Source organism: Micromys minutus (genome assembly GCF_963924665.1).
Source record: "Micromys minutus genome assembly, chromosome: 14".
Classification (NCBI taxonomy): Eukaryota; Metazoa; Chordata; class Mammalia; order Rodentia; family Muridae; genus Micromys; species Micromys minutus.
In genome coordinates, this window is record NC_137983.1 from 9,265,078 (window position 1) to 9,337,166 (window position 72,089).

Sequence of the window (72,089 nt, forward strand, 5' to 3'; positions counted from 1 at the left end):
TACCCTGATGAAATCAGAACAGCTCCTAGCCTAAACATCTCGTGCAGAGCTTGGTTTATTAGGAAAATGGGCAATCAGGAACATTTGTCTTTCTCAACACAGACACAGACATAAGCATTTACAGTTATCAAAAGGGAGACGTAACCACTTATCAGCACATCAGAGAAAGGGTAATTTTCTCAGTTAGAAAAAGCTTTTCTAAATATATTAGTTACATCCCCAGAATTTTTCTAACTTGAGGAATTCAGGTTTATCTTCTATCACTCCCTCCAAGGTGGTATTTAGAATCATGTTACATGTGAACCTTCTTCTGGATTCATCATTCATATCCTCATAACAGTCTTCGAAGATGATTGCCACAATTAGTTTGTAGATTGCATGCCAAAAACACCTTCCAAAATCCACACATATACAGAAATTCTGATATTTATTCCAGTATACTGAAATATTTTTCAAATTTTAAAACATGTTAAATATAATATATGTCATAGGCAATGATAGTAACAGTAAAACTTTTACTATTAAGTTTAATGTTACTTACAATTCACTTTGCTATTAAGGTTTACATTTTGCCCTTAGTGACATGTATATTGGCATATAAGTGCTTTATGAAAAATTATTTTAACATGAATTGGATAATACTGGATACTTTAAATAAGCTATTAAGATGAATATATTAGCATTTGGGACTTAATAATAAAAATAAGCTTTCCTATATGTTTTTTTGCGTAACATTGTATTAAGGTGTTTTCCTTTTGAGTGTGGTCTTTCTAATGAGCCCTAGCTGTCCTAGAACTTACTATGTACATCAGACTAGGTGAAATTCACAGAGCTCTACCTGCATCTGCCTCAGTGTGCTCGGATTAAAGGCATGTGCAAGCTTGCCTTGCCCAAGTGAACTTAATTAAAATATACGACATAAATTCTATCTTTTACTGTTTGTCCTTATCACTGTGTTACTCTGCTTTCCTCATTATTGTAAAATGCTTCTTACTTACAAATGGTTGCATAACTCATTGCTCAGTCTGTGTTGGGATTTCTGCTTCAAGAACCTTTTATAGTTCCATGGGGATATTTCTTCAGTTTCTTTAGTCTCCTGTACCATTAGTACAGTTATCTGTTCTGAGAGAATCTATTTTGATAGTTCAGATGTGCATTCTTTAATCAAAGAAGGAAATAAAAAATGGGGATCCAGGCATAACATCAGGTTCCCTAACTGTAAACCAAGATGATGGCATAGAATAATAACCAACTTCCATAGGCCTGGACTTTCAAGTAGGGACTATGTAGCCCACTGAATTAAAAAAAATACATTCTGGCCAATAACAAGAATTATTTACTTTCTTAAAGTCACTTAATTATTAATGTTATCTTGCAGAGCAAGACATATGTGTGTGTGTGTGTGTGTGTGTGTGTGTGTGTGTGTGTGTGTGTGTAAATGTAAAACTAGAATATCTAAAATTATGATGACATAAAAATAATGTTTTGAAAGCTGCCTGGTGACTCATTGGCAGGAGTGCTTTCTTGTAATTATTTGGACTCAGATTTAAAATCAGCAGTTACATAAAATCATGAAATGTTAGCATGTACTTGTTACTTCAAGGTTGCTGGGGACAGAGCAGAATGATAACTGAAATTGCTGCATCAACCGAACTCAAGGTGTTGTGAAGGACTCATCTGTTTCCAAGGAATAAAAAGGTGCAGCAGGACACTTGACTTCCTCCTCTAACCTTTACATAATTTTTACATCGTCTCTCAGATGTCAGAGGTTCTTCTACCTCCCAGTAGTATGACAATGGTGTCCAAACTTTCTACACACAATCTTGGGTAGACATACACATTTCTAAACTATAGCATATCCTTGAAGATTTTTGTATCTCACCTATATAGCAATGCAAAAACAGAGTCATAGATTTATGTTTTAAATTCTCATTTCTAAAATATTCTTCCTTTTGCCTTTCCTAGATAGATTATTTCCAAAGGGATAACATCCTGGATCTCCAGTTCATCAACTTCTTCCTTTCCCTTAGACTATTCTCTAACCCATCACTTTAATGTTTTCTATGAATTGACTTCTTTTTCAAGATTTATTGTAATTATCACTGAACCTTTACCCTTCTTTAATTTTACCTTAAACTATACCAGTTATCTCATTAAGTACTAAAATACGATGTTAGTAAATTATTATTTTTTTTACTTATTCTCTCAAGAAGTGGGCCCTATTTGCTAAGGAATTAGTTTTGGCCATTGGAACAGGATTTGAAGGGATTGTGCCATGAAAGAGTTTTACCTGTCAAGTAGAGGGTTCCAGTAATGTGTGATGCTGTTTTTGATTATGTGGATGATACATGCTGCATACAAAGTCCAAGCTTTCAGAAACAATCTATGAAGAAATCCAAGCTCATCATAAGGTGAGGGAGGTCACCTGCAGAAGCAGAATAATGTCAGAAATGATCTGGAAGCTTCCATGATTCTTGGTTAGATGAACCCAAGTGAATAGATGATAAAACGGACGCACAGCAAATGATTCATCTATACCTTGACCTAATACTTCACTCAGAAAATTGCAAGAATAATGTTGATTACACTCTGCAGTGGAACAACATACAAATTCTTCATGTCCTTTTTGTCTTGTTCAAAAGGTCTGTTATGCAATCACATAAATCTAACAGGTGTCTTCAGAAAAGTCTAGCTGTTGTATGTGGGATTTGTTCTTTGCTCTTAGCAAACCTTGATTACTGCACTCCTCTCCTGAATAAGAATTGTAGAGGAATATTTTTCATGTTCTCATGTATACCTAACATTCTCGATAGACAAATCCCTGTTTTGAAATCATCTTTGTATCATACTTTATTTATTTGATCCTCTTCTATCTTTCCAAGTATGACCAAGAGACATGATTGTTCTGAAGCATAGAAAAAATTTTCAGCATCATTTTTTAGAACTATACTCATATGTATTGTAAAAGAGAAGATTCTATTTTCATTTAAAAAACAGAAAAAATAGTTTAAAATCTTGTTACTATTTTCCTCAACTGAACACCATAGAGGAATGATTTTTCTCAAGAAGAAAGCCGAGGTAGTATTTAAATAGTTCAATCCAGGAATGTACATTCCACATTCCATATTTTTCTTTTAGTTTACATAAGTGTGCTGGATTTATATCATTCTACTTCAACTACTTTTACATTTTCTTTTCTACTCACAAATTCAAGCTATTTTCTTTTAATATTTTATAATTTCTTTTTATTTATTTTTTAAAGTATTTTTTTTCTTTTTTTAGTTAGATGCTCTCTGTATTTACATTTGAAATGTTATCTTCCACTCCCATTCCACTCCCATCCCCCCTCCCCTTCTACTTGTATCACAAAGGTGGACTTTCCCCCAATCATTCTCTCTACCCCACTGCCTTGACTTCCCCTACATTGAAAAAATGTGCCCTCCCTGGATCAAAGGTCTCTTCTCACATTGATGCCCAACACTGCTATCTTCAGCTCAATGTGTAACTGGATCAATAGTTCTCTCAATATGTTCTCAGTGGTTGGCGTTGTAGTCCATGGGAGTTTTGAAGGGTTTGATAATGTTGTTCTTCCAGTCAAGTTTCAACCCCTTTCAGCTCCTTCAGTCTTTTCTATAGCACCTTCACTGGGGTACCCATGTTCTTTATCTTTCTAAACTGCTACAAGTTAAGTTATTGTTTCTGAAATTTCATAGTTTATTTATTACAATAAACTAAGAAATTCATAACCAGTTTTCCTCCGCACACAGTTTTCTCATCCACAAATCTGTCACATCTTTTAGCATTTAGGATGATGATATGATAACACCTGATTTTAATTACCAATCTCTGCATCTGTCAAAGAAATAGCATTACTATGAACATTGATGACCAGCCATAATTTTAAAGAAATCAACTTTACATAATATTGACTCAGGCTGAGGGTCTGAAGTGAGAATCCAGTATAGCCTTTAGAAACCCATGTTGCATAGTCACTCAGGAGAACAGGGTCTGTAATGGTGGGTATAGGTCAAACAGCTCCATGTAGGTTGGACCATCTGGGAGGGAAAATGCAAAAGAAACAACCACAATGACCTAGCAATAGATGCTTGGCATGGATCTAATCTCTCCAGCAATGCCAGCGTGTGTGTAAAAGGGGAAGGAACACCATTACACACTGGGATCTCTCTCTCTCTCTTCCTCAAAAATATTTATTTATTCCATGTATGTGATTACAATGTAGCTTTATTCACCAGAAGAGGGAAACAGATCTCATTACAGATTTTTAGAAGTCGTCACGTGATTGCTGGGAATTGAACTTAGAACCTTTGAGAGAACAGTCAGTGCTATTAACCACTGAGCCATCTCTCTAGGTCCCTGGACTCTCTTTGATAACACCACCTATAACATGTAAAGAAGCATTAGAAAAAGTACTTGCTACTACTCCAGTTAGGAGACTAAAAAAATTTATCACAGTGCTAGTCTTTCCCTAGTTAAAATCATAAATCAAATCACAAGTGCCAAGGAGACCAGAAGATGTCAAATATCTTAGAACTGCGGTTACAGGAAAGTAGACTGCATGTCAAGCATGGTGACACAGCTAATTTTAGCATTTGTGAGGCAAAGGGAGGCAGAACTCTTTGAATTTGTGCTTAATCTTGTTTTTCTTGAATAATAGTCAGGGCTGTATAAAGAGAACTTGCCTCAAAAAAAAAAAAAAAAAAAAAAAGAGAAAAAAACAAACAAAATAAAAATCAGCTTGTTTGTTAAACAACATGTCATATAGCCTGCCCTGGAATCCATATTTTTAATCTTAATTCAGATAACCATGGGCTTATATCATGGGCTTCTTCACCGCAAATAATCATGACTTCACAAATACATGTGATTTCAGTGGAATAATAGAGATGCAGAAACACATGCTGAGGGATGACTATTTCAACAGTATGCCTATGGATGGTGGTTTAGGCACTGATGTTTTGTATGACTCTAGAAGACAAAAAGACAAATGAGCAGATTGGAAATAAATCCTTTGTAACTAACTACAAAATGTAAGATTTATGTTAGGTCTTGTCTAATATCTACCCTGGCTATTCTTTGCAAAGCACACTGACTGTTTTCAACCTAGCAATCAAACAACACACACATAAATACTATTTTGGATTATTTGGTGTGGATTTTACTTCCTTCAAGGCCAGTATCTCCACAGCATAAACAGTTATGTTCTTGATCTCACAGTTGTTCTTTCAACCATAGGCATTTTACCATGATCACACTTAGTAAAACCTTGGAAATGTTAAATCCAACCCAATGCAGAGAAAAGCACACTTTCCAATATCATCTGACAGCACGTTCTCACTTGAACAAAGCATGAAACATGTTTTTGCATTTAAAATACCACAAATGGTATTTTATTTCTTTTTACTTATCAATTAGTATATATTTTGTTTTTGGTATGGTGTGTGTGTGTGTGTGTGTGTGTGTGTGTGTGTGTGTGTGTGTGTGTATGTGAGTGTGTGAGTGTGTGTATGTATGTGTGTGTGTGTGCAGTGCTCATGGAGGTATTCTATCTCAGGAAAATAGAGATATCTTCTTTGTTTTGAGTAGTTCAGTGTGCATGCAGGGAACTGAACTGATATGCTCTGGAAGATTAGGCGCATTTTTAACACCTAACCCACCCAACCCCTCAGTCACTAGAAATATTCTTGAGCAGTTGCCACAAAATCAATTCTTCTGTTTAAAATATCTATTTTTTTCAGGTTTCACATGTTTATAATTATTTCTAGCTTCTTCTCTTTCTTTAATATAAGCCGTTTTAAATTAAAAATAGATCCTTTCATACAATATACCCTCCATTCCACCTAGCACTTCCCTCCACTTCCCCCAGTAATTCTCCCCTTCCTTTTCCTCTCAGAAGAGAGCAGGCAGACCTTATTCAGAGTTAGACAAGGCTCACTAATAGAAGCAATAAAGAGTCCCAAGAGCAGACAACAGAGTTAGGGAAAAATGTGCTCCTATGCTTAAACATCACAAGATTACTAAGCAGCATTCATAGCATACCCAGAGAGGACTAGGTTCTGACTCTTGCAGGCCCCATTACTTCCACTGTACACTCTGTGAGTTGATACTAACACTGTTTAGTTGACTCTCTGGTCCATGTTCCACTGCAGTCCTCTATCCCCACTTCTTTCTACAGTCTTTCTTCCCTGTCTCCTGCAGGGTTCCTGGAGCTCAGGGGGGTGGGACCATAATGTAAACCTCCAATTTAGACTCTCTCCACAAAATGTCTGTGGGTCTCTGCACCTGGTTTCATCTGTTGCCAGAGGAAACTGATCTCAGGATGACTGAACAAGGGACTGATCTATGAGTTTAAAAAAAATTTCATTAGGAATCATTTCATTTGTTACTTTTTTTTCCAGTTGTGTTTGGTTCTAGCCCAGGTCTCTGGACTATCCAGTCTCCAGTTTTATATATCAAGGCAGGGTAGGTCACCTCTAGTGATGTGGACCTGAATTTAATCCAGTCATTGACTGGCCATTCACACAAATTCTATGCCCTAACACAATGTATACATGCAGGACAGAATACAGGTGGAGGATTTTGTGTATTTGTTGCTTTCCAGGTCTCTCTTTTGATAGCCTGTAGAATATCCTTCCATGTCAAAGAGACTAGAACCTATGAATGAAGGTTCAATGAAGGTGCCTTGAACTCACCCTTCCCACATTTAATGAGATGTTCTCAGAAATGGGAACCACTTTCAGTTTTCAGATACTGAATTTCTGTCTTAGTGTCAACCTTAGTTGATTAGGGGTCTCCACAGAACCACTCAGTCAACAGCTCCCTTGATTGCAATCCTAACCCCTGCCTGGCCACAAAAGGATGACCAGTTCATACACTGTATCCCCCATTATTCATAAGTCACCTCAAAGCCATGCTGAAATGTGAGAAACTGAACATGATTGCCTTGTTGTCTCATTTTCCTTTTGTCAGCCTTTCATAAATTCCCAGTTGTCTTTGATAGAAATGTGATTACTTGTGAAATGAAATACTTAGATACCTTGATGAATTCAAACATATTTGAAGTATAAGAGGGAGTGTGGATAAAATGGGCTCAGTATTAGTTCTTCTACTAAAACATACCAACTCCAGCACTGATTACAGGTCATAACTACTTCTATGTGTCAGGCAGTGACTCTTCCGATTCAAATTTGTGACATCCAGAGATATACTCCTTATATAAATTCAGAGCCTCTGGTTTATAAACAATTAGTTTTAAAGCACCTCTATTCATTAACTCCTCCATAGAGCAAAGAGTCAGGCCAGCGAAAAAGTAACACAAAGATTTGGAGCAAAACCTCTTTCAAATACATGGTGGACTAAACTAGCACTGGCATTAAGAGACTGGCTATTTTTGGTATAATTTTTACCTCATAAAGAATGACATCATTATAACATCGTCTATTTTGGGAAACTTTGATAAAAGCAGTCAAGCCCAACCATGCAACAGCAATTAAGTCCACATTTCATATGCTTTGATTTTAAAAGGTTGTAAAACACCAAAATCACTAGGTTTTTTATGTACATATTTATACAGATGATTCAAGGTCCAAGCGTGTGTGTGTGTGTGTGTGTGTGTGTGTGTGTGTGTTTCCTTGGAAAGTGAAACCTTCAAGTGAAAGAAGAATGCAATTATTTATAGGAACTTTAGAATATCAGTCAAAGCTCTAATACTCCTGCATTTTGCTGATATGCACTACATAAATAAACAGCTTTAGAGAAACAGCCTTAGCATGATAATACACTCTCAAGGTAAACTGTTGCTAAGCCTTAGCTAAATAATTCATACATGCATAATTAAAGGTCAAAATAATGAAGTCACATTTCTTAAGCATGACATGAAAATTTTCTTGACACTTTGATTCTTATCCAGGAAACATTCAAGCAGCTAATACACTTTTATATTAAACAGCACATTTAATCCATGTGATACTTTTACTGCGCTGATTATTTACTGCAAAGCTGACAACTTAAAATCACAACTTAAATTCTGTCTAGGACACAGAAGAAATGTGTTCCCTCGATAAAACAAAAAAACAGCATTTTCTCCTTTGTATGGAATACGCTTCCCTGACTCAGAACGCAAGAGCTTTTTACAGGATCAAAAGAATCCAGTGCAGATTTATTTCTCGACTTGTTCCTGGTCATTGTCACAATGGGTTGATCCTAAAGACTTTGTTTTTCAGTTTTAGCTCAGATTTTATTTTATTTTATTGTTTACTTTCTTCTGAGAGGGTACTTGTATCTCTTATGCTCATATACAGATGAATCAACCCATAATTGCCATCTTTTCCTGGGGGAAAAATGTCTTTTTTAAAAGTTGAGGCTACTTGGGCAGCTCCTTCAGTCTAAGCTTTCTGAGGGGTTATTATTTTATTCTGTGTCCTGATTTTACTGCACTTTTTTTGAAGCTAGACTTTTTCTTATTTTTACTCTCCAAGGCAGAAGTAAGGCGTCAGTTACTTCTGCTCACCATTGTTGCGTGTGTCCATTTTTTTCTGTAACTATAACGAAATAGTTCAGTTCAAGTAACTTACAAACAAATGAGACTTCATTAAAACCAAGTGTTGGAGGCTAAAAGTTCAAAGAAAATTACACTTTGTCCAGTGCAGACCCATCTATATCATCTGTAGCAATGTATAAAGAGAGCAGAAGTATATTGGGAGCTAGAAGAAATACTGTGAGAGAGCAAGCCATGAGGACCTCTTTAATTCCAATGATGATACACCCTAAATATGCTAAAGATCTACTTATAGTCTCCTTTCTTAAAGATATTTTTGGGTATTTTTTATTAGATACTCTGAATTTACATTTAAAATTTTATCCCTTTCCCCCAACCTCTTGCTCCTTTTCCCTCTCCCCCTTCATTTGCCTTCGCAAAGGTGCCCTCCCTCTTAATCACCCCCTCCACCATTATTCTCTCTGGGCCAGGAAGCTCCTGGCAATTTTTGTTGTTACACTGTTTCTGAGTCGACAATGGAATAGTATGTAACTAGTACTTAAAATAAAGAGTATTCTCATTCCTGCTATGGAGACATTCTTTCAAATGGAGCATTAGAACTGGCTGATTTGATGAACAAACTTTACCTTTTTAATAGATTTGTCCTGTAACTAAAACATCAGACAAGAAATAATGTGGTAGTACTTGTATTTAATCCAGTATAACAGTTTGAATGAATTCATACCAAATACTTGAAGGAGAGAAAAAAAAATCTACTTTTAAGTTTAGAACTTAGCCTGAAGCACCTACAGTGCACCAAAACATACTTATTTAAGAATAAAGATTTAGTTTATCTAAGAAAAAAATAACAGCATTTATGCAGACACATTTACACTTTGTTTTGTTGTATTGTCTATGTAAAGCTCTCTTTCATATCTGAGGTTAAGCAAGCAGAAGGAAAATGACTGGTATTTGATACCTTCGACATTTAAAGAGGAAAACTGATTTCTCTAAGGTCTCAGTTTAGTGTCTAATAGTAAGGTAATATGTTAAACTATAGACATCTCCTAGACTGAACATATTTTATTATTAACTTGTAGCTGAACAAAAATTTCAGATATGTTCTGAGAAATCAGATAAAGTAATGGATTTGAAAAAATAATAGTTTGTGTGTGTGTACATTTTTTGTGGAAAAAAATAAAAGGATGCAGCTACTGGTTTCTGTATGTTCTCAGTCCGTACAGAGCCATGTGGCCCTTAGGCCACAGAGCTGGATCCATGTGGCCCACCTGCTTCTCTGCTACGCCACTTTCATACTGTTTGATTGAAAGATTGTTAATACACCTGGAACACGCATATCATCCCACAAATTGCTCTAGGGTGGCACCTTGCCACAGTAGTCCTTTTATTCGCTAGCTACATTCCCCCATGTCTCTCTGTCAGTCAGGAACTCTGCCCACATTCCATTCAGCCCAGTAATGATCAAAGCTCTAGAAACTTGAAGTTTATCAATCAGATTTATATGTTAAATTCTCAATCCACAATACATCCACAGAATAAACTTACAGCCAGTTGACAAACATATAAACTGCCCACTTAGATAAGACAACGCGACCTATAGAAACCCTTAAAAAAATTCATTTCTACCTATTGCTAATTAAGACCACCCGGATGTAGTTCCTCCTTCTCTGGCTCCATCGTGTGATTTAATGTATAAAAAATTAAGTGTCCCAATTAACAGTGATGATGGTGAAATTGCACTATATTCTATTTATAAGGCAAATCTGTATGTCAGTTGTGACTTCATAATATTCCAAATATATGAATCCTGTATGCCGCAAAAGAGAGACAGAAGAACAATACATCATGTCACAGTGCTTCTGCATATAAGGGAAAAGTCACTCTTATGGCTATTCCAGTGGCTCCAATATTCTAATTAATTAAATATCCATTTATGAAGCACATGGAGGAACATATGTTTCATTCAGAGTGGTAGGATACATGATTGACTTTAAATAATTAGGAAAACAACAAAGTACAAAACCTTCAACATAAAATAGAGCAGATAATTCAACTTGTGTGCTAAGCTGGCATTTGAGGTCAGTGGTTAGAATATCAATTATTATTGATTAAGAAAGACAGAACTGCTGCTTGGTTATGATTGATGAGAAATAAAATACCAGAAAACAAAAATAAAATGACTACAGAATATATTCTAATTTCATTTCACCACCATGTCTTTAAAAAAAAAAAGTAAAACTTGGTGTTACAGAGAACAAGGAAGAAAATCTATAATTCACAAGATCTTATTCATAGCTACATAATTTCATTTGGTGGAACATGAAAAAGGGAAAGAAGAATCCTGTGAGAAATTCAGAATAACAGTAGAAAAAGGAGGATACCTTTAGAGAAATTGTCAGTGAGTAAAATAGTTTTGTGTTTCATTATAGAAAAATGACTCTGAATAAGACACTCTATAGCTTTTCCCATGTTCACATTCTTCAGAGGGGAGATTTGAAACCAGCAAACAAGTTAATACTATACAATTCAGAGGACACAAAGTATCACTGATCCAGTGGTGAGTGGTTGGGATGGAGATACTAGATGATCTCAAAATGTTCATTAAATGAAATCACTAAGGTTATATTATATACTATACATGTGGACATAAGCATGGTGTGCTAAATTTTGCACATTACATGAATATAATAGGTATTTGTAGCAATAGCCTAACTCACCAGCAAGGAAGACGAGCCACAACAGGATCCTTCTACAGGCGTTTATTGCGGGTTTGATTGCAGTAGCGAAAGACCCCGAGCCCAGAAACCATCCCTCCTTATATATGCTTAGGAGGACTGTGTCGCCACCTGATTGGTGCATTCTGTGCGCCCTAATTAGCATACTCGGAATCACCATGAGTCAGCAAAAACAGGCAGGTGTGCATGCGTACTTAGGTTGTTTATTCCAAAAACTGGCCACCCTCCCTTCGGGCTGGGCGCCATCTTGTAATGGCAAATGCGGTGGCTTCCTACAGTATTAAGTTTGTTTTTAAAATTATTATTTGTGTTGGCCTTCTTGGCTTTAGGAATGTTTGAAATGTACAGGAAGTGTTTGAACAATGACTTCACTGTCTTTTTGCATTTCCTCTAGTGTTCAAGAAATGTTGTTATTTGCTGGTCTAAAAATATTAAACATAACGTGAAAAAAAAGCTTCACATGATTATAATAGAAAAATATAGGGAAATTATATATATATGTATATAGATATCTAGATATAGATATATAGATATAGATAGAGATAGAGTTAGAGATAGAAATAGAGATAGAGATAGAGATATATAGATATATATGTATATATATGACCCAAAAAAAATTTAAAATATGAGTTGTTTAAATACTTATAACATAGTGAAATTACCCCAGATAAAAGATTCCTGGGTTGTTTTGTTGTTGTTCTTTTATTTTGTTTGTTTTGTTTTGAGACTCAGTTATTATCAGTTTATGTGTTTTGGAAACTGTTTTATGAGAGGGTGTTTTTGCTGAAGCAGACATATGTGGGAATGTTTTCCTGAGAACAGAAATGCATTATTTTCCTAGAAGCTGCATATAAAATGGCTGATGATGTTTTGCTAGCTCAAATGCTTGAGAGAACACATGGAATTTGAAAAGCGTTTTACATGTAGCCCAAAAGACAGTGGTCAGGGTTGTGTGGTACTGGTTCACCTTACCACCTTTTGTAGGACTTTGTTGGGCTTTGTAGATGCTGGTCTTTGCTGACAACGCTGTGTGTTATTGGTTGACTTTGCCCCTCTTTGCTGATCTTTGTTTGTCATGACTTTGTACAATCAAATGTACCAAAGAACTTCTAGTTGTGTTTGGAAAGTTTTTTGTTGTTTCTGTGGACTCAGGCCCATTGGCAAAGCCTCGGGATTTCTTGTAGATTAAATGGATATTGCTGATTCATGAATGGTGTTTGCAAATGGATCTAGCAACTGCTGCTGATTCATGTGAACTGAACTGCAGATATCCTCACAAAGAAAATTGGTTTTCCCAAACGAAATATTTCCTAAATAAGCCTACATTCTCTCTTGCCATACTAACCATTCTTTTCCACTACCTATGGTGGATGGAAGCCTAAAAGGGAGGTTAAAACATTTAAGTATACTTACTAAAGTAGGTTTTAAAATATATAAGCCTACTTTTTTGCTAATTTTCTAGTAATCTATAAATATTTTTATGCTTTTACATTTAAAAATTTTTATTATTAGATATTTTCTGCATTTAAGTTTCAGATGTGTTCCCTTTTCCCCAATTATATGCCTCATCTCTCTTCCATTGCCTCCATGAAGGTACTCCCTCTCCCAACCACACTCTCTCACCTCAGCACATTGGTGTTTCCCTATACTGGAAAACAACCCTTCACTGTACCAAAGGCCTCTCCTCCTATTGATGTCAGAAAATGCTATCCTCTGCTGCATATGTACCTCGGGCCAGAGGTCTTTGTTGCAAACCCACTGGTTAGTATTTTAGTCCCTGGGAGCTGTGGTGGCTTTGGTTAGTTGATAGTTTTGTTCTTCCCATGGGATTACAGACACTTTCAGCTTCTTCAGAACATTTAAACACTCAGAACTTCCTGGGTGGGAACTCATACTTATCTGAATCATCTGCACAGAGCCAGTTCAGAACTACTCTTCATATTCATCTTTCTCATCTTACTGACTACCTTGTCTCCTTCTTGTTGCTTTCATTCATTCTACCCACTATTCTCTCTCTGTTTATGTCTATCTCTGTCTGTCTGCCTTTCCCTCTCCATTCCTAGTTCTATCTCTGAATGTGGTGAACATAAATCTGTGCTTACATTTGGCTCTTTACTCTTTCTTTGTGTTCCCTGTCATCTGCTCTCTATTCCTTAATGTCACTGTACTTCCTAATTTGTTCTTTCTATAGGACCATTTCCCATTTTACCTTACTCCATCTTTCATCCTTCACATATTCAACTTCTGTCTGCACCATCCTTGTGCTTGTGCATGTATGTGTGTGTGTGTGTGTGTGTGTGTGTGTGTGTGTGTGCAAATGCCTCTCTGTCTAAATAGACAAACTTTTTATCTTAATCAGTCTGGGACACAGATTTCTAAACTAAATTTCAAAAGTCACAATATCCCAATAATTTACTGCATATACCCGTGCCATAGATTTCTACTTAGTGTGACTTATTTTCATCCCAGATTGGTTTCATTTATTTGTCACACTCATGCATTCTACAAAATAAAGACGGCTTTCATAAGAAAAAAAAAGATTTATCTTCACTTTATATATCACTTTAGTTTTTTATTCATCTCAGCATCACAAGGGTTTTAAGGTCTCCTAGAGAGCAAGGTTTGGGAAATCATAAATGCTTAGAATTTAAAATTATGGAGGTGATACAGTGAGAGAAGGAAGAACATGTAGATGGATAGATACTGAAGTGATAAGGAAAGAGTACAAATATATAACTGGTTTTCTGTATTCCCAGGACTTAAATTCTTAGATATTAAATGTTCCATCAATGGCTCTTCAGATTACCTTAAACTATCCCAATAGATTTTGCAGCATCTTAAGAAATGGTCTGTCCCAAGTCCTTAACAGGATGGGTGTATTGAGGGTTTAATGTAATTATTCCGCAGAAATATAGCTATTTATATATTTTCATAAAAATCATATTAGTTACAAACTTTGCCCACTTATGAGGCTTTCTGAAACTATTTGACATATTACATACAAACACACACAGACACACATACACACACAATAGTACTCTGCACAACCATATGTATGGTGTGTGTGTGTGCGTGTGTGTGTGTCTGTGTGTGTGTGTGTGTGTGTGTGTGTGTGTGTGTGAGACTGGGATAGAGATTGGGCTTTTTTGGGTGGAATCTCACATTAAGACAGAGTAATTAGACAAAACATATATGTTATCACATCTACAGTGAATAAAAAGTATTTTATCTCACAGTGGGTTACAGATGAGACAGAAAAATAATGTCACTAACTAAACAAACATTTTCTTTTTTTTAACGACTTTATTTTACAAAACAAAGATAAATGTACAGATTTTAAACATTTTTTGCTTAAAATTATACATTTCTGTCAGTACTGTTTTTTCAGACATTGAAATAATTTTTACATAAAACCATGTGAATATATTTTTTTAGTCAGTACTTGATTTTTTTCAAGGGCTTAACAGTATGCATTGAAAATCTAATAGTTACAATAAGCGTAAAGTACATGCAATACAAAAAGCAACATGGAAATAGTCAAAGTCTTCTTGTTTTGTAAATATATGTATATTTTTTTGTTTTCTTTATATCTTGGACTTCATACAGTCTGTGAGTTGTTTCTGGGGGAGTGCAAGCCTCTGGGGTTAGCATTCCACTATCAGTGACTGCATATTATGTCTGTTCTTTTGTGACTGGGTTATCTCACTCAGAATGATATTCTCTAGATGCAGCCATTTTCTTAAGAATTTGGTTAAGTCATTGTTTCTGGTGGCTGAGTAGTATTCCATTGTGTATATGTACCACAAATTTTGTATCCATTAATCTTCTGAAGGACATCTGGGATCCTTCCAGCTTCTGGCTATTATAAATAGAGCCGCTATGAACATTGTGGTGCATATATCTTTGTTGTGTATTAAAGTGTCTCTGGGGTATATGCCCAGAAGTTGAATAGCTGGGTCTTCAGGTAGTACTATATCCAATTTTCTGAGGTATCGCCAGACAGATTTCCAGAGTGGTTGTATTAGCTTGCAACCCCACCAACAGTGGAGAAACCTTAGAACACATAGGTACAGGAGAAAATTTCCTGAACAAAACACCAATGGCTCAAGCTCTAAGGTCAAAGATTAACAAATGGGACTTAATGAGATTGCAAAGTTTCTGTAAGGCTAAAGACATCATCAAGAAAACAAAACGGCAACCAACAGAATGGGAAAAGATCTTTACCAACACCACATCAGATAGAGGCCTAATATCCAAGGTGTACAAGGAACTCAAAAAGCTAGACACCAGAGAATCAAATAACCCTATTAAAAAATGGGGTACAGAGCTAAACAAAATGTTTTCAGTTGAGGAACACCGAATGGCCGAGAAACACCCGAGGAAGTGCTCGACATCCTTAGCCATCAGGGAAATGCAAATCAAAACAACCCTGAGATTCCACCTCACACCAGTCAGATTGGCCAAGATCCAAAACTCAGATGACAGCAGATGCTGGCGAGGCTGCGGAGAAAGAGTAAGCAGACATTTTCAATGAGGTTGGATCACAAAGTTGTCACCAGTTCAAATACTGGAAAATAACATTCCCTGTTAGAGTTGTAGTATAATTGAAAAGCATGAAACCATCATGAGTTGTGTGGTACAGACTTCATGTACCATAAATATCTTAATAAATATCTATAATCAATCTATGTGGGCTTATCACCAGCAAATACATCCAAGGAAATTCTATATTCTTACCTAGATTTTTATATTTCAGAAAAACGGGATGTTCTCAAAACTGCCTGCATGGTGCCTATAAAATAGAGCAAGCACATAGTCAAGCACACTATAAAGCAATTCCGGATAAAATGAGCTGTTATTTGAGTGAGAACTGAGGCTTGAAATCATTGGCATTTAGGTTTAGTTAACTCTGTCTGTGAATAACTGTAAATCATGAAATTTACCTGAATTTTTTTTAGAAATACATACTAATTTATAGTCTATTTCTATTATTTCCCCTGAAGAAGAAATAATTTTAAATAGCATCAAGATCTAAATATCTATAGCTTAAACTGTCTTATGCCTACAATAGAAGAGATTCTACGTGCAAATTGAATTCTGCTCATGTTTCCATGTCACATTTTATAAGTCAAGAAAATTGTGTAACAGCAAATCCAATGAGTCACCATCAACCTTATTTTTGTACAGACTCCTGAGAGTACGAACTAAACACTGGTGAGCAAAGCAGTATATGTAAAAGCCACATTTGTTCTCGGAGCACTTAAGACAACAGAATCCCAGAAGTAAAATTTACCTAACAACTACCCTTACAAGAAACAATACAGCCTACATTTTAACTAGAATTGATCCACTTACTTAAGCACAAAATAGACTCATCTCAAGTTATCTGTGTACAATTATAGTAGTTTAAATTGTAAGTAGTTTAGGACAGTATCTTTACTTCCAATTTTAGCAGCTTTGTGTGAACAGACCATGCCATTTGCTGAATGGAGATCTTGTGGTATGAGGTTACTATCCAGGGTGTAGTTACCATGTGGTAGCTGATGAAGAAATTAGATCTTTCTATAGCTGGTACCTGATGAATATTTCATGCTCTTGTATTTCTTGAATTACCAAGAGATGTTTTCTAATGTGAAATTGTAGAGTGAGTAATTGCCAAGGCCTGGGATGGATGGTCATCAGGTAACCACATAAGGGTTGTTAACAGTTGGTTAATTGGATTTGAAGAAGCTTTGGAAACTGTGCAAATAGTTCTGATTGTCTCAAGTATCAGACAAAAAAATACCTATTAAGTTGCTGAGTTTTCCGGCAATGAGTGCCTCACATACAAGAGAAACTCTTTAACTAAAATAAGTGTTAATGCAACAATAGAGACCAGTCAGGCTTTGTATAGGAAAGGATGCAGCTGTATTAAAAGATGTACAATTAGGAAAAACTTAACACATACAATTTTTTTTTCTCAAACTTCAGGCTATCTTCCTTCTTCCCTTATGTACAATAGACAGCTAACTGGTTTGTAAGCTACGAAGTCAATAGAATCTATGAAACTAGAACTTACAATTTTCTTTACCAACAAACTTATAATCTTTACTTTTTTGTAATTAAAAGAAATAAAGCTTACACCCAACAACACTGCCTGCTGTATGTACTAGTAGGAAAATTTCTTTCTTAATATTTACCAACCAGCTACCTCTGGGACTCACTGGCCAAACTAAACCACCATAGCCAATGAGAAGGACTCTCATCAAAGCTTTCTGACCATTTTCATTTGCTTCAAAAAAAAAGAAAAGCTGTTGCTGCTATCACAGACCTCTGGGTCTTATACATTCTCATTGAAGGTTTTTAATCAATTAATTAATTATTAATTTACTCATACACTTATTTAGTTGTAATCTGTTTATCTTTATTTATTGTGTGTTTATGTGTGTATTTGTATGCACATGTGTTCATCCATGCATTCCCTTGCATCTGTTTGGTGTGGAGATATAGAAGCATCTGTGTAGGGATATAGAAGCCATTGGGCAACCCGTTGGTCCTCTACTACCTTATAAGATCCAGTGACATAAAACAGATCCACAGGCATGTGTATGCACACCTCTCCTTGCTGAGCCATCTTATCAGGCCTAAAGAGGTTATTAATTTGTTATTTTTCCTTCATTTTTGTGGCGCGCTCCTCGACCAGCGAGGAAACACGACCACCACCAGAGGATTCTTCTCAGATCATGCTTTATTGTGGGAGCCTCTTGGTGTAAGGGGAGAGCAGGAAGCAAGGGGCCCCAAACTACCCTAGCTATCTGCTTATATAGGGAGAAGCACATACAGGCTAGCCATGATTGGTTGTCACCAGTCTGCTGACACCAGAGGCTTCAGGATTGGCCGGAGATAGGTTATGTACTGCACATGAGCAGGATGCAGCGCCTTAGCTGACAAGAGCAGTACTATATATGGAGTTGTTTACCTCAAACCGTGAGGGAGCCAGCGCCATCTTGTAATGGCGTCCGCATTCGGCTCCCCACAGTTCCCCCTTCTGTTTTAACTTGAGCACAAGCAACATCGGACTTACTCTGGTACAAGTCCCCACCTAATGATGTGTGGACTGCTCAAAGGAGGCCGTGTCCAAGGCGCACCTTCTCCCGTGCAATGGGAACTAGCCCAGGGAGGTGCAAAGGCTACGCCAAAGACCAGGTTTTACATGCGCCTTCCCCAGTGCAATGAGACAACGTGGTCTCGTGGGGGTGCAAAGGCCGCATGTGCAACCCAACTTAAGTGCTCTTTAAGGCTGAGAGCCAAATTTGGGGTGAGGCACCATCTTCCAATGCAGCTAATGCCTGGGTAATAGCAACCTTATCTCGCTGATTTTGGGCGTGCAGCCGGCACACCAACCATAGACAAAGTTTGCAACCTCCCAGACAGCAAGCTATAAACAACCCCACCCCCACCCATTTTTTAAAGTAGGACACAGCAGAGGAGAACCAAGAGGTAAGTCCCTGAGTAAATCTAGGATCTACGAGAGTAGCATTGATGGCAGTCACTGCTCTTCTTAGTTCGTCAAGGTTGGCATTGAAATTTTTGGACCAATATGGGCTTGGGGAACGCTGATAATATTCCCCATCTCAGGTCCGCTGCGGTCTTGGTCGCCATTGCTGTTGTCAGTGACAGGAGCAGCAGGGACATCTTCTACCAAGGTTGACTCATTCTTAACGGGGCGCATCAGCTGGGCTGGGACCCAATGAGGTGTTTCCTTTCCCTGGGAAAACTTGACTTATCAACATCGCCTCTCCCGCATGTTGAGTTCTGGATCCTCTTTGGCCCCTCGCACGATCCGGTGTTCCAGAACCAGTTGTGGCACACTCCTCGACCAGCAAGGAAAGACGACAACCACCAGAGGATTCTTCTCAGATCACGCTTTATTGTAGGAGCCTCTTGGTTGAAGGGGAGAGCAGGAAGCAAGAGGCCCAGAACTACCCTAGCTGTCCGCTTATATAGGGAGAAGCGCATACAGGCTTGCCATGATTGGTTGTCACCAGTCTGCTGACACCAGAGGCTTCGGGATTGGCCGGAGATAGGTTATGTACTGCGCATGAGCAGGGTGCAGCGCGTTAGCTGACAAGAGCATTGCTATATATGGAGTTGTTTACCTCAAACCGTGAGGGAGTCAGCGCCATCTTGTAATGGCATCCACATTCGGCTCCCCACACATTTTCCCCTGCTCTATCTGTTTCATGTGTTGTACAGGTGGTATCTTAAAAATTCTATCCAATTCCTGAAGCAATACTTACAAGCATATTCCTGAAAAGCACTCATCTAAAAGTACCTCAACATCAATATCATTTACAGCCTCCTTTAAAAGAAAAAAGAAAAAAAAAAAAAGCTTTTTTAATGAAAAAAAATCTCTGAGCCCTGAAACTAGGTTTCAAAATCATTCCTCCAGTTTAAAGTATTGTTACCATTCAGACTCCAAAGAGGATCATACTTCATTTTCTTTCTTTTTCTTTTCATTCTCTCTCTCTCTCTCTCTCTCTCTCTCTCTCTCTCTCTCTCTCTCTCTCTCTCTCTCTCTCTCTCGGATATTTTCTGCATTTGCATTTCAGATGTTATCCCTTCCCCCCAATCATCTCCCCCTCCCATTGCATACATGAAGGTGCTCCCTCTCCCATCAACCCTCTCCCATCGCAACCCCTTGGCATTCCTTTACACTGGGAAAATGAGATTTCATTGCACCTATTCATGTCAGAAAATGCTATCCTCTGCTGCATGTGCACCTGGAGCCATGAGTCTCTCCATGCGAACTGACTCCCCGAGAAATGCTCCAACATATAATAAGGGTATATACTCCACCACGTTCATAGCAGCCCTGTTTATAATAGCCAGAAGCTGGAAAGAACCCAGAATTCCTTCAGTAGATGAATGGATACAAAAATTGTGGTATATTTACACAATGGAATACTACTCAATTATTAGAAACAATGACTTTATGAAATTCCTAGGAAAATGGATACATCTAGAAAATATCATCCTGAGTTAGGTAACCCAGTCACAAAAGAACAGACATAATATCCAGTCACTGATAAATGGATACTAGCCTCAGAAAGCTCTGAGCTCCCCAGAAACAACTCCCTGGCATAAGAAGCTCAAAAAAGAAAGGCCAAAAATAGATTTTAATACTTTTCTCTTATAATAGAATCTAGTTGTTCTTATAAAGATGCTTAACACAGCTGAAACTGAAAATAAAATTATCACACCTAGAGCTCATGGTGAACTAAATACAATCCCCAGAAACAGGGAATGTTAGTTAACATTACCAAAAAACTAGTTATAATTGATCATCAGAGTCAAAAACTCATCAAAACCAAGTCTACCATCATAGTGTATGTGTTTCAGAATAATGTTTCATACCTAAGAATAGGATTGAAAAAATAATAAAAGACTATTTTCTGTTGTTTAAAAAAAAAGATTAGCTTCATAAATCAATTCTATTTGACTACCTCCCAACTTGTATAACAACTTTAAAGGAGGTTAGCAACAGCATCCATGATGCTAAACATACAAGTCAGGCCCTAACTCTTCACTTTCCGGATACATTTGAAAAAGTGAACTCTACTACATACTTTGGGGCTGGTTCTTTTTCTGCCTTTGCTGCACCATCGCCCTTCAGTCTATTTGATGCTACCTTTTAATCTCTTAATTGAAAATTTATTACTGACACAAATTGATTATCATTCTTGGTGTTTGCCCATTTTGACACTTCTCTTTGGCGATGTTATTTTTCATCAGGTCTAAACTCTGCCTCATCCCAAATCTGGGTTAATGTCAGTTCGAAGGCCTTCACTTATTTCGAGTGTAATATCTGACTTAGTATTTCACAATTCCAGCTTAAGTGCATCTAAAACAAAAGTAAAAGATTCAGAGTTGATAAAAAATTTTATCCCAGCCTTCAACTATATTTTTTACCTTCTTTAGTCTGGACAATTGACATATGATAGATATTTTATTTTATACAATTTATTTTTAAATAATTAATTGAATTTATACAAACACATTTATTTCATATTTTATAACACCAAAAGACGAAATTATACACATCATTGAGGCATCCTAAAATGTTTCACATTGAAATACCATCTTAAGTTCTCCTTTGGTTCCTTCCTTTTGCTCTTTTGTATTATTCTGGCCCAAATGGGAAATAAAAGTTTTATGACTTTGAACCATAAGTTATGACACTGGACCTCTCAAACATTTGTTTATTTTCCATTGCTTTGAAAAGAGAATAGATGCACTTTACATAGTACACAAGGCCCTGCATAGCTCTACCTTTAACTAAATGACCTGCCTCATTTGTATAAAGTTCACCTTCTGCAACTTTTCACCCACTCTGAGCAATGTGCTAGAACCTGAAAATCCTAAACTGGCTTAATTCATGGAGCTTTAGCCATAGTCACTTACCTAGTCATGAAATGGCTCAGTGTTACGACATATTCCCCAAGCCTGATGACTTGTGCTCAAAACTCTAAACTCTACTTCTATAAGCTGTCCTCTTTGCACATGTATTCCATGACTCATGCATACCTCCCACCCTACCAGTCACAATAAATAAATAAAATGTTAAAGATATCCACTTCTCTGGTCTCCATCAACTCTTCTTCCCTTTACAAAAATTACCCTTTCCTTCAGAAATATTCTATTTTTCTGTCTCTCTTTTTTTTACTTTATTTTAAAAGCAAAGATAAATATACAAATTTTCAGCATTTTTGCATAAATGTATATGAATACATTTTTAAGGTTGTAATTAAGTATTTGTGGGTACATATATACACATATGTATATATGTAACAATAATATAGAAAAAGAGGCTATTAATTTGAGAGGATAGGAGAGAAACTAGGAGGGGCTGTAGGGAGGAAAGGGGGTTGTGGTACAGTTCTATTTTGTCTAAAATATATTCTTTTTTTTTTGTTGAACTTCATACAGTCTGTGAGTTGTTTCTGGGGTGTTCAGAGCTTTCTGGGGTCAACTAAGCTGTATCTATTTCATTTATTCTTCCAAACCTTCAAGTATAGCTTACCAAAATACAATGTCAGCAACCTTTTTTTTTTCTAAAGATGGCCCCGGGGGGGAAAGCCTATGTGATAGAAGTTTCATTAATCCTTTTATTTGCAGATTTTAAAGAAATATCTATGCCTAACAAAATCTTTATGTACTGCAAGCAGGATATATTTCTCTTAAGCCAAGCTGTATTTTCATTCCAAGAAATAACTTGTCAAGGATTTTAGAAACTGCAAAAGTTTTGTATGACTTATATCAACTTAAGTATTAGTTTTCTATAAATTATTAGCCATGAATATTTCACCTATAATTTTACATAGCAAAATTACATCTTCAAAAACACAAAGCAAATTGTTGCATATTATTATATTTTAAATATATGAAAAACTTATATTTGCTTCAACTGAAATAGCTTTCCATTTTAATGTTTGTTTTTATACAAGAAACAGAAAATGTTAATAACAAAGGTACCTTAACAATCAAAGTATTTTATGCATATGAAAATAAGGATGATATCTGAAAATACATTAAAATTCTAATCCCCACATAATTATAAGAAATATATTAGTGAGAGCCTTGCAGATGGTTTAGTGACAATAAAGACATGGAATGTTAATCTGGAACATTTACTTAGGTTTTGTACATATTGACAGTAAGTCTTCTTCCTTCTAAACAATAATTTCTTAGGATTCTTCCTATAGCTTTAGCCAAAGAAAATAAAAATGAGAAAATCATAAAGCATTCTTATGAAGTATTGTCAGAGGACTCAAAGAATGTGTAAACCTGGAAATTATGAGGACATTAAACTAAACTACATTCTAGCTCAATATTCTCTATATATTTCCTGCTAATCATTTGGCTCTTCAGTTGGATTTAATATTACATTTTACAGACTGAGTGGGTTGTATTTATGTATGTATAGATATACATGTATTAATGAAAAACACAGGGCACAAATTCAAATAAGATCAAGGAGGGTCATATGAGGGGATTTGGAATGAAAGTAAAAGGTAAATGATGTAATTATGCTATAATTGAAATTTTTTTCTACAGTGAAATTTCTTTATCCAGACTCCAGAATACATAGAAAGAACTGAGTAACAGAATGTATCTCAGTATTATTGTAGCAGTCAGCAAAGCTGACAGTGTATGTAAGGAGTCAATTATGCTTTGTCAAACATTCAAGAAACTTTAGAACTTCTTAGAAACCATTTTACTTATGTGTGATATTTTGAGTGGTTTTCTGCTTAAATAGGACAAATGTAATCTACCAAGTTGAGGATCATAAAAAGCAAGGTGAAAATTTATTTCTAGGTGTCCCTATGCAAAGGCCTGTGGAGTTCTAATAATTTGCAGGAGGAATTGTCTTGTAAGGCACACTGCCAATGGTAGTTTTATTTTTCAAATGTCAAGAAAACAGATTGCTGTACTTTTTTATGGAGGGCCTTGATTTTTTTCTGTTGAACCATAAGGAACTAACTGTATTAACTTATGTTATTTGCATACTGTTGGTTATGAATATGTGGACCAGTCAATATTTTAAGAGATAGTATTTTATATAAATTATCTTTTCAGAGACATCAGGAAGATTTGTTTTTTTTTTTTTTTTTTTTTTTTTTGGACATATTTTACTTACATTTTAAATATTATCCACTTTTCAAGTTTTCCCTCCATAAACCCACTATCAAATATGTCCTTCCCCTACTCACCCAACTCCTCCTTCCTCTTTGCCCTGACATTCCCCTGAACTGGAACATCTAGTCTTGGTAGGACCAAGGGCTTCTCTTCCCATTGATGCCCAAATAGGCCATCCTCTGCTACATAGGCAGGTGGCACCCATGGGTTTGTCCATATGTAATCTGTGTATAATAGAAAGATTCTTATATGCTGCACATTTGGCATGCAATCACCTTACATTAATTAATGTTTGGACAAAATATTATGTATAATAATTTGTGTGAAAGTTACTATCATTGTGACATTGTTGATCCTCAAAAGGGAATTGATGTAGGGAAATAAACAAACCATTGCCTTGTTTCTCAAGGGAAGTTGTTGGACAGAATCTACTAACTTTTACTCAAGTGACAATTAAAATGATTCTATCCCACAAGTGAACAAGACAGCCTGCGTGCCAGGAGAGCCTGGGCACCTGAGACATCTTGTTGGCTTCTGTATTAGACCCTGCTGAAATTGAAACACTAAACCAACCATTTTCGCCTGATAATTGCAGTTGAAATTACATGTGATAAGACTGTGAATGAAATGCTTTTCCTCATTGCTTATGCAGGGTGTGTGTGTGTGTGTGTGTATCTGTGTGTGTGTGTGTGTGTATCTGTGTGTGTGTGTGTGTGTGTGTGTGTGTGTGTGTGTGTGTGCCTGACCATGTCTAAACATGGTGAGCAGAGCAGAGGGCTGCCTGCCTTCACTCCATCACGCAGCATTCCATCAGCAGCCTCACGCAATACCTGTCACTCAAGTGGATTTATGCCTCCCGTCAGTGCATTATCGTTCCAGATTTTCATATTTATTTACATGTCAGGATTGTTTCCATATCCAGCTGACATACTCTGCCAAATGACTGACGTGGTAAATAGCAGAAGCTGTCTGGAGCAGAGTGAGCTGAGAATGGAGTGCATTAGGATTCTCAGTAATCTACTCTAACTGCTCAACCTTGTGATCTTGGTATTTTTCCTTCTTGCCATGATCGATAAAGCAGGTTCCATGATAGGTGTGTGAAGTTTCAGTTCTGTGCAGCCTGTCCTGCATCCTAAAGCTCACCTGCTGTGATGCTGATACATTGCTGTGTTCTTGACTGTCATTCTCTGGCTTCCACATCAGACAGTCAATGAAATGTGTAGATAAAACACACCTTTGACCAAAATTTGACAGTGCATGTTTTATAAAATAGATTTTAGCTTTGGAATTAAGCATATTTATGATCATTCATTCTTTAAAACTGTCTCTTCCAGCACTCTGTCCTGCCTAATACTGTATTTCACCTTAATAAAAAAATTGAATTTTATAAAGATAACTTTCTTAGATAAGCATATATGTTATTAACAATAATTTGTTCTTAAATGTGAGAAACTTTTACTTTAACACATTCATAAAACAAAGTCTTTGTTCTCCTTCTTATATTTGGGAGCCATAACTTCAATTTACTAGTTTGCCACTGACTTCCCACTAAATGCCACTGAATGTTTATACTGGTAGTATAGTTTGTCATCTGTTTCACAAATTTTTTATGAAACTTCATGAAGAAACTAAGAGGAAGTGATAAAATCTTGGAAATAAAAAACTAGATTTTATCATTACGTTTTATCTTCACACACCAAGAAAACCTTGACTATGTTTGTTTTATATCTACTTTATGTTCATTGTAACTAGTAAAATTTCAATGCATACTATCAAACCTGTAAAAAGTTAAATACTGACCAAAATATATTCACATATTTTATGCAGAAATGCCTTTAAAATCTTTACATTTATATTTGTTTTTAAAAATAAAGTTGTTGAATTAATAAAAGGAAACTAGATTTTAAGAGTAAAATAAATGCATGAATGTGAGAAATTGTGGGAAGAACATGTGTGTGCATGCCTAGGTGTCTAAGGATGACTGGACTGCTTTATTTCATCTATTGTTGGCTTTAGGTTTTAACCTTTGCTTTGAAACCTAAGTTTCTTCTGAGGCATGCCTCTAATAAGCAATATCTTATGATTAAAATCTTTGCTTTAGATTTATTGTTTATTTCCGAAAAGAATAAGTAAGCCTCAATAAAGATACACAACAGTTATTAACAGGGTTCAGATATCAGATTCTCAAATCAAAATGCTGCCAGCAGCCGCAGCAAATATTCCATCTCTCTACATTTAAAATTCATGACATGACAGAAAAATTAAATTGTACCATAAATCAAATAATATATAAGCAGAGCTTAAGGCCTTCTTCTATCTGATTTTTTGTTTTAAGCATTAAGTGATTTTATAATAGCTTATTTTTACAAAGTTTTACAAAGTGTCAGTTTATGCACAACTGGAAATAAAAGAGAAAAAAGAAAATTCTATTCCACACAGATTTAGAAAGCCTAATCATTAACTTTTTGGACAACCCAGATCTGAGGCATGTTTTGTGTCCCTAGTATTGATGCATGAGAATCTCAGGCACTGATTAATCCCATCCAATTTCCAGCATGAGTGAAAGGGAGACTCCTGAGGTCCTACCCCAGGTATTGGCAGTTGTGGCTGCTAGAGGTTGGAGTTTCAATATACCACAATTTACTCTGAATTTGCTCATGATCTAGTGGATGGTCATATACATAGGCTTGTATAGGTAGATTCTGAGAGTTAAAAATGAAAAAAGCCAACTATACTACTGACTGAATAGGAGGACGACCAAGGTAGAAGAAAATATACCTGGAAGTTTTGTCTCTTAATAGCTAGTTTTCATAGTGATGGAAAGTTAATATGCATGCTACCAAATGAGAAAAAAATAATCAGCCTTATTCAGCACTGAGTCTTGTGAACTAAAGTAAGGGTTGTTCTAGGAAGGCATACACAGCAGTCAAATAGAGACAAGAGTGTTATGGGAGTAACCAACAATTTTATAATAAGAATTACCCTACTGTGAAAAATTTAGCCACATGCTTGGTACCATTACTGGACTGAGAATATGTAGCTAGGTAAGTTGTAATTCCTAGGAGAGAATCTACTATTATTATTCTGCTAAATAGACACAAATACAAACATATTCTTAATTATCTTGTCATTACACCCGTCAATTACTGTGTATCTCAATACTCACTAGACATACTTCTACTAAAGGACAGCTGATGGAATTTAACAGAGACCCACAACTGGTTAAGGTGCAGACAATTTGAGGCTACAGAATACTTACATCTTAATAGTATATTAAATCTCTTCCTCCCAAGGCCAACCGATCACTGTGGAATAGGGGAAGAAAGATGGTAGGAGCATCAGGTGGTAGATGAGTATAACGAAACATTATTTACTACCAGGACAGAGAACTTTTACAAATGGATCTGTGATGGATTTGACAGCATAGGTAAGACCTGTGTAAAATCAAGTTAAATAAATTCCCAGGGTATAAGAGGAAAGTGGGTATATAATTTCTCCATTACCTGAGCAATTATTTAAAGTGATATTTGATAGATCCTCAGAAAAGTGAGCATTGATTTTCTGTAAGGATGGAAAGGTAGGTAGGTAGGTAGGTAGACCACTGCATTGCATGGCCACTGTCTTACTGAGGGTTTCATTGCTGTGAAGAGACACAATGGCCAAGGCAACTCCCCTAAGAGAAAGAATCAATTGGGACTGGTGTATAGGTTCAGATGTTCAGTTCATTATCCTCATGAGAGGAAGCATGGAAGCATGCAGACAGATGCAGTGCTGGAACAGGGTCGGGAGTTCTACAATTTGATCCAAAGGCTACCAGGAGAAGCCTCGCATCCACAGTCAGCTAGGAGGAAGTTATCTGTCCACGTTGGGCAAGGCCTGAGCATAGGAGCCTCCCATCCCACCCAAAAAGTGACATACTTCTCCCAATAAGACCATACAACCTAATAGTACCACTCTCTACACCAAACATATTCAATCTTCCGCAGCCACATAATTAAGTATATAAGCAGTACAAATTGTACTTGATGAATTGTAAAGATAAGGACACAAAGTTATAAGGGTAATAATACTGAGTGTATCTGTAAAGAGCTGAGTAATGCAAGAGGATACAACCAAAAGAAATTTATGAAATTATCAAGGAATTAATAAAATGTTTTCCAAAACAATTGAGTACAATTTCAGTACCATTTTTTTTTACAATAACTGGCCAAAGTACTAAAGCACAGCTCTGCAGAAAACCAAAAAATTGGGAGGGAGAAGTCGTGGAAAGTTTCTTGTAGTAGCTAAGGAGGAAAACGTAGAGGATCACTTGATCCAAATATGCATGTGTGAATACTCAAAGTATAAAAATTACACATTTTAATGCTAGTTCTGTAGCTCGGATGTTTGAACCTTAGGTTGTGACTTGTTGCCTGCCATAAAGAATTGTGATGCAGGCCATTACACACATTACACACATTACACATTGCACATAGAATGTGTGGGTCATTATGGTACTACAGAAGAATGGTTTATCAACTGTAGCATTGACACAACACAACTTAAATATATGAGAATGGCTCCAAAAAGAGAGGGCATTGAGGCTGTGATAAACTATGTCCAGTTTTAGCACATTTTTTTGAAATGCAAATTTCTATCCAACTGTATACCCAGTACCTCTGTTCAGATAGCATTATAATGAAAAAGGGATTGTTCCACAAAGGAATCATCCTTTTCCATCTGGACAAAAGCATAGACAATCTACCATGTCTTCTCTTTACTGATTATAGTGTGATCTAGTGCACTATAAAAAACAAATGACAGAATGAAGTTCTGAGGACTTTTAGAGTATTCACATCTTAATTTGGAGAATTTGCCAAATATGGTCTCTAAGCAGTTTTTTTCCCCGCCCTGTGGTATGCCCGATATGTGCCTCTACATCTTGTTGGTATTGAACAGCATTAATATATTAGTACAGCATGTAGGTCTCAAAAAGCAAATATATAGATCTCTTCTTAAATCTATATCTATCTCCTTACTATGTCTATCAGAGAACATAGGGAGTACTGTACCAGATGACTATACACTGGTGACTAACCTGCTTATTAAACAGAGTGTTTTATTTTAATTGTGAATGAGGCAAATCTGCACCATAACATGATATGGTGAAGATATACTTATCCCTTCTGCTGCTTGCCGAGTACAATTTTGAAGGAATTTGTTATAGCAGTTAGCTAATTTATCTCAGCACAAACACCAATAGCAGAATCAGTATGTTGTTTTCATGAACTCTAAGTATTTGCTAAAAATTTGAGTGACAAGTGAGAAAGAAACTGATGTAGTAAATGAATGCAATGGAATACATTTTTCAACTATGAAACACAGCTACTCTGTTTTGGGGTAGCTCCCAAAACTTGGTCATCTTCACACTGTGCGACTGATTGCTTTGAATGCTGGTAGTATCTAAGGACTGTTTCTAACTGATATAATAAACAATTACACCTAGCATTGTACTTCTAACATCCAAAAATGAAGCCTGCCTTCTGGTGAAATCTGTTGAGAATATATTCTTCAGCCCACTTTGGTCTCATTTCTCCAACCAGTTGGCTTGCCCTACCCACAGTACTCTTCCCACCCATATGTACCATATGGTTACCTTATCAGCACACACAAAAATCATTTTAATTTGCCGATTTCTTCTTACCCTCACTTTTACTTTGTGTAAGGGCTCTTACAGTTCCTGGAATTTTATATTGCGTTGACTCCATACCCAAGCATGTTATCTCATCATCAAGGACATGTTCTTTAATGTACTTTGTTTAAGCATCATCTGTAAAACTGTTGTAGCTTCTTGATGATGTATACATAGCATAAATAAAATTCTGAGTTTCATTGTGCTGAGGGGGTTTCAAACGGAAAAGCAAGAAGAAAAGAAATGAGCTGATGATATTGTTCTGAACACCATGTTTAAGGTTGAAATATCTAGAAAGAAAATTTCAGTTTCTGAAAGCCTTATTTATTCTTCCATTAGAAACCCAAATTAGTCTACAATGGGTTCCAGGAATAATCTTAATTTAGTACAGCCATAATAACATGGCATATATTACCCAATACTACTCTTTTTTTTTCCAATACTACTCTTTAACATTAATCTAAAATGTGAATATCCTAAACAGACTTTCTAATTTCTGTATGCGGTACTTCTCTCTAAACATTCACTCTCTTATAACATCCAGAGCGTTAAAAATCCTGTTTTCCATGCACTAACTGTTAATTTTTACTTTTACTTTTTTCTATTATCCACGTAAAACAAGTGCATGGGGAAACTTTCCAAACATTTTGCTTTTTATGACTCACCACTCTGTCCCTGGATGTTCTGCCAAACACTACGTTCCTGATTACCAGAGTTGTTTCTCATTGCTAGGGTTTGAATTTTGTATTCTGGAAATTTAGTCCTCAAGATAACAACATTGTAGGTGGGAAGAGTGAGAGGTTATTATGTTACAAGAGTTAAAGAAATGTATGCCATTATCATTGAAGTATGTTTGGTAAAAGAAACTTTTTTATTTGATGTTCTCTTCATTTACATTTCAGATGTTATCCCTTACTCCCCAGTCCCCTCCCCCCTCACTCTCACATTGCCTCCAGGAAGGTACTCTCACTCTCAACCAAGTTTTCTTGCCTCAGCACATTGGCATTCCCCTACACTGGGAAAATGAGCCTTAACTGGATCAAAGGTCTCAAGGAGAAAGTTTCTTGTACAGATGAGTTCTTGAGTTGACTCTTTCTGTCTATCTCTGAATATATTTAGGAAGACATGTTCGGGCATCTGCATGCATACACCAACACATACCACCAACACCAACCACCTCCACTATCATCACCACCACCACCATCATCACCACCACCACACCTGGTGACTGGTCCCTATACACCAAGGATGTCATAGCAAGACAGCACTCAACAGGTGCTAGTCCAAAGTCCTTCTATCTCACTTCTCACTCCTTTTCATCTCACAACAAAGGCTTGGAAATTTATTTCTAAATATCTACAATTGTGCCTCTAGCTCTATCAAAATGTGCTAAATGTTTATAATAAAATTCAAATCATGGAAATCTTATATGATTTGGAATTTTATTATCTAATTAATCTCTTTCTCAAACACTTTCCCCCACTATTGTGTGGTTAGCCTACAGCGAATTCCTTGAATTCCTAGAACATAGTCATCATCTTTCATTCTGCAGTATTCTCCCAGTAATTGACAAGGGTACTTTCAGGTACCTGCTCTAAGGACACTTTACAACTGTCAGGTTAATCCAATAAAATACTACTTCTTCTCCTTCTTATTCCTCCTTAATTTTTCTTAACTACCTGTGTAAGTTCCTGATACTATATTGCTTTCATTTGCTATGTCAGAGACAGCCATCAACATATCTCAGTAATAGAATAAGTACTTTGAAAAAAATGCATTAAAGCAAAGATATAAGTTTGCAACTTAAATCAATTGCTGTTCTTATATTAAAAAAAAAAAAAGCTTTATTCCTGAATTAACCTCACAGCTTTTGAGAGATTCTGAAAGGCAAGGAAAGAATAACTGGAACAATCCAGTGATTTATTGGAGAGTTCCATTATCTACAGGGAATTCAAAATTGCACAACATGACAAATATTTATATTTCAAGAACAATTAAAATGCATATAGGTCAGACAGAAGAAAACCCTGTGTTATGAGGCAGTTGATGATTAATAGTTCTAATTGTTATATTAATGATATAATAGCATATAACTGGTATACAAGTTTGAACAAAGAAAAAGAAGTACTGAGTTTATAGTGCTAAAAATTGTTAAAGAGAAATTATAGTGAGAAAAACTGGAAAATAGATATTTATATGAAACAAATTTTATGCACCTTTTTCTGGATTGACTTAAAATAATTAAAATCAATTCAATGCTAAGATAAACCAGGTCATAATTTAAAATAAAAAATAAAATTAATGTTTTTACTTACTTCTTTGGATTCTTATTTTTCATCTATATCCATTTAGTAAATGCATATTTATATCATATGTAGAAATGTACATAATATACATTTTTCTTAATAAAGCATTATTTTCTAAGGTATATGTTTTCAAAAGAGCATTGATTAAGAGTCTGGAAAATTATCATATCAGACCTTCTCTGCATGCCTGTGTAATCAAACGGATACTTGAGAGAAATTGTTCCTCATTCTGTTTTAAAATTGAGGCTACCTCACTATCTTTTGTTTATCTTTTTCCAAATATACCATAAAACCTTCCTCTGCCTATTTGACTATACTAAAACATTATTGTACGAGTAATATTTTGATCAATACATAAAACAGTGAAATATTGTTCTAAAATTCAGGTAGTTTCTACCCTATGCTTCATATTTTGCATTTAATTGAGTACAAGTTTTCACATTCACACCTTATTAATTAGAAAGAATTTCTATTTCTACTCTGTTCTGAATCCTGAAGGAAAAACAAACAAACAAACAACAACAACAATAACAACAAAAAACAACATTGGTATGTGTACAATAACACTGTGGATGAATGCAAGAAATTCCACACAACTCAGTGAATCCACAACAATATTAAAACTTCAATTATTACATAATTTATCTCAGGTAAAAAGTTAAGATTGAAACAAAATTACATTTTAATGAATAGACTGATATTTTCTTTGTTCTAAAGACTCCCACCTTTTTTCTCGAGGATATGTGGCAGAATATTATTTAAGTCCTTTTTTTGTACAGTATTTGACTGATACTTGACTTGAAGTATATTTTAATATGTATTATCCATATGATTTTTCAGGTCTCATAAAGTCAAGATTATACGATTATATACAGGTTCACTCTGTAGTTCTTACAGGCCACTTGCTGATTTTTAAATAAGATTTCTGCTGAATTTTGACAGTTGTTCTATTTTCTTATAATATGTCCAAACACCTCTGGGAGCCATTCACAAATCAGCCCCCTACATTTTAATAGGTTCATCTCTCCTCTGAAATCACAGAGAACGTTTTCTTTATTCTTAAATTGTGCTTTAAATATCATGGAGAAAGTTTTTGTCTATGCTTTTCTAAACATAGGGTGCATTCTATAAGTGATCGTATTTGATTATCAGAATCATGTGTGCAGAAATATTTAAATTCACCTTCACTGACATTGGAGTAAGGAAGGATTCAAAAATCTAGAACAAAAGAAAAAAAATTCCAAGCATCTCTTTGTACAAATCATGTCTGTTCATATTGTGTGACAGCCTTAAATTATACACATATGCATAGGCATAGACATAGATGTAGACTTAGACATAGACATTATACATGTATGTGTGTGTGTGTATATGTGTGTGTGTGTGTGTTTGTGTGTGTGTGTGTGTGTGTGTGTGTGTGTGTGTGTGTGTGTGTGTATTTTCAAGGCAACTAAGACAAGGCACCATCAGTACCTCAGTGTTTGTTTTATATATCATTATGTTATTTTATTTCTTTAGCATGTTTGTCCTTTGAATATAGGAAGGCTACTGACTTGCTTGAATTAATTTTATATCCAGCCACTTTGCTGAACTAGTTCATCAGCAGTAAAAGTTCTCTGATGGAATTTGTGGGGTTACTTAGGTACACTATGTTATCATCTGCAAACAGTGATATCTTTAATTCTCCTTTTCCAATTTCTATCCATTTGATTTCCTTTTGCTGTCTAATTGCACTGGCCCGATTTTCAGTACTATGCTGAATAGGAGAGTGGACAGCCTTGTTGAGTCCCTGATTTTAGTGGGATTCCTTCAAGATTCTCACCATTAAGTTTGATGTTGGCATTTGGTGTGCTCTATATTGCTTTTATTATGTTTAAGTTTGGACCTTGAATTCCTGTTCGTTCCAAGTATTTCAAAATGAAGCAGTGTTGAATTTTGTCAATGCTTTCTCAGCATCTAGTGACATGACCATGTGGTTTTTTTCTTTGAGTTTGTTTATATGGTGGGTTATGCTGATGGATTTCTGTATATTAAACCATCTCTGGATCCCAGGAATGAAGCCTACTTGATCATGGTGAATGATCGTTTTGATGTGTCCTTGGATTCGGTTTGCAGGGATTCTGTTGAGTATTTTTGCACTAATATTCGTAAGTGAGATTGGTCTGAAGTTCTCTTTCCTTGTAGGGTCTTTGTGTGGTTTAGGAACGAGGGTTATTGTGGCCTCGAAAAATGAGTTAGGTAGTGCTCCATCTGACTTTATTTTATGAAATAATTTGGAGAGTATTGTTATTAGGTAGTCTATAAATATCTGATATGATCCTGCACTGATCCCATCTGGAACTGGGCTTTTTTTGGTTGGGAGGTTTTTGATGACTGCTTCTATTTCTTTAGGTGTTATGGGATTATTTAGATGCTTTAACTGGCCCTGGTTTAACATTAGTATCTTATATCTGTCTAGGAATTCATCCATTTCCTCCTAATTTTCCAGCTTTGTTGAGTATAGGCTTTTGGAGTAGGATCTGATGATTTCTCGGATTTCCTCAGTTTCAGTTGTTATGTTTAGACTTTCATTTCTGATTTTGTTAATTTGGTTGTGGAGAGCAGGTGTGGTGGCAGTCCAAAGGTGGCTCTTGGGATTTCGACCTAGTCTTGTGACTAGCATCTGAATTCCTCCTGCCCCCGAGATTAGCTACTTTCACTGTGTGATCTGCACAGGCACACCCACGATAAAAGATCAGGCCAGATGATGCGGATCTATGAACTGCAGCCATGCAACATGGACTGAGGAGGTGGAGTTGAGAGAGGATAAAAGGGACTGTGCTTGGGAGCAGAGAAGGGAGAAAGAGAAACAGAAAGAGAGACAGAAAGGGAGAGAAAGATTTTCACTGGCATGCTTTAAGGTTCCTGATTAAACGGTTTGATAAGAACACTGTTTAGTTGCTCCCTTTCTGCTGTTGGGAAATGGTAGCGACAAGTGGTGGCCCATACGGAACCTCCTCTTCAGCGTTCAGAACTCAACGAAGTCAGGGTGACTAGTCGGTAAGCTCCCATATAAGTGAGACAATCAACCTTCTCCGTCTGAGACTATAAAGCTCTCCAGTAAAGGGGACAAGGAAGGTTCTCGGTTTGAGATGATAAAGTTTCTGGTATAGGAACAAGTTGCCCCTGGCATTATGAGAAACACAATATCAGTTCAGACAGTTTGCCAAGCTCTGAAGGATTTGCTGAAAGCAAAAGGAATCTGGCTAAGAAAGTAGACTGCAGAGAATTTTTTTAAAAGTAGTGGACAAGATTAACAAATGGGACTTAATGAGATTGCAAAGTTTCTGTAAGGCTAAGGACATCGTCAAGAAAACAAAACGGCAACCAACAGAATGGGAAAAGATCTTTACCAACACCACATCAGATAGAGGCCTAATATCTAAGGTGTACAAGGAACTCAAAAAGCTCGACACCAGAGAATCAAATAACCCTATTAAAAAATGGGGTACAGAGCTAAACAAATCTTTTTCAGTTGAGGAACTCCGAATGGCCGAAAAACATCTGAGGAAGTGCTCGACATCCTTAGCCATCAGGGAAATGCAAATCAAAACAACCCTAAGATTCCACCTCACTCCAGTCAGATTGGCCAAGATCCAAAACTCAGATGACAGCAGATGCTGGCGAGGCTGCGGAGAAATAGGAACACTTCTCCACTGTTGGTGGGGTTGCAAGCTAATACAACCACTCTGGAAATCGGTCTGGCGATACCTCAGAAAATTGGATATAGTACTACCTGAAGACCCAGCTATTCCACTTCTGGGCATATACCCCAGAGACACTTTAATACTCAACAAAGATATATGCACCACAATGTTCATAGCGGCTCTATTTATAACAGCCAGAAGCTGGAAGGAACCCAGATGTCCTTCAGAAGACGAATGGATACAAAAATTGTGGCACATATACACAATGGAATACTACTCAGCCACCAGAAACAATGACTTAACCAAATTCTTAAGAAAATGGCTGCATCTAGAGAAGATCATCCTGAGTGAGATAACCCAGTCACAAAAGAACAGACATAATATGCAGTCACTGATAGTGGGATGCTAACCCCAGAGGCTTGCACTCCCCCAGAAACAACTCACAGACTGTATGAAGCCCAAGAAATAAAGAAAACAAAAACTATACATATATTCACAAAACAAGAAGACTTTGACTATTTCCATGTTGCGTTTTGTTTTGCATGTACTTTACGCTTATTGCAACTAGTACGTTTTCAATGCATACTGTCAAGCCCTTGAAAAAAATCAAGTACCGACTAAAAAACATATTCACATGGTTTTATGTAAAATTTATTTTAATGTCTGAAAAAACAGTACTGACAAAAATGTATAATTTTAAGCAAAAAATGTTTAAAATCTTTACATCTATCTTTGTTTTGAAAAATAAAATCGTTTAAAAAAAAAAAAAAAAAAGTAGTGGACAAGGTAGCTCCCTGGTTCCCAGTATCAGGACATCTCACAAGGTCTAGTTGGAAAAAAATTAGGAAAGGATTTGTGGTTTGCTGAAGAGCAAGGGGTACTAGCTAAAGGAGTACTGCCGGTATGGAAATTGGTGAAAAACTGTATAGGAGATGAGGAACAGTGTAGTGCGGAGCTGGAGAAGGGAAATGAGGCTCTGAATCAGGTTAGGGAAGAGCACTCCTAGAATTCAGAGGTGGGAGAAGTGTCTAGTGAGGGAGAAATATCAGAGGACAATATGGAGAGCATAGTTGACAGTTTGGAGAAAATGAAAGTACAGGTTGATCCGTCGACTCCGGGTCCACCAACTCCACCTCCTTATGCCCCAGGTGGAATTGAAGGACATAGTCTACATCCTGAACCTTGGAGAGCTACGAGCTCAGTACTTTCCTGTATTTCAGGAGGCGCAGGGTAATCGTTATCATGAGCTGCTAGACTGGAAAATCATGCAGAGGCTAGCTGAGGGACTGTGCACCTATGGAGTTAGTGCTGCATATGTTGTGGTATAATTAAAACTCCTACATCAGTATTGCATGACCCCTAGTGACTGGCAAAATTTGGCTCATGCTTGCCTGACTTCTGGTCAATATTTAGATTGGAAGGCATACTATATTGAATTTGGCACGGAGCAGGCCGTTTTTAACGCTCACAATGGTCAGCCCACCTGGGATCAGGACACGCTAATGGAACAAGGGAGGTTTGCAGCAGCACAGATAAATTATCCAGTTCAGGTGTATGAGCAGATTAATCTCATAGGAATCAGGGCATGAAAATCTCAACCCAATAGATAGGAGGTGAGTGGGAACTTGACCAAGATCTTCCAAGGGCCCAGCGAGTCTTTTGCAGATTTTGTAGCCCCACAAAAAATCCAAATTCATACTGATAAGTTAAAAACGCTAAATGATTTTCAAAAATTATTAGGAGATATTCAATGGGTTCGACCTTATCTATCTCTGACCAACAGACAGCTGCAACCACTCTATGCTATTCTGCCAGGTGATTCTGCTCTTGATTCTCTCAGACAACTCACTGATCCTACCTGAGCCGCGTTACATCTGGTAGAGCAGGGCATCCAGACTTCGGCCCTAAAATACCGGGATGAGTCACAACCCATTTTTCTGTGTATTCTGCCCACAGAGGCACAGCCTACAGAAGTTCTATGGCAAGGAGCTCCTTTGCTTTGGATACATCCCAACATTTCCCGGGCCAAAACCCTTGTTCATTATCCCACCTCAGTTGGTCAATTGGCTTTACTTGGACATTTGGCGTTTTGACTATTATGTGTCAGGAGGAATTTCTTTTCTGATCCACTTTATTTGGAGTTCTGTAGGTTTCATTTATGCTCATAGTCATCTTATTCTTAAGGGTAGGAAGTTTTCTTCTACGATTTTGTTGAAGATATTTACTGTGCCTCTTAGTTGATATTCTTTGCCTTCTTCTATTCCTATTAACCTTAGGTTTGGTCTTCTCATTGTGTCCTGGATCTCCTGGATATTTTGGGTTAGGAGTTTTTTGGCTTTTGCATCTTCTCTGATTTGTCTATGTTTTCAATGTTGTCTTTGGCCCCCCAAAATTTTCTCTTCCATCTCTTGTAGTCTGTTGGAGATGCTTGCATTTGTGACTCCTGATTTCTTTTTTAGATTTTCTACCTCTAGTGTTGTCTCTTTTAGTGTTTCCTTTATTGTTACCATTTCCATTTGAAATTCCTTCTCCAATTCCTTCATCTCTTTGGTTCTGTTTTCCCCTAGTTCTTTGATTTCTTTTGAGTGTTTTTCTTGTTTCCTCTTTAAAAGCTTCTATTTATTTATGCTTTTCTTCCCTTTCTTGTTTAAGTATCTCTATCATCATTTTGAGGTATAATTTCGGGTCTGTGTCTTCTTTTTCTGAATTGTTTGGCATTCTGCTCTTTGCTATGATGGGGAAGCTGTCTTCTTTTTCTGAATTGTTTGGCATTCTGCTCTTTGCTATGATGGGGAAGCTAAGTTCTGTTGTGGCCAGGTTGTCTTGGTTTCCCTAGGGTAAGTTTTTTTTGCTTTCCTTTTGCAAACTTGTTGTCTGTGATTATAAGTGGTTTTGTTGTCAGTGATTAGTTCTCAGCTCTCCTGTGTACCTGGCTTCTGTTCCTGGATCTCCGCTGTTCCTGGTGGCAGATGGCCTGAGCGTTTGTTCTGCAAGCACGTGCCTTCCGAGTGGAAACAGACATCCTAAGTCAGAGTTACTGATCCATTGAACCAAGTGGGGTGGAGGTACTTTCTGTGCGCTTGACCCTGACCTCTTTGCCCCCTGGCTACTCGCAGCTCAGTTTCACCAGCCCTGTTTCCTTGTATCTCTGCTGTTACTGGTGGCAGGTGGCCTGAGCACCTCTTCTGCACACAGGGTCCCGCCAGGTAGAAACTAAGACCCTACAGCAGAGTTCCTGCTACCCTGAACCAATTCGTGGGGTGGGCTTTCTGGGCACTCGACCCTAGACCTCTCTACTCCTCTGCTCCCTGGCTACTTGTAGCACAGTGTCACCAGGCCTGTGTCCCTGGATCCCCACTGTTCCTGTTGGCAGATTGCCTGAGCGTTTGTTCTGCTCGCAAGGGCCCTCTGGTTGAAAACCAAGTTTCTAAGGCAGAGTTCCTGCTCCCCTGAACCAACAGGGGGGAATGGGTATGCCTTCGGGGGGTGCTCAAACAAGATCTCTCTGCGCCCTGGCTACTCGCAGCCCAGTCTCATCAGGCCTGTGTCCCTGGATCTCCACTGTTCCTGGTGGCAGATGGCCTGAGTGCCTGTTGTGCCAATAATACTGTTAATAGAAATCAAAATAAAACTGAGAAACACTTTTTATTAAGGTAAAAGAGGGCTTCATATAATTTCTTTTTGCTGAATCTTAAAGTAGGCAATGAGACATGTGCTGTAAATAAAACAGACAAAAATTATTGCATTTACGGATGGTACATTTCGAAGAAATAACTTTATAAAGCTCACTATATGCTATATTGAATCATTTAATTATCATTCAGTTCCTTAAAGTTAGCCTTATTTTATCTTTGTTTCATAATTAAAAATACCAAATTATAATGAGTTTAAGTAATTTAAATGCGATTAATAAGATTATTATTAGTTAAGATAGCCTGGTACTAAAGTTTATATTTATAGACACTCAACTGTAAGTAAATTTATTTGTTTAATTTTTTTTAATCTAAAATGTTCTTCATCTAATGTTACCTCATGGTGATGTGTAAATAGTTATTTAATGGTGAGGATTCTGAATCTATATGAGGTCATTCATTTATTACCTCATTGACTCCAGAAGAATACATAGATGCAAGTAATTATGATCATAATCTAAAAGCCTTTTCTTTATAAAACTTCATCTTATTTGGGAAACCATTATTATGAGCATAAATAAAGCAATGACATGGTAAAAAGACTATTGATATTAGATAACTGCCACATTTTTTCTAATCTTTATATTCATCATTTTACATCAGCTACTACTGAATTATAAAAATATTTTCTAAAATTTAAACATAAAATGACACAGATGCTGAATCAAGGGAAAAGAATACAAGGACACATAACTCAGAAAAGCATGAATTGGAAGTAAAAACATATTTGAATGAAGATAACTTAAAATGACTGTAAGACAGGTAGATGTTTTTACAAATTCAAAGTTGTTCTCAAAGAAAACAATATGTGACACAAAAATAATAGCTGATATTTGTAAGATATTTCTAGTTCAAAAGTTGTATGAGTAGGTACATAAAAGTAATACTATTACATGTATATATTTAGAGATATGTAGGCTTAAATTTTTTAAATCCCACTTTAACTAATGTTCTTAAAGACTTCAACTTAACTTCTAGACCATCAACCAGAGGTAGTAGAAAAAGATGGTTCATAGAGGGGGATTGGACTTGTGTAGAAGTAGTTTTTTGGGGTGATTCCAATATTTTTTGGCAGGATTATCAGCTTCCTAGTCCAAAACATTGTATGCAAATCAGTAGGAGCAGCTCAATTCCAAAACAAAACAACACAACAACAACAACAACAACAACAACAAAACTTGTGGCCAAAAAACCACAAGTTCTCAGAAGCAACAACCAGCAATCAGAAGTTCTTTGGTCATTTTCTCTCTACAAAGTCATAACAAGTGAAAATCAGTAAAGACAAGCAAATCTTTTTAAAGCAAACCAATGCAAGAACAGCATCATCAAATACCAACAAAGCATTGCAAAGGGAACTAAGGCAAGAGCTTCACTCACTGTCTGTTGGATTATACTTAGACTCTTTTCAAACAACATGTGTCCTCTCAAGTGTCAGCCTCAACAAAATAACCTCTCACATATCTATTTTGGCAAAACATCCCCTCATAAGACATCTTCCAGAAAAACATCACAAGACACAATCGAGTCTCCAAAAAAAAAAAAAAAAAAAAAAAAAAAAAAAATTCCAGAAATTTTCACTTTATTTCACTTTAAAAAATTAAAAAATACAATTATTTTTAACATTAGCAATCTCCACAATATACATGAATTATAAATTCCATAGAACTAGAAATTTATATCACATTTTAAATATGCAGCTTATGTACTGTATAACAAAACAAGTTTAAAATCTATCACTATATAATAATTCAAACTAAAAAATTTTATAATATCTATCAATAGATATTGATCAACTTTGTTTTGTTTCCTCACTGTTCATAATGTATATCAACCTAGCACCCTAGGTTATAATAACTGTAGTACATCAAATAACTAAAACTATCTACCCCACCTTAAGGTATCAGACAAAATTGTTCTTATAATTGTTTCCTGCTGGACTGGGGTAAAAAAAATAAGTTTGGGGCCCAAGAAGAATGAAAAATTGTTAGTCTGAAAAATGCTAGCTATAGCATTTGTTGTCCAGTCTTTGTGTTGTCCAGTCTCTGTTATCCAGTCTCTGTGTTGCCTCTCCAGTTTATTTGTTATCCAGTCTTTGTGTGAACATTCAGCTGGACTGGCCACTTTGAAGCTGATTTACATGAATATTGTTGAGAAATCAGTAACTGAGATAGTCTATGAGAGTGAAAATTCTGGACAATTTGCTTTCTTGAAGACATTTATATCTCAGCTGAAAAGAGGATTTTTTTGTCATATCTAATTTTTGTAAGCTTTGTTGGAAACCATAATTTTAATTCCACATAGATACATAAGAATAATCACATCCCCATCAAAAAACTATTGGAATTTTTCAATCAATGAATCTTTACAATGTATCAGTTGGATAAGTTCCTTCGTTTTTTAATAACCTAGTGTCTCTTACCTGCTGTTATTTCTTTTTCACCAACAAAAAGAAAATATAAAATTCACAAAGCATTCTTAAGTTTGTTCCTGGAGGGTTTTACTCTTCATTTTTTACTAACAAGCACTTCTATTAAGGTTTGATTGGCTTTTTTAATTAACTGCTTATTCTGTCGAATTATGTGCTATATTATAATATGCAAAGAATTGCTTCACCTCATTGGAATCATATGTGGATTCATTATTTGTTTTAATTTGTGTAGGTGTCCCCATAATTGTCATTATTTCAAAAAAAGTGTTTAATTACATAATCAGCATAAAAGTTAAGGCAGTTACTCATTAAAACCATAAATGACAATGGAGTGCTGTATATATACATTTGTTTTCCAAATTCTGCAAAATAAAAAACATCCATCTGCCTGATGTCACTTCTTTTGGTACCCCTAGTGTTACTATCAGCAAGTAAGAGTTTGGTTGCATCGAGAACACATAGGACAAGAAGCAGTCAGAATACCACAAGAAGTTCTTTAGATCTTTTCTCTTTATATCACAGCAAGCAAATATCAGTGAACATCAGCAAAGCATTACAAGGTAAACTAATGCAAGAACATCATCCATGAAGATTGGCAAAGTGTGGTGTGGTGAATCAATTCAAGAGCATGTTTCACTGTGTCTGTTGGTAATAATTATACTCCTTCGTTCCAAGTGACTGTCTCAGTAAAACATTCTCTCATTACAGAGTGTCCAGAAAAATATCACACAACATATATTCTAAAGAAACCAAAAATTTCAACTTCACAGGTATATAAATATAAAACAAATTTTCAGATGCCATAAACTCAAGAAGGAGTAGTCGGGCTTAGGAATTAGGATTTAGGAAAAGGGAAAGAGAAAATGATACAATTTTATTTCTCAAATTAAAAAAAATAAAATCCAGAGTTTGCATTTTCCTAAATATTATTACATGTATGTGTTTGTGTGTGTGTGTGTGTGTGTGTGTGTGTGTGTGTATGTACTTCTACAAGTGTAAAATATTTTTATCAAAGAAATTTAAGACCAAGAACAACTGAGATCCAGGGACACAGGCCTTGGTGAGACTGTGCTGTGAGTAGCCAGGGTGCAGAGAGGTCTGGGCCCAGTGCCCAGAAAACGCACTCCCCCCCCCCATTGGTTCAGGGGAGCAGGAACTCAGCTGTAGGGTCTAGGTTTCTAACTTGTGGGACCGTGCTTGCAGAACAGGTGCTAAGGCCATCTACCACCAGGAACAACTGAGATCAAGGGACACAGGCCTGCTGAGACTGGGCTGCGAGTAGCCAAGGCTCAGAGAGGTCTGGGTTGTGCGCCCGGAAAGCATCACTCCCCCCATCAGATCAGGGGAGAAGAAACTCTGCCATAGGGACGCAGTTTCCACTTAAGGAAACTGGACCCTTGTTGGTTCCTAAAGACTAAACTATTGTTCTCGTTAGGGTTTTACAGTTGTGAACAGAAACCAGGACCAAGGCAAGTCTTAGAAGAACATTTAATTGGAGCTGGCTTACCAGTTCAGAGATTCCTTCATCAAGGTAGACACACAGCAGTATCTAGACAGGTATGCTGCAGACAAAGCTGAGAAGATAAAGTATACATCTTCATGTAAAGGCTCCTTATGGAAGACTGACTTATAGGCAGCTAGGAAAAAGATCTTAAATCCCATACCCCCAATGATACACCTACTAATAGTGCCAATCCTTGGGCCAAGCATATACAAACCATCACAAGCATCACCGAAGAGTGAGTATGGGTTGGACCTATGCCCCCCTCACATATGTAGTAGATATGCACCTTGATCTTTATGTGGGTCTCCAACAACTCAAGCCAAGGCTGTTTCTCAATCTGCTATTTGCCTATGGATCCAATTCCCCTAACTGGTCTGCTTTGTCAGCCTGAGTGGGAGAGGATGTCCCTAGTCCTGCAGTAACTGGATAAGGAGAAAGGGGAAGGTGATACCAAGGGTGAGGTCTTCCCCTTCTCAAAATAAAATATGTGTGAGGGGGTAAATAGGAGGACAGGGGCTGACTTTGGGATTTAAAGCAAATAAAAACATTAGTAAATCCAGCCTATAATGGTTGGTACCATTCCCTAGATAAAAGTTCCTGAAATTTAAGAAAGAAAAAAAAAAAAGCTACATTAAACAAGCAAGCAAGCAAGCAGGGACTTAACTATTGTCTTTTTGTCTTGATTGTGGATGTGATGTGAATAGCTACTTGATATCATGTCTTGAGTTTCTTGAAAGAATAAGCTATAACTAAGTTAATAAGACACACAAGCCCTTCATTTTGTATACAGTTTTCTATCAGGAGATATATAGCAACAGCAATGAAACAAGAATAGATAGTAAGTGCTGATACATGCACACTTCTTTCATAGTTTGAGAATAGTACTTGAATGATATGACTTATCATAACTACTAACTTATATGGAATATGTAAATTCTAATATAACCTGTTTTAGCACTACATATATGTACAGATATTTGCTTGCTAAAATTTTAAAATATTACTAGCATCTTTGTTTTGTTTTAGTTTTTTTGAAAATTTTGAGAGCATGCACAGTCATCTAAGGCAGTCCAAGAGAATACCCAGAGATCACAGAGTGCCCTACCATTGTCTCCTCCTCTGTACATACTGAGGCAAGTATGAGGGAGTTGAATGATTTATGTTTATAGTTTGAGTTGGGGAGGATGATAAAATAGATTTAAAACAATGGAAACAACCATCCCCTTGTTTGAATATGAAGCAGGATGAAATTTAGGAACTATGCAGAGATATTGAGAATCTTACAGGAGGTGTTTATTGGTTCATTTTTCAGAATAAAAGAAAACTTGAAAATGCAGCTATTTATTAACTCATTACCATTGCATAATTGATCACATTTTATTCTAAGAATAGTGTCATGAATGATGCTACAATTAAAAGGAACTGTCAAATATAAATATCTTCATATTTTCCTACAGAAAATTTTATTTTCAGTATATACTAAATATTTATAAACATTAAGCTAAATGTAATTTTAAACTGTGATAGTTTGCTATAGCACATTTTTACCCCTTGGGATTTTAAAACAGTAAGAAAGCTTGCATTTTCTACGGAGATATTTTTGAAATCTCTAAAGGACCATATGTAGCATGATGCAGAGGTTTCCATGGAAACAAGAAATTAAAAACAACAAAACAATACAGTTATTTCTTTTGCATTCATAAGGCTTGCATAATTGCAAGCATATTTTATTTCCATACTGTTAGTAAATGTCCCATCATTTTTTCTCAAAGTTAGCTCAACTCTTTTTATCTTGTGGCATTTTTTTTTATCACTAATTGAATAAAACTAGGTCCTTGGCTAATTTTACTTTTGCTTATTTTTTGTCTTATTTACTTACAATTTACAGAAAAAATTACTTATAAAAAGAAATATCTCAGATCTCAGAAACACAGCAGTAAACTCTTTAAAAATGAGTATAAACAAAATATAATTAATTTATAACAGTGCAAAATTTACTTTCATATTACTTCTTTCAATAAAATAAAAATCTTCCATAATTGTTTTTATATCAGAATTTCATAAGTCAAAAATGGTTTTGAAATTATTGCATTATCTCAGAATAGAAGGTAACAGTTTATTTGTAGAAGAGTTAAAACAATTAAACATGTCACTTTTATTAAGAAAACAAAAAAGCTTCTAATTCAGTTCACAAATATGTCTGTGTATGAACACCTGTGTGTGTACACATGCATGTTGCATTTGTGTGTGTGTGGGTGGGTGTGTATGTGTGTGTGTGTGTGTGTGTGTGTTACCATGAAAGATACTAATTGTATAAAAGCTTTCCTAGAAGGAAAACAGAGTTTTATGACACTTATGTAACTTCCTGTAGAGAAGGATACCAGAACATTACATAAATGTCTACTTAAAGCTATCCTCTTTTGTTCATTTTCAAAATGTAGAAAATATTTCCCAAGAGGAAAGTTTAAGTAACTCCATCAGTCCTACAATAGTAACCCCTAAAAGCCATTAGGTATATCATGAACTTGAATACTATGTTGTTCCATCTATTTATATTTTAAAACCACAAATATTAGTACAGAGTACAAGTCATTTTAAAATTTCAATTTTATTAACAAGCATTCATTTTTCTCAATTTGTCATAATCAATCATTTCAAAAGGTTGAGCAAAAATAAATAAGTAAATAAAAAGGTATCTTCCTCATACATGGGATATAAAAGCTAGTAGTACTTTGTCACCAAAATGAAAAGAACATAAACCAAACTATACTTAACAGGCTAACTTTTGTGAATTCCAAAGAGTAGATTTTGTAGGGCACACAATTCTTCTGAAATTAAGGAGTTGGAGCTCCCTCCAATGTGATCAGGGACAATAACACAGTGCAACCTATATCAGAAGCCAGGGAGTGGGGCCACCGTACAGGAATGAAGAATTCAGAAATCTATGTACTGAGTTTTGGTGTGAATGAAGGAAAGGGTCGGACCAAGAGCCCAGAGACCTATAAACACAAAGTAACTGAACACAGATTCTCTGACCTGCCAGAGACTGTGAATATTGCGAAACAGAGCAATGTCTTAAAAATTCTAAGAAGCTAACAATTTGATTTTTAAAAATATTGAAAAGCAGAATAAATATACAGATTTTTAAAGACATTTTGGCATGACACTATATGAATATTTTTTGTCTGTACTTAATTCTTTTAGAGGTTTAATAGCATGAATTGAAATCCCACTAGTTTCCATAAGCATAAAGTTGACAGAACATAACATGGAAACAAGTTGATTTTTAATACTTAAGTAAACTACTATATTCATCAGGCTGTAAACTGTTTTAGAAGTAACATATATCTTCCCTTAAAGCACATTTGTTTTAAGAAATACCAATAGGAATTATGGCATTATATGAAAATATGCTGAATATGGAAGACAAAGGGAAAACAAAACAATCAAAAATAATCATTAAAAATAAAATACTTCCCTGCCATTTGAATAAGTAATCAGGTAAGAGCAGGAAACTGGAGCAGTATAAATGTTAGGTCAAAGGTGAAACACTGATTTTTATTCTTGAAAGACTGCATGCTGTAAGAATTGGGGAGTTAAATTTCTTGTAATTGTTAGAACTATGTGATGGGTCCCAACAAAATCACACCGCACAGCTGGGTTCACATGAGAGGTTTATTGAAAGGGAGGAAGAGAAGCAGCCTTTGAGAGAGTAAGGAAAGAGCAGATAAGGGGGCAGAGAGAAATAATCATTTATTGGGCTCATGGATCATGTTCAAAGAGAAATGCCACAGGGGCCAGGCTGCATGTGCAAAGGAACAGAACCATGAATTTTGAAGTTATCTCTTGGGTTGCTAGAGATGACATGTCTCATTGCTGGGTTCCTCCCTCAAGAGCTTCTGATAGACACTTCCTTGTTATGAAGTCACTTCTAGACGTTCATGGTAGGTAAATTCCAAGATGGTGAGGTGGGAGAGGGAGGTTGGAAGTGGGAGAAGTTTCATGGAGGCAATGAGAGCGGGAGGGATGATGGTATTGTGGATAAGGGAATAACATTTGAAATGTTAATACAGAGAATATCCAATAATAAAGAAAGCACGATGTATATTGACAGAACATATATATGGTTTTACATAAAATTATATTACTCTTATTTTTTAAGTTTTATATGTGGTTAACTGCAGTAGAAATTGTTAGTAATGTTAGATAAATACATTGTGATATAAAAACATGCATGAAGATAAAGATAGAGATAGAAAACAAGAGTAAATTGACAAGTCCCCTGCAGTTCCCAGTTAGAAGGTGAATAGGCATCTAAGCAGTCCATGATATGGAATATCAGTGCAAGCATGCCCTCAGACAGATGGAAGGAAGTACAAAAGCAGACAGGTGCTAGAACTAGGAGTCGTTTTCTTTAGCAAGAAAAGTGGAATCTGTTCTGAAGTCAAGTGTCAAAGACAAACACAACCACCCTTCAAAATGGAGAGAACAGATTTTAATCTGAAATGCAGCTCAGCAAGAAAAAGGGATGCATCAACTGTACAGATATCATTGGGAATTTTGAAGTGGGAAGAAGGAATTGGAAGGGAAAGAATAAACAACAGCAAACCAAATAAAAGTTGGACTAGAAAGAGCCCTGTTATTTTTTCATGGTACTTTTATCCTACCCTACCAAATGGCTCCAAGAACAGCCCTCTCTCCTGTGATGACAAACAAAAGAGAGGATACTCCTTTGGAGCCTGAGATTTTTCATTGTTTCATTTTTGTTCTGGTTTTCTTTTCCTTGATAAACAAACATCTTAAGGAAAGCTATCACCATGCTGGATATAAGTTTAAATGCCATTCTAGAGTGTGTTCAGGCTTTCCTGGGACACTATAAAACTTGCTTGAAGCCAAGCTCAGGGAATCTTCTTAAGCAGACACACAGTAACTCTGTTAAAGATATTAAATACAAATTCTTTGTTCATTTGTGCTCATATTTTGACACCATTTGTATTTATAACTGCAAGTGTGCAGTTTTAATAAATATCAAAATTTAAGCAAGGAGTAAAAACAATGGGGTTTTCTGATTAGCTAATGAAAAAGTCTCGAATTATATAAAGGAGACAGGTGTTCTTTTCAACACTCAGTATTTCACATTTGACCTAGTATCTTCATTAGGCCCAGAGAGAAACAAAATGTCATAATTTTAATAGATCAGAATCTGAGTTATTTTGTGGATCCATAGGCACTGAGTGTAGAACTCAGAGTCAGTCCCTTCACACTTGAATGCTGCAAATATTCATAAAGATCAGAGAGAACTTGTCCCTTGAATCTGAAGACAGTCTTCCCATGTTGATGCCTCAACTTGCATTCTCTTTATGAATCCAGCTATAGTACCCTAAAGCAACTGTTAAAGTTTTTGACTTAGAGTTGAGCTTTTTGTTTCCTTGCTTGTTTCCTCTTATAAATAATCAAATAAACCATATTAAGCAATTGTTTCTTATGGTCATTACTTCATTCAAACAACAATAACAACAAAATTTTGAGAATAAAAGCAAGGTAAACATGTGCTGGGAGACAAAATACAATGTCCTGTCCTAAACTTCAAGGTGTGTTCACAGTCATATTGTGGCCTTTCCTTCAGGGTCTGCTCCACTCGTTGTTCCTGTATATGTTATCATGATAATTTTGTTCCCCCTTCTTCCTTCTTCTTGAGCTTCATATGGTCTGTGAATTATATCTTGAGTGCTCCAAGATTTTTGGCTTGGAGTGTATACTATGTGTCTACTTTTGTGTACGCATTGCCACCCTCAAGATATTTTCTAGTTATATCCATTTTCCTAATAATTTCATGAAGTCATGTTTTAAATAGCTGAGTAGTACTCCACTATGTACCACATTTTCTCTATCTATTCCTCTGTTTAAGGACACCTGGGTTCTTTCCAGGTTTTGATTATTATAAATAAGGCTGTTATGAACATAGTGGACAATGTGTCCTTGTTTTATGTTGGAGCATCTTTTGGGTATATTCCCGGAAATTTTACAGCTGGGTCCTCAGGTAGTACTATGTATAGTTTTCTGAAGAATTACTCCACCTTGGGATCGATCCCATATGTAGTCACCAAACCCATTCTCTTTTGCTGATGCCGCAATGTGCTTGCTGACAGGAGCCTGATATAAATGTCTCCTGAGAGGCTGTGCCAGAGCATTACTGATACAGATTAAGATGCTTGCAGTTAATCATTAGACTGATCACAGGACCCTAATGGAGCAGTTAGAGAAAGTACTGAAGGAACTTAAGGAGTTTGCAACCACATAGGAAAAGCAACAATATCAAACAACCAGAACCCCTCCTCCCACAACTCCAGGGAATAAATTAACAACCAAAGAGTACACATGGAGACCCATGGCTCCAGCTGCATATGTAGCAGCGGATGCCATTTTCTGACATCGGTAGGAATAGAAGCCCTTGGTCCTGTGAAGGCTTGTTTCCCCAGAGTAGGGAAATGCCAATGTGCTGAGGTGAGAGTGGGTGGGTGGAAGGGAGTTCCTTTGAGAAACAAGCAGAAGAAGGATGGAAGAGGGAGGAACCTGGAAGGAGGATAACATTTAAATGTAGATACATAAACTATCCAATAAAAGAAATAGTTAGGAGAGTGCTGATGCATTATACTGCTTGAAATTTAAGATTAAATAAAATGTTCATAGCTATCACAGTGAGGAGACATGGGAGCTAGAATAGAAAGCTGAGTATTCACATACTGAACCACAGTATAGTTTGATGCAGAGAGCAAAAACTGGGAGTAAATCAGAGCCTTGAGCTTACAATCCCATCCACTATGATACACTTCCAGAGTGGAACAGAGCATTGAGTTTATAATCTGCACCCCAGGACATACTTCCATGAATAAAGAAGCTTCTAACTCCACCCCTTCTGACATCCTTCCTCTAGAAAGGTCATTCCTCTTTAATCTGCTTAAAGGCAATTAACTGTGAACCAAGTTCACAAATGCCCAAGATCTTGACAGAAAATAAAACATAAAAAATGTTTATAGGTGTAACTTAGTGGTAGAAGTCTTTCTTGGTGTAAAAGAAGTTTTATTCCCTCCTTTGGTACTACAAAAATCAATGACTTAAGTATTTAACAATTGATCACACTCAGACCCACTCACTATTCCAGTCAGTCTCCCTGAGAAACGCCCTGTGGAGGTGAGTTGTTATGGTACCCTGAGCCTCATAGTCTAGTTATGGGCTGGCTCTTCTGTCTGGAGGAGCCTTACAGGACCCCAAAAGCATCCCAAGTACCCATGGAAACATTCAGGGCCCAAGACTAACCATCTTAGAGCCCTATCTTGTCAATTTTATTCCTGTCAGACCTCCCCGGGATATAGACTACAGAAGTGAGTTTGTACAAGGCTCCAAATCTCCACAGTTTGTCTATAGGTTCTGTTTTCAGTTCTGAATACCCGTGTTAGATCCCACGAGCTTACTGTTATCCCATGGTGGCCTCTGGGTTCCTGAAGACTATCAGCTTAGAATGTTTTCCCACCAGTCCTTGGCCAGTAGGTCTGTTAGAGGCAGAGTCAGGTACCCTGACCTCCATTGTCTGACACCCATGGCTCTGCCAACCTTTTCAAAAAGGTCTGCTACCATCAGGATTGTTTAGTCAATAGGAGTGAAAAAGCAGATGTCTAAGGGACAGTGTAAAACCACAATGAGCAATATGCCCGAACAATATGGCATTGCCAGAACCCATCTATCTTATTAAGGAAAAACCTGGATATACTAAGGAAACTGAAGCACCTTCAAACCAATCTCATGAAGATAATAAAGGCTTTTAAAAAGCACATGAATAAATCTCTTAAGGAAATACAGGAAAATACATCTATATAGGTAGAGGTATTAAAAGAGAAAGCAAATAAATATAAAAAATGCAGAAAAATATTGTCAAACAGATGAAGGATATAAATAAACCTGTTGAAGACCTGAAAAGAGAATTATGAGTAATAAAGAAAACACAAACTGAGGCAATCCTGGAGATGGAAAGCCTAGATAAGTAAACAGGAATTATAGATTCAAGCATCACCAAAATTACATCTCCTAGATACTGAAAAGAGAATCTCAGGTATAAAATATATGATAGAAGAAATCAATACACCATCAAAGAAAACATAAAATCTAAAAAGTTCATGATGCAAAGCATCCAGGAAATTCAAGACATTATGAAAAGACCAAACTGAAGAATATTCCCAGATCAAATGCCTAGAAGATATCTTCAACAATATCATAGAAAATTTCTCTAACCTAAAGAAAGAGATGTTGATAAAAGCTTATGGGACACTATTGGGCAGGCAGACCATGCCATCAGACAGAACTGATGAGGTTAAGTAGGCTCAGACTCCAAGGAATCTCATAATTGAGAATGGCAGAAACAGAGCCAGCTCCATGTAAAATTACCTGATCTGGAACACAAACATGACACACCTCTGAAAAAAACAATGATAATCAGTCACTTAACATAAAAAACTGGAATTCTCTATGACAATGAGGTATATAGATAGGCTTAAAATGTCCACCAGTGAGATTCTTTTCCTGAGCATCAATCCCTGTAAAATGCATTTAATACCTGGTTCACCCTGAGTAAGGAGGATGCTTTCACATCCATCATCAAATAAAACAGTTGAGACAAGTAAGGAGCATTTGCTCATCAAGGATCACCATGAGGGATGCCTTCAGCATAAAGAACCATGCCTAAATCTCCCTGAGAAGGCCTTCTCTCTTCCAGCAATTCTGAATATCAGCACTCACTCAGTACCATATTGGGTTTTGCCTACATTTCCAGGTTCAACCTTTTCTTTCCTGTCTGGCATGAAGATGTCCTAAGATGTAGAAGTTCAGAGCTTTAAACTCCCATCCAAATCAAAGCAGGATGTCTTCATGGGTTGGCAGGCCCTAAGTAAGGCAGACATGCAGCCAGGCAAAAACCTAATAGATTGAACTACAAAAGAAATTCCTCCCACCATATAATAATCAAAACATAAATATATAGAACAAACACAGAATTTTAAAAGTGGCAAGGGAACATGTCCAAGTAACATATAAAGGCAGACCTATTAGAATTATTCCTGATCTCTCTTATAAGACTCTAAAAACTAAAAGGGCATGGGCAGAGGCTTTGCAGACCATAAGAGACTATAAATGTCAGCCCAGACGATGAGACCCAAAAAAACTTTAAATTACCATAGATGGAGAAACCAAGTTATCACCCCCCCCCACACACAAAATCAAATTATACCTGTCACTAATCTAGCCCTACAGAGGATACTATAAAAATAACACCAGCAAAATGATGCTAACTATACTCAATACACACACACACACACACACACACACACACACACACACACACACACACAAACACACACACACACAGAGGGGAAAAGTTATTTCACAACATTAAAACCAATAGAAGTGAAATGTTTGTATATGGGAAGGGGGTGCCCAGATGCACCCACACACACATACACACCACCACCAACAGTAAAATTCAGGAAGTAACAATCATTGGTCACTAATATCTCTCTTATCAATGGGCTCAATTTCCCAGTAAAAAGACATGGACTAACAAAATGGATGCATAAGCAGAATCTATCATCCTGCTTAAGATGTTAAGAAACATGTCTCAGCAATAAAGAAGCTCATTGTTTCAGTATAAAGGGCCAGAGGAAAGGGTTTCTGAGCAAACAGACACAAGAATCAAGCAGATGCAGTCATTCTACTATTTGATACATAGACTTTCAAATTAAAGCAATCAAAATAACAGGGAAGGACACTTCATATTCATCAAAGGACAAATCCACCAAATTTTTTTTCCAAATTCTGAACATCTGTGCCCCAAATTCATGGGCACCCACATTCATAATAAAATTGCATACTGAACCTAACACATTAATAGTGGCAGATTTCAATACCCTACTCTTACCAATGAACAAGTTATTGAGGTCAATATTAAACAGAGATCAAGCAAAATTAAGAGATGAAATGACTCAAATGAACCAAACATATATCTATATGTCAATCAAATACAAAAGAATATGCTTTCTGCTCAGCACATCACAAATCCTTCTGCAATATTGACCAATCTCACAAAGCAGGCTCAACAGACTCTAAAAGATTGAAATGAACTCATGCCTCTTATCAGATCAGAATTGATTAAAGCTGGATTTAAAAACAGAAACAACAGAAAGCCTGCATACTCATGGAAACTGAACAAATCTGCTCACTCATCACTGGGTCAATGAAATATATGCACATACATACATACATACATACATACATACATACATATACACATACTTTCTCCAATTCAATGGAAATGAGTGCATAGCGAACCAAATTTATAAGACTTTATGAAAACAGTGCTAAGAGGAATGTTCATAGTATAAAGTGCCCTCATAAAAATATCGAAGAGTTCTCATACTTGTGAATTTAAAGTACACATGAAAGTTTTAGGGGAAAAGAAAACAAGCATACCCAGGAGAAGTAGATGGCAGGAAATAATCAAACTCAATACTGAACTCAATCAATTAGAAACAAAGAATACTATACAAAGAATGAAGTAAAACGAGACCTGCACCTTTGAGAAAATTGGCAAGATAGACAAACCATTTGCCAAACTTTCTAAAACGGAAAAGACAGTAAGCAGATTTAAAAAAAAAAGTGAAAGGGGGAGACCTGACAACATACACTGAGGGAATTAAAGAATCATTAGGTCTTACTTCAAAAGCCTGTAATGAGCAAAATTAGAAAATCTAAAAGAAATGGATGATTTTCTAAACAGATACCAATTACCAAAGCTAAATCAAGACCAGATAAAGCTATCTAAATAGTCTTGTAAGCCCACGGGATATATAAACAGCCATTGAAAGTCTCCCAAAGAGCAGCAACAACAATGACCATAGAGAATTCTCTTTAACACAGAATTCTACCAGATTTTCAAAGAAAAATGCAGAAAAGTATTCCACAAAATAAACAGAATAAAGATTGCCAAACTCATTTTGTGAAGACACAGTCACACTTACAATTAATCCACACAAAGACTCGGGAAATAAGGTGAACTACAGACCAATTTCCTTCAAAAACATTAATGCAAAAATATTCAATAAAACACTAGAATGAAAAAATCCAAGAACACACCAAAGACACTATCTACCACAATCAAGTAGGCTGCATTCCAGGGTTGCACAGATGGTTCAATATATAAAAATCTATCTGTATATTTGAATAAAAACAAACTGAAAGACAACCACATGATTATCTCATTATATATTAAAATGACATTTGACAATATTCAACATCTTTTTATGTTTAAAGTCTGGGAGACAGCACTGATATAAGCTGCATACCTCAACACGATAAAGGCAATATACAGCAATCTAATAGGAAACACTAAATCAAATGGAGGAAAACTTAGTTTTCCTTAAAGTTGGGGACAAGAGAAAGCTGTTAATTTTCTCACCATCTCTAATAGACTACTTGAATTTCTAGCTATAGTAGTAAGACAATTAATGGAGAACAAGGGGATATAAATTGAAAAGGAAGAAGTCAAAATATTGCTCTTTACAGATGACATGATAGTATGTACAAATGACACCAAAATTTTATGAATAATTCCTACAGCTGACAAACACCTTAAGCAAAATGACTGAATAGAAAATTAACTCAATCAGTATCACTCTCATACACTAGTGATAAACAAGCTAAAAAAGAAGTTAGGAAGATAATACCCTTCATGATAACCACAAATAATATCAAAGAACTAAAGAACTTAAACACCAGAAATTCAAATATTCATATTTTAAAATAGGGGAACAGAGCTAAATAAATAATTCTCAGCTGAGGAATATGAAATGGCTAAGAAGCACCTAAAGAAATGTCCAATATCCCTAATCAGCAGATGCAATCAAACCAACCCTGAGATTCCACCTCAAACCAGTCAGAATGGCTAAGACCAAAAGCTCACATGACAGCAGATGCTGGTAAGGTTGTGAAGAAAGAGAAACATTCCTCCACTGTTGGTGGGGTTGTAAGGTAATACAACCACTCTGGAAATCAGTCTGGTGGTTCCGCAGAAAACTGGACATAGTACTACCTGAAGACCCAGTTATTCCACTTCTGGGCCTATACCCCAGAGATGTTCCAACATACAACAAAAACACATGCTCCACCATGTTCCTAGCAGCCTTTATTTATAATGTCAGAAAGAACCCAGATGTACTTCAGTAGATAAATGAATACAGAAATTGTGATCTATTTACACAATGGAGTACTACTCAGCTATTAAAAAAAATGACTTTATGAAATTCCTAGGAACATGGATGTATCTAGAGAATATTATCCTAAGTGAGGTAACCTAGTCACAAAAGAACAGACATAATATACAGTCACTGATATTTGGATACTAGCCCCAGAAAGCTCGAAATACCCAAGAAACAGCTCAGACTATATGAAGCTCAAAAAAAAAAAAAAAAAAAAAAAAAAAAAAAAAAAAAAAAAAGAAAGAAAAAAAAAAAGAAAAAAAAAGCAGAAGCCTCAGTCTTATTAAGAAAAAAAATAAGTATATAGCACCTTCTCAGAGAGGAATACACCTAGAGCTTAGATTATTAATAACTCGAAAGCTAAGAAGATAGCCTTGTGACAATTTTTGGTATTTAAAAATCATTATGTTTAATCTATACACACCAAGAAAACTTTGACTATTTCGAAGTTACTTTTTGTTTTACATGTACTTTATACTCATCATAACAAGTAAGATTTCAATGCATACTATCAAACCTTTAAAAAATCAAGTACTAACAAAAACGTATTCATATAGTTTTATGCCAAAAGCTTTTAAAAATCTGCACGTCTCTCTCTTTTTTAAAAATAAAGTTGTGAAAAAATAAGTTGGAGGGTTGGAGAAAGACAGTAAGTATAAAAGATAAAAGGAATATAGCTATTGAATACTTACTAATGAAGAATTAAATGTTAGGCCTATAACAAAGGAAGGATAAAAATCAGCTCCAAATATTTAAAATAATAGTCATTTTTATATGCTGCCATTATGTTAAATTTAGGAATGACACAAAACATTTTAAGTTACAAAATGTGTATTAGAACAATTTCTACATTTTAGAATATTAAAGGCCAGTAGATTCATGGACCTTTAAGCTAACTAGTATTGTTTTGTTGTGGTGGTTTTTATGTGGTGTTTGATTATTTTTAACTCTCCTAACTGCAGAAGTTGTAACCTTATACCACCAGCAGGCTTTTTTCATTCCTTTTCTAATGAAGAATCTCACTGGACATTTTGGTCCAAATTTAAGTAGAGAGTAATAAGTTTGAAAACATTCATTACATCTTTTTATAAACACAATAATGCATGAGACTATTTTCAAAAACTCATCCAAAACAAATTTTAGGTAAATATGCAACATATATAAGAAGGGTAAGTAGAGTTAAAGGAAACTATGACATAAAATACTGCTTCGTTATGGCATATTTACTCAGGTGTCTAATTAGCCTAGCTAGGAATATGTGAATTCTAAGTTTTTGGAATTATAGGGAGACGAGAACATGCAACATGTCTCTGGCTACATATTATCTGCAGTGCTTGTAGGCAGTTTATCATCTTTACCTCAAAATAAATTCAGTATTAGATATGTTCCTGAAGGAAGAAATATGCCTACAATTAAAATACAGTAACATTTTGGTTTAGCATACAAGAAATCTTTATTATAGTTACTTTTGAAAATAAAGTCTTTAAATTTGTAAAGAAGCAGGAAATACTTTTCATCCAAATCAATAAATTTGTGTGCACACACACACACACACACACACACACGAACACACACACACAAACACACACACACACATATAATACTAACTCTTAAACAGAGAAATAATTATTTAAGCTACTGTCTGATTTTAATGAGGTTTTTGGATCTCACATCAAATTGGAAAATAAACCGTGTTTCTAGTGACATCATGTAAACTTATTAAATTAAATTAATACATGTAACATTTTTATCACATCCAAATTGAAAATACAAAAGAAAAGTTACAGTACTGTAAGGAAAAGAGTGTACTATTGAGATAAAGAAAAACTGAACAAAGGAGATAGTTTATAGTGAAAGCTATGAGTAAGAAAACAATATTTCTGAACTACTACTGATACAGCTAGATGCAATTTACATGAGTTTCTATGCAAAATTTCAGCATATATAATTTTCTGTAGAAAGAAACAAACTTTTGTTCAAACAGATAAGATGATGAGGATCTTGAAATGCCCCTACAATTGTGACAATGAGGAATGGTGCTGGCATACTTCCAGTACATAATTTCAACATTCACTGTACCTCTACAACAATTAAGACAATGCACTATTGATGAAAGTGTAGACAAACAGATCAATAGAACAAAATAAAAAGGTTAGAAAAAAATGGACCCACACAAACATAGCCAATTGAAATTTAACAATGCCGCCAAGGTAATTCAAAAGAAAATTGAAGTCTTTAACAAATGTTTCTTGGAAAACTCCCCATGCAAAAACAAAACTGTGAATCCTTAAACAATTCAGAAAAATGTGTTTAATATAGATAAGAGACTGAAATGAAAAAGCAATCCATCCTTAGTGCCATTAATCTTTTGCTTTACAATAACAGCTCTTGAAATTGCTATAGTCTTGAGTTAGGCTCCACAACCCTAAACCTAGTCTCGTCCAATGCCAAATCCCCTGAGAGTTAGAATTCATCTTTTTAGCTTTCCTGGACAACTGGCAGTAGTGATACTTCAGCTGTGCTCCGCTTACTGGCCAACAGTGTAATATTTACTGTGAAGTCTGATTTCCGAGGCTTCCTCTTACCCTTAATTGAAGTTGTTTATAACTTCATTATTCCTGTCATCTATGTAATTTACTTACTCTTGACTTTCTTGCAGCCAATCTTATACAAACATTTTTGAGAACACACTCAATACCCTTTCTTCTCTCACATCTTCCAAGTGTCTTGACCCAAAATATAACACCAATAATTTTAAAGTTTTTTTTTTTATTTATATGAGTTCACTGTAACTGTCTTCAGCACACCAGAGGAGGGCATTGGATTATAATGCAAATGGCTGTGAGTCACCATGTGGTTGCTGGGAATAAAACTCAGGACCTCTGGAAGAACAGTAAAATCTATTAATCCTTGAGCTATGTCTCCAGCCCAGAGTTTTTTTTTTTTTTTTTTTTTTTTGTTTTGTTTTTTTTTACTGTTCCCAAACACACATGCATTAGGCTGTCCCAGTTGTATTCCCCAAACTACCCAATAACTAGTTTAAATTGTGTTCAATGGAAACTTAGAATTCAGCCATGTTTAGCAGATACTCAATAGAATATGAATTAAACTTCATGATCTGAACCATATAGCAAACTTACCCTAACAGAATAGATATGTCTTAGCCTGTCTTTGGGACCTATGTTCTCACTTTTCTTATCTGATTTTTATCGGTTTGTTTTGGATTCCCCAGGTTCATCTTTGTTGAGATCCATTTACAAATTAAATTATAAATTCCAGTATTTTTTTTAAAGAGGAAAACTAATGCTTCTCTAAATAATACTGGCTTCAAGAATATTACCCAAGTAGAATTCTGAAGATTTATTTGGTCTCTTAGCATATTCTAATGTGACAGAAATGTGACAGTATTTTGTTATTCCAAATGAGTTTGCAACTTGAAATTTTGATGGGGATTGCATTGAATCTGATGATTGTTTTTGGAAAGATGGCTATTTTATTATGTTGATACTTCCAATCTATGAGCATGAGAGATCTTTTAATCTTCTGAGAACTTGTTCAATTTCCTTTTTCAGATATTTGGAGTTTTTGTCATCCAGATCTTTCACTTGCTTAGTTAGTGTCACACCAGTTATTTCATATTGTTTATGACTATTGTGAAGGGTATCTTTCCCCTAATTTCTTTTTTAGCATGTTAATCCTTTGAGTAGAGGGAGGCTCCTAATTTTTTTGAGTTGATTTTATATCCAGCCATTTTGCTGAAGGTGTTTATCAGCTGTAGAAGTTCTCTGATGAAATTTTCAGGGTCACATACATACACTATCATATCATCTGCAAATAGGGATATTTAGACTTCTTCCTTTTTGATTTTGATCACTTTTCCGTCCTTTTGCCATCTAATTGCTCTGGCTAGGACTTCTAGTACTATACTGAATAGGTAGGGAGAGAGTGGGCAGCCTTGACTAGTTCCTGATTTTAGAGGGATTGTTTCATGTTTCTCTCCATTTAGTTAGAGGTTAGCTACAGGTTTCTTGTATATTACTTTCAGTACGTTTAGATGTGGGTCATGAATTCTTGATCTATCCAAGGCTTTTAACATGAAGGTGTGTTGAATCTTGTCAAATGCTTTCTGGGCATCTAATAAGATCATCAAGTGTTTTTTTGTTTTTTTTTTTTTTTTTTTTTTTTTTTTTTTTTTTTTTTTTTTTTTTTCCTTTTTTTCTTTGAGTTTGTCTAGTTAGTGGATTATATTAGTGGCTTTCCATACATTAAAGCATTCCTACATTCCTGGTAAAAAGACTACTTGATCATGGCAGATCATTAGTTGGATGTATTCTTGAATTTGGTTTGCAAAATTTTACTAAGTATTTTTGCATATTGATTCAAAGGAGAAAGTTGTTTTGAACTTTTCTTTGTTTGGGGGGGTCTTTGTGTAGTTTAGGTATGAGAGGAATTGTGGCTTCACATAAGACATTTGGTAGTGTTCCTTCTGTTTCTATTTTTGTGGAATAGTTTGGCGAGTGTTAGCATTAGAACTTTCATGAGGTCTGATAGAATTCTGCCCTTAATGCTTCTGGACCCTGGTTTCTTGGGGGGGGGGAGGACTTTTGATGACAGATTCTATTTCATTAGGTCCTATGGGACTGTTTACATGGTTTATCATATCTTCTTTCAGTTTGCAAGGATTTTATTATTTGTGCATTGATGTTTGTGAGGGAATTTGATCTGTAGTTCTCTTTCTTTGAAGAGTCTTTATATCATATAGGTATGTGCTTAATTGTGGCTTTGAAAAGAGTTGGGTTGGGTAGTGTTCCTTCTGTACCTTCTATTTTGTGGAATTGTTTGGAGGGTATTGGTACTAGGTCTTCTATGAAAGTCTGATAGAATTCTACATTGAACCCATCTGGTCCTGGTTTTTGTTGTTGTTGTTGTTTTAGTTTTTGTTTGTTTGTTTGTTTGTTTTTTGTTTTGGTTAGAAGGCTTGTGATTACTACTTCTATTTCTTTAGGTGTTAGGTGACAATTTTGATGTTTTTTTTTTTTTTCTGGTATGATTTAATTTTGGTACCTGGTATCTATCTTGAAAATTGTCCATTTAACATGAATTTTCTAATTTGATTGAAATTAGGCTTGTGTAGTAGGATCTTATGATTTTATTTAATTTCTTCACTTTCTGTATTCTCCTTTTTCATTTGTTATATTGTTATTTTGGATAATCTCTGTGCCCTCTAGCTAGTTTGGCTAAGGGTTTATTAATCTTCTTGATTTTCTCAAAGAACCAGTTCCTGGGTTTGTTGATTCTTTGTATATTTCTTTTTGTTTCTACTTGGTTAATTGAACCTCTGAGTTCAGTTATTTTCTGACTATTAATACTTTTGTGTGCATCTGCTTCCTTTTGTTCTGGGGCTTTCAGGAGTGTTGTCAAGCTGCTAGTGTATGTTCTCTCCAGTTTTTTTTTTTTTTTTTTTAGGGAATCAGAGCTTGGTACTGCTTTCGTTGTGTCCCATAAGTTTGGGTATGTTGTGACTTAATTTTTATAAAATTCTAAAAGAATCCTTAATTTTTTTTCTTGGTTTCTTCCCTGACCACATTATCATTGAGTAGAGCATTGTTCAGCTTTCATGTGCATGTGGGTTTTTGTCAATTTTGTTGTTACTTAAGACCAGCCTTAGTCTATGGTGATTTTATAGGATGCATGGGAGTATTTTGATCTTCTTGTATCTGTTGAGGCCTGTGTTGTGACTGACTATATGGTAAACTTTGGAGAACGTACTGTGAGTTGCTGAGAACTTATATTCTTTTTTATTTAAGATGTTCTATCGATGTCTGTTAAATCTATTTAGTTCAGAGTTTCAGTTATTTTCACTGTGTGTCTGCTCAGTTTTTGCCTCCATGATCTGTCCATTAATGAAAGTACAGTGTTGAAGTCTCCCACTTTTATTTTGTATGGTGCAATATATCCTTTGAGTTTTAGGAGGGTTTCTTTTGTGAATGTGTATGCCCTTGTACTCAGAGGATAGATGATCAGGATTGAGAGTTCATCCTGATAGATTTTTCCTGTGATGAGTAAAAAGTTTCATTTCTTATCTTTATTGATAGCTTTTGGTTGAAAATCTATTTTGTTTGATATTAGAATGGATACTTCAGCTTGTTTCATGGGTCCATTTGCTTGGAAAGTTCTTTTCCAATATTTACTTTGAGGTAGTATCTGTTTCTGTTGCTTGGAAGAGTTTCCTGTATAAAGCTAAATGTTGAATCATTTTTAAATATCCAGTATGATAGTCTATGCCTTTGGGGGTGGGGGATTGAGACCACTGATATTAAGAGATATTAAAAAACAGTGATTGTTGTTTCCTGTTATTTTTGTTGTTAGAGGTGGAGTTATGTTTGTGTGCTATTCTTCATATGGTTTTCTTGCCAGAAAAATATTTTCTTGATTTTCCTATGGTATAGTGTCTCTCCTTCTGTTGCAGATTTCCATCTATTATCCTTTGTAGGGTTGGATTTGTGTACAGATATTGTATAAATTTATTTTTGTCCTTGAATGTCTTGATTTCTCCATCACTGGTAATTGAGAATTTTACTAGATATTGTATCCTGGGCTGTCATTTGTGTTCTCTTAGGGTCTCAATGATGTCTGTCTAGGAAATTCTAGCTTTTATAGTTTCTGTTGAGAAGTCTGGTGTAATTCTGATTGGTCTGTCTTTATATGTTATTTGTCCTTTTTTTCCTTACTGCTTTTAGTATTCATTCTTAGTTTTTAACATTTGGTGTTTAGACTATTTTGTTTTCAGAGAAGTTTCTTTTCTGTTCCAATCTTTTGGAGTTCTGTAGGCTTCTTGTATGTTCATGGTCACCTGGTTCTTAAGGTTAAGAAAGATTTCTTGTATGATTTTGTTCAAGATATTTACTGGGCCTTTCAGGTGGGAGTCTTCATTTCCTTCTATACCTTTTATCCTTCGGTTTGTTCTTCTCAATATGTCCTAGATGCTTTGAATTAAGAGCTTTTTGATTCGTGAATTTTGTCTGATTGTTGTATCAATGTTTTCTGTTATCTTCTTCCATGAAATTCTCTCTTCCATATCTTGAATTCTGTTGGTAATGCTTGCATCTATGTCCCTTGATCTCTTTCCTGGGGCTTTTTTTTTTTTTTATCTCCAGTGTTGTCTATTTTTGTGATTTCTTTATTTTTTCTATTTCCATTTTCAATTTCTTCACTTGTTTGGTTGTGTTTTCCTGTAGTTACGTGATTTTTTTATGTTTCCTCTTTAAGGGCTTCTATTTGTTTATGGATGTTACCCTGTCTCTCTTGTAATTCTTTAAGGGAGTTATTCATGAGCTTCTCCAGGACTGCCATCATCATCATGAAGTATGATCTTAGGTTCGTAATTTGTTTTCTTGTGCGTTGGGATATCTAGTACTTGCTGTTGTGGTAAACTGTGTTCTGACGTTGCCTGGTTCTTTTGGTTTCCCTTGCTTAGGTTCTCTCACTTGCACCTTGCCATCTTATTATCTGTGATGTCTGGTGATCTTATTGTCTCTGACTGGAGCTTGTCTCTCCTGTGGGTCTGTGTGCCCATGGGATGAGGAATGAGATTGCTCCTGGGTGTTCAACTCTCTGTGGGCAGGCATTGAATCCTGATGGTTGGTGACCTGGCTTTGTCTCTGAGCTGGAACTGGCCATTTCCAGTCAGCACCTGTGCTACCCGGGCCCTGAGAGTTCCTGGAGGTCTTTGCCTGGATAGGCAGTGAGAAGAAAGTGGGGATCACCCGTGGGCTTAGGTGAGAGAGCCCTTCTGAGGCTCTTCTATGTGCTTAGCAGTCTGTGCGCAGGCCTGAGTCCTAATGGTGGTGACTTTTCTCTTGCAAATTGCTTTATATTTCAAATAAGAACAAAAAAATTACATTTAAATATTTCAGGATTAGAATAGAACCACACTTTTCTTTAAGTTCTGTCATATCATCATTTATATGTAACTAAAATTTTCATTTTTGTACTTAATATTTCAAATAGAATGTGTCCCTGTTTTCTGACTTTGTCTTAATATCAAGGAAATCTTCAACAACTGGAAACTGTATTTGTGATTATTCATTAAAAGCTAACAAATTAAGAGATGTTCACATATAAACATTTCTAGAAGTGGAATAAAAATAATATTGTTCATGAGTTCCAACCTTTGCTCTCCTGATCCAGGATTTTATTTGTTTATATATGGACTCTAGGAAGCAACATGCTTGATTAAAGCAAGCATTATCTTTCTTATGTGTTTATTATATACTTATCATGTTTCATACTCCTCAATTAAATCATGTATTAGCTTAAGCCATGTCCAAACGAATAAATTAATATTACTGGGATAAGAAGCAGAAATGGTCAACTTCCTTCAATTTCAGGATCACTTGGATATGATGACATTTGAAAGCTACTGAAACATTATTTCATGAAGAGTGAAATATGGATTTAATATTTAGAATTCTTTTGAATTCTAAATTGAGGTGAGAAACCAGAAACAGAAAGGCAGTAAATGAATAGGCAGCACAGCACATGGTCCCAGATATTTTACTTTTATAGATTTAATAGAACACACAAACATTCATCTTCTTCTAAGTCAAGCTTGTCATGTTTCATGAAAATACTTATGCAAACTTATTAAAATTATACCTGTCATTAGCAAAGGTATGTGTGTCACTACTTTATATACAAAATGAATATGAAGTAATTTAAATAAATTGTCTCTCACATCACCTGAAAGCATAAGAAAACTGATAGGAAACAAATCAGACTACTCAGTTTTTATTTTTTACTATTAAATTTAGTTTTTTTTTTTTGTGTGTGTGTGTGTGTGTGTGTGTGTGTGTGTGTGATGGCCAAAGTAAAACTTCCAGGAGTAAGACCTTCTACAATGTGGGTACAAGTGATTAAACTCAAGACATCAGGTTTGATTGCAAAGTCTTTAAAACCATGACTTCTATCCATCCCAAACCTATGTTTATGGTCAGCAATAATAGAAAAGATATTTAGTGATTTTAAAGTATACTTTAGAATTTAAACATTGAAATTGATATTCACAAATGTTAACATTATCTGGAAACAGCGCCTTATACCTTTAAAAATAATTAAACTAAGTTCAAAGGAATCAAGAATGTCAGACTTTATAATCAATTATGTCAACAAACCAATTTTTTTCATTTACATGTCATCATTTGTATATCCTTCTATTTTCAATAAATACTGCTTTTATATATTGAGCAGCTATGGAAAAATGCCATAGTCTGGGTAGTTTATTAACAATATGAGTTTAATTTAAGTATTTTATAAACTAGAAATTACAGAGGTTGTATGATTCTATGTTTTATGAAGATTCACATACTAGCTGAAGAAAGCTTTGATGTCCTTAGCCATTATACAAGGAAATTCTCTAAGGCTGTTTAATTAAGAGCACAAATCTCACAGTTGTTAGCTATATTCTCAAGATTTCATCACTTCTAGAAGGTACCACTGGTTAATATACAAGTATAAATTTGGAATTGTGTATAATCAAAATATTTGGAGGTAGGGGAAATAGCTTTTTGACCACAGTAAAGAATCTTGGTTTAATTTTCTTGAGATATTTATTTTTATGTTAATATTCTAGCCTCTTAGTTTATAGATCATTAATTGTATTTAAAATATTAATTGTAGGATGACTTTCACATTTCTGGTTTGGCTTCTCAGGCAGAAGCAGTATCATTGACAATATGCCAAATATGGATCTTGAGAGAAATGCTCTGCTCTCGGTTTTCACATTTGAAGATGAGACATATGACTATTCAAAATGAATCATGTAACTATTCAATAAAAATTCTAGCTCCAGAGCGATTTTATTCATTCTATCCCAAGATTATGTGACACAGGTAAAATGTTGATGCTGTAATTCTTAGTAGTGCCATTTGGTATGTCATATGTCACCATCCAAACCTCTGCAGGAAATGGGTTTAAAATAACTAGGCAGTCAGGTAGATACTATTCACTTTGGGAAATAAGACCTTATCAAACTGAGCTGATTTCTACTTTTAAGAAAGGGCTCAGGGTATGCTTCTTTCTCATCGGTAAATCATGAGAGCAGTAAAAATATTACATTTCTGCCTGTTTTCCCCCTTGTCAAATGATGCTACTAAATACACATATTTTCCAACCATCATTTTGTTCTTCACCTCATATATTTACTTTAAATATAGTTAAGATTATCAGGAGAGTAATCTCAATTGTACCTTTTGAAGTGTTATAAAAACATGTACTTTTCACCACTAAAATTCAGCTTTATGTAGTAGATGAGCAATATTTTTTAGATACATTTTTTAGATAGAACTACCATTAAGGTATATTCGCACACCTTAAAGTGTTTTAAAGTAGCAAGGCAAACTGTGCACATGAGCAATATAATTATAATTTCAACAACAACGCATAGTGTTCATGTTTTGTGATTTCCCTTGAAATTATACAATAACTCTATACTTTGCTGTTGCTTCAAAGATGCACATATGTTTCTTAGATCTAAGGTGTTGTGTTATTCATATTGTTTCCTTGCAAATCAGGAAGTTGCGTTGCTATTGACAATGTGTTGAATGATGTCTGAAATATTTAGTAGTATAGGAAAAGGAACAAACGTAAGAATATTTGCATCTGGGAGATGACTCAGTGAATAAAGCATTTGCCATGTGATCATCAGTAATCAGAGCTGCTGTAGTTAGTGCTTTCTTAGCAAACGGAATGTAAGTTCTGCTTCTTATGCTTCCAGAGACTGAGTCACATTCAATGTGAAAACAACTGATGTTTATTTATCATTCAGTGCAATTAAGGCTACAATTCCTGCACAACATCACTCAGTAAAATGTGAGAAGTGCAGATGCATGTAATCATCCACAGATAATTTTGAATATTTCTACAGCAGAAAAATGTGTCTGCATGAGAACAACTTACCTGGAAACTAATCGTTAATTAACTAAACTTCCAAAAGCAGAAATGCCTTTGTTGATGCCTGAAATAGAAACAAGAGGTTACACTTCTGTCCATGTCCTGGCAGGTATAAAAACATAAAATCTCATTTCTAAATTTTTGTATTCAGAAGCATATACCTAAAATGGATTTCATGTGAACATGCCAAAGAAATTCAAGTATTTTATTTCCATACTCAAATTTCTAATGTTTAAAAAAAAAAGCATCGTTTACTCACTGCCATTGTGGTCCATTCCTATAACAAAGTGAAAATTAAAGTACCGCCTTTAGGGTACCATTTAAACATAGTCAGAATACAAAGGGGGAAACTTAGACTATTACCAAGCCGAAAGGAGAAAGTAATGTCTTCGCAGTAATGGTATTTTGATTGCTGTTCGCAATATTCTTGCTTTACATTTTCTTCCTAATGTAAGTGCTACATTCTCAATGGGACACACACATAATTGTGAGCAATAACAGCCGTGTTATACCCAATAATTGCCTGACTCAAGCTCCCTGACTAGCTGAATTAAATTTTGAGTTTCTAATATGATAATTATGCTAACATGATTTAAATTGCAGGGGAATGAAAAATACTTGATTTTGTTACACTGGAAAAAACATTGGTCTTAATTCCACTCAATGAATTATTCTAATTCTTAAGAATATCTTATACTTACGGTCTCTCCATACAGAATAGGTTTTGTTTAAGAAGTAACTGTTTAAATATAAAGTTTCAAGTTGCTATTTTAAAACATAATTTTTGTATCCATAAAACATAATTGCTTGTGTTTTTCTGATTTAGTAATTCAATAGAGAAATTGGGAACTTAATTCTATTTAGAAAAATAGTTTCCTTATTTCATTCTATACATAGCTGAGGTAGTACATCTTTAAATATTAACTTTCAAAAAATTAGTATTTATTTAAAAGTTATCATATTTATCCCTTATAAAGAACTCCCCTGAGTTACATAAATAAAGAAATTATATTTTTCTGTAGTAGGCAACATATCAGTTTCAGAATCTACTGATAGGACAACCCATGATCTGATAGTCTTGTTTACAAGTTTTATCTATGTTAAAGACTTCTGAGCTTTTACCTAAAGGCAAGTGCCTTTGTTTACCTTGCATTGAGACTGAGACAGGCAGTCTTGAACCTTCCTAGCACAACAGTAGAGTATCTGAATTTCTTTGCTAAGTGTCTACTTTAAATAACTGTTAGAAATGTAGGTACAAGAATCCCCTCAGGCAAGTGACTTGCAAAGATATGTTTTTTTTTTTAAATATTTTTCTAAGAAAAGAAATGTGTTTCCTTCATTTCCTGTGATAAGGCAAGAATACATTCTCTTCCTTCTTAAAGATACTAAATAAGCAGATTTGATAGAATGTGCATTCTGGCTAGGAGGGAAATAGCTGTTCTGAACATTTTGGTTATAAAAAGAAAGAACAGAATAGAACCCCTTGATAGAGACCACTACTGAACTATGGTGTTACATTACTATATACATATGCTAAATATTTACATAAATTTATCCTTTATTTATGTTTTTGCTTATAGAGCAATGAAAATATATTGTTCATGAAATATCAGTTAAGTGCTTCCTGCTTTCCAAATGTGTTTGATTGATAACAAAACTACCTTCACATTTGAGTAAAACAAATGGATGTTTAAAATAAATGATCTTTTAACAATTACATCTCAAATGCTAGCAGTACTACTTTAATATCACCAGAGATTTTTTTTTTTTTTGTTCTTCTAGGTTCACATACCTCAAAATAGTTAATAATTATAATTGCATTCTTTTCTCAAATCACAGCATATGCTAAAGACATTTATGTGATTAAATGCCAATAAAGGAGCAATTAAGTCATCATTCATTAGTGTTAATGAGCATGTTATTCAGGGCTGTGTGTCAGGTGCAAAAAGTTGGGAATGATCTGTAAGAAAATGTTACTGAGTGAATAAAATCATAATCACCAATGCTAGTGGAGCACTTGAATGTGAGACCAGAGAATCACAGCTTCTAAACACTGTCAGAGACCACAGTACCGCCATAAAATCCACTTTACTCCTGTATTTAGATTAAAAAAAACTCTTGAAATTTAGGTTTTAATTTTTCTAAGATGACATATTCTCATTACAGGATCTATAAAATAATGTAGTTTTCTTTACTATAATATTGAAGAAAGCAAGAACTATTTAAGCTGATAAAAAAAAGAAAATTTATGTTACTATTTAAAATTTATAGAGGACAAATGTGTATTATTTATTTATATTGTATACCGAAAAATCTCCTTTACTTCAGGGGTAAGTGTGAATTTGCCTTGGCAAATATAATTACAAGAAGTGTAAGACCAGAAACAGCAAGATCCAGAAACACAGGCCTGGTGGGACTGCTCTGTGAATAGCCAGGGTGCAGAGAGGTCTGGGCCGAGTTCTCAGAAAGTACCTCCCCTCCCAGTGGTTCAGGGGAGCAGGAACTCTGCCATATAGAATCATTCTTCACCCAGAGTGCACTTGCATGTGGAACAGACACTCAGGCCATCTGCTACCAGGAACAGCAGAGATCAGAGACACAGGCCAGGTACAGGGGAGAGAAGGAAACCAATAAAGGACAACAAGAACATGTAAAATCACAGACAACAAGATGGCAAGAGGAAAGCGAAAGAACTTATGAAGTGGAAACCAAGACAACCTGGCAACACCAGAACCCAGGTCTCCCATCAAAGCAAACAGCACAATGACAAACACTCCAGAAAAAGAAGACTCAGACGCGAAATTATACCTCAAAATGATGATAAACATACTTAAACAAGAAAGAGAAGAAAAGCATAAAGAAATAGAAGCTTTTAAAGAGGAAACAAGAAAAACACTTAAAGAAATCAAAGAACTAGAGGAAAACAGAACCACAGAGATGAAGGAATTGGAGAAGGAATTTAAAATCAAAATGGAAACAATAAAGAAAACACTAAAAGAGACAATCCTGGAGGTAGAATACCTAAAAAAGAAATCATTAGACACAGATGCAAGCATCTCCAACAAACAACAAGAGATGGACAAGAGAATCTCAAGGACCGAAGACAACATGGAAAATGTAGACAAAACAGTCAGAGAAGATGCAAAAAGCCAAAAAAGCTCCTAACCCAAAATATACAGGATATCTAGGACACAATGAGAAGACCAAACCTAAGGATAATAGGAACAGAAGAGGGCGAAGAATATCAACTAAGAGGCACAGTAAATAACTTCAACAACATCTTAGAAGAAATCTTTCCTACCCTTAAGAATGGGATTACCATGAGCATAAACAGAGCCTACAGTACTTCAAATAGATTTGATCAGAAAAGAAATTCCTCCCGACACATAATAGTCAAAATGTGAAGTGCCCAAAGGAGAGAAAGAGTACTAAAAGCAGTAAGGGGAAAAGGTCATGTAAGATACAAAGGCAGCCCAATCAGAATCACACTCGACTTCTCAACAGAGACTATGAAAGCTAGAAGATCCTGGACAGACATCATGCAGAACCTAATAGAACACAGGTGTCAGTCCAAGCTGCTATACCCAGCAAAACTCTCAATTATGATAGATGGAAAGACCAAGATATTTCAGGACAAAACTAAATTTAGACAAGGATGCCCACTCTTCCCTTGCCAATTCAGCAGACTATTGGAAGTCCTGGCCAGAGCAATTAGACTGCAAAAGGAAATAAAAGGGATACAAATTGGAAAGAAAGAAGTAAAAATACCATTGTTTGCAGATGACATGATAGTATATGTAAATAACCCCAAAATTTCCACAAGAGAACTTCTACTGCGGATAAACAAGTTCAGCAAAGTGGCTAGATATAAAATCAATTCAAACAAATCTGTAGCCTTTCTCTACTAAAAGGACAAACATGTGGAGAAAGAAATTAGGGAAAAGATACCCTTCACAATAGCCACAAACTATATGAAAAACCTTGATGGGACTCTAACTAAACAAGTAAAAGAACTGTTTGACAAGAATTTCAAATTTCTAAAGAAGGAAATCAAGGAAGATATCAGAAATTGGAAAGATCTTCCATTCTCATGGATTGGAAAGATCAACATTGTAAAAATGGCCATCTTACCAAAAGCAATCCACAGATTCAATGCACTCCCCTTCAAAATTGCAACCCAATTTTTCAAAGAGTTGTAAAGAGCAATGTGCAATTTCATCTGGAATAACGGAACACCTACAATAGTGAAATACATCCTCAACAACAAGAAAATATCTGCAGGAATTACTATCCCAGACCTCAAGTTATATAACAAAGCAATTGTATTAGAAACTGCTGAATCGGAGACCTAGGCTGCAGGGGAGCAGAGATATCTCTGCAGAGTGCACATGGAAAGTGCACTCCCTGCCTTGCCCTGCTCTGCCTTGCCCTATACATCGATTGGGAACAGAAAATTAGAACTTCAGTTCCCACCCCGAGGCGACTTCAGGACACAGAGCGGAGCCTGGCCCATCTGCCACCTGGAACTGCTGCTCATACAGGCTGAACAACTGGTGGGTAAGAGACCTGGGCTGCCAGGGAGCAGAGAGATCTCTGTGGAGTGCACACGGAAAGTGCACCCCCTGCCTTGCCCTGCCCTGCTATGCCTGATCCAGCAACCAGAAACAGAACATTGGAACTTCTGTTCCCACCCGACGACTCTGAGGCATAGAACAGGGCTCAGCCCATCTGACACCTGGACCAGTGGAGATCCAGGGACACAGACCAGATACAAGGGAAAGGCAAGAACGTATCACTGACAACAAAATGGCAAGAGGAAAGCGAAAGGGTATATCCCAAGAAAACCAAGACAATCTAGCAACACCAGAACCCAGCTCTCCCATAACAGCAAACATCGGAATTCCAAACACTCCAGCAAAAGAAGACACAGACCTGAAATCATACCTCAAGATGCTGATAGAGATACTTAAACAAGAAAGGGAGGAAAAGCAAAAAGATTCAGAAGCTTTTAAAGAAGAAACAAGAAAAACACTCAAAGAACTCAAAGAACTAGAGGAAAACAGAACCAAAGAAATAAAGGAATGGAAGAGGGAAATTGAAACAGAAATTGACACAATAAAGAAAACGCTAAAAGAGATTACCCTAGAGTCAGAACACACACTGAAAAAAAAAAAAAAGAAAAAGAAATCAGGAGTCACAGAAGCAAGAATTTCCAATAGATTACAAGAGATCGAAGAGAGAATCTCGGGGGCAGAAGACAACATTGCAAAAATAGACAAAACAGCCAGAGAAGATGCAAAAAACAAAAAGCTCCTTACCCAAAATGTCCAGGAAATCCAAGACACAATGAGAAGACCGAACCTAAGGATAATAGGAATAGAAGAGGGAGAAGAGTATCAACTAAGAGGCACAGTAAATATCTTCAACAAAATCATAGAAGAAAACTTCCCTACCCTCAAGAATGAGATGACCACGAGCATAAAAGAAGCCTTCAGAACTCCAAATAGGTTGGACCAGAAAAGAAATACCTCCCAACACATAATAGTAAAAACATCAAGTGCCCAAAGTAAAGAAATAATACTAAAAGCAGTAAGGGAAAAAGGTCAGGTAACATATAAAGGCAGA